The sequence below is a fragment of the Rhinichthys klamathensis genome, unplaced genomic scaffold, assembly GCF_029890125.1.
Source record: "Rhinichthys klamathensis goyatoka isolate OS25496 unplaced genomic scaffold, OSU_Roscu_1.1 h1tg000387l_1, whole genome shotgun sequence".
NCBI lineage: Eukaryota > Metazoa > Chordata > Actinopteri > Cypriniformes > Leuciscidae > Rhinichthys > Rhinichthys klamathensis.
In genome coordinates, this window is record NW_026606891.1 from 2,095,126 (window position 1) to 2,167,214 (window position 72,089).

The window sequence follows — 72,089 nt, forward strand, 5'->3', positions numbered from 1 at the left end:
ACTGAAAATGAGAGCTGAGAGTCTCATTAACCAACAGCTGTGTGGTGATGATGAGATTTACAGAGAGGAAAATAGGAAGGAAGGAAAGAGAAAATGATGGAGGATGAATAGAGTAAATCAAATCTGTGTAAATTGAAACTATGTGCATGTGTTCATGATGCAAATTCTTCATCATTCAGAGATTTATTTAGCATTACAAGGGCTCACAGTCACAACACTCCTAATCAACATGCTGCAATTTCAATATATTTGTTATTAAATGCCCAATAATTCTGTGATTAAAAAAAATATATATATATAAACGAATAACATGAGAAGTTAAAAAAAGTAAATATCTGTGCTACACCAAATGTGCATGATGCAAATAAAGGGCTGTGATACAAATATGAAATAACCCTCCTCCTAAGTAAATATTGTTTCTGCTAGCTGGTTGCTTATGCCATCCTTGATTTTTGGCAGTATCATTATCATTAGCTCAATATAAAACAAAAGAAGTCAATGGTGAGTCCCCACCATGAAAGAAAACAAATGCATGTGTGTGTTTATGATACGAGTGAGTCCGTGGGTGTTAATCCCACGTTAATCTTGGATGCTGCAGTTCCCTTTCGAAAGGGAACGAGAGACACTGCGTCGAATGACGCTTTGGGGAACGCCACAGGCGTGACAGGTGTCTGAAATCACAATCAAATCACGTCTATCACATTGACCGGCGACAGCCCGTAAATCATTAATGTGAATGATTAACATGCGACCTGGAAGTATAAAAGGGCGCCTTGCAAACATGACAATATCTTTTTCGTCTTCAGGGACTGTTTTGTCTGTAACCGCTTTGAAAATCAGGTAATTATGAAATGCTTATGAACTGTGCATTTTTCTGTCTGGGAAGGAAGAGTGCGCACAGGCAGTTCTCGAGGGAACTGCATGTACAAATTGTGAGAATTTTTCTTTGCGAACGCTCCGCTCTCGCCTGTCCCTCTTCTCGAGAGAAGATTTCACGAAGAGACTGGGTCGTCTGCCCGACCCTGCCGTGCAGAACTAGCATACGGAATCTGGGCCGTAGGCTTCACTTACCTCGCTGAGCTACTGCTCGGGCGTTGGGTTGTAGGTGGTTTGGCTTACAAACAAGCCCCACTCTCCTAGGTTGGCCACAGATACATTTTCTGTCTCCCCTAGAGCCGCTAGCAGGCCCGCACCCTGGTAAATCTCAGGGTGAGGTGGGAGTATTCCCCTGTGATACAGGGTAGGTCTGAGTACTTCACTTTCAGTTCTGTATTATCCTACCTCGTACTACTATGGCTCGGGTCGAGCGTGAAGTTCTAGCTTCACTTCTTCTTTTGTCGAAGTACGCTCCCCTGAAGCCAGAGCATTGCCATGAGCTGACGCCCATGCGTACAGATGGTAGGCGCCTGACTCTGGGGCCTCCGTTGAAGCAGAGTGGCGTATGTTGTACTACCCGTGTTTTAAGGGTACCAGCTCTCTTGCTGAGTACACTGCCATGGGCAATGTGATTAGGCACCAGGATGCTGTAGGCGCTGTGTAAACAGCTTATCTGCCAACGAAGGCTGCACCGATAGGTAGTAGGCCTCAGCAGGCCTCCTTGAATGGGCAGCCCCCAAGAGGGTGCTGTAGGCCAGCTTACTTCAAAAAAACGTGGTTGGCCTTGGTGGTTCGGGCAGTTGACTCACTGATGGGTAGTGACAGGCCTCCTCGGAGGTGAGTCCCAACATTGTGGGACATACTTTATAGCCGCTACCAGGTAGCTAGCCGTATTAGGCCTCCTGTGGATGGACCCAATAGTTATGTTGGTGTAGTATGGTTCCCAACAGTGTACCTTTGTAGCAGAATTGACTTGCTATCAGCTAGTAGGCCCAACCAGGCCTCCCTACTAGGCGAGTCCCCAGCTGGCTGGCCTTAGCAGGCCGCCTTGGAACTATCACCCGGACTCAGGGCTCATAGTTACCAGTTGCTATCAGGTAGTAGGCTTCTCAGGCCTCCCTGAAGGTGAATTCACACTTGAGATGGTAGTAGGCCTCACCCGGCCTCCCTGAAAGTAAGTTCCCCACATACTGTGGTGGTCAGGTAGTAGGCCCCTCCAGGCCTCCCTGAAGGCGAATTCCCACTTACGCTGGCTATCAGGTAGTAGGCCTCACCAGGCCTCCCTGGAGGCAAGCCCAAGGACAGGCAACTGGACAGCTAGTCGGGTAGTTGGCCTCACCGGGCCTCCCTGAAGGTGAGTTCCCACATGCTGTGACTCTCAGGTAGTAGGCCTCACCAGGCCTCCCTGAATGTGAGCTCCCAGATATTGTGGCTGTCAGGTAGTAGGCCTCACCAGGCCTCCCTGAAGGTGATTTCCCTCATGCTGTGATTATCAGGTAGTAGGCCCCAACAGGCCTCCCTGAATGGAAACTGTCAGGTAGTAGGCCTCACCAGGCCTCCCTGAAGGTGAGTTCCCCACAAACTGTGGTTATCAGGTAGTAGGCCCCTCCAGGCCTCCCTGAATGGGAACTGTCAGGTAGTAGGCCTCACCAGGCCTCCCTGAGGGTGAGTTCCCCACATACTGTGGTTATCAGGTAGTAGGCCTCTCCAGACCTCCCTGTTCAGGAAGCTAGTGGCCTCTTGCTATCATTTCGGCTGGCCTTATCAGGCAGCTGCTGAAGGCGAGCTTGCGCCCTGGCTCGACTAAAGTGTTCATTCTCTGCTACTGGTTCCCTCCCGGAACCTCTTTCCTGCCTACAGCCTGGTTTGCCTACCAGGCGGACCATGTGCTCCCCTCACCGAGGGTCACTATGAGCACGCGGACTCCTGAGTCTGGTCAGAGGCTCTGTCTTCGGACAGACAGGAAGTGGCCAGACTAAGTGTCTATGTAACTGACGCCAGGTCAGGCCATCCTAGTGGCATTTCGGGGTGAGTACGTTCCCCTGAATAGTGATTGGCTGGGGTTCCTTCGGGTTCCCTAGCCAAAATTCCCTAGAAGGGACCCCTTCTAATTGAAGTTGTGGTCCTAGGCCTTTGAGCAGGCCCAGGTAGGTCTTTCATTTAACTATGTTTATGGAGGTTTTCCTGTGAGGCTTATAGCTTGGGCTATGACCGTAGGGAATGCTGTCACTGACAGCCCAGTGTGACCTGAGGGTGAGTGGTTCTAGCATTTCATTTGAATTTGCTGGTTCGGACAGTTGTCACTGCCAATGGGCATGCACTCTCCTTAGCATGGCGGCGTGAGTATATCGTTCCCCAAAGCGTCATTCGACGCAGTGCGAGTTCCCTTTCGAAAGGGAACGTCTCTGGTTACGACTGTAACCTATGTTCCCTGAGAACAGGGAACGAGACACTGCGTCTCCTTGCCATGCCTCGGGGCCTGCCTACCGAACAGTCCCTTCAGACGAAAGGATATTGTCATGTTTGCAAAGCGCCCTTTTATACTTCCAGGTCGCATGTTAATCATTCACATTAATGCGATTTCAGGCCCAATCATAAATGATCACATTCATCTAATCTTTCCTAACGATCCGCTAGCTGTCCGTCCCATAAGCAGGCTGTCAAAAAAACGCGTCTCTGTAGGCAGCCTAGGCTCTAAGATCTGCACACAAAAACAAATGGGTACAACCACCACTCAAAAACAAAATAAACAGTGTTCCAACCAATCACCGACAGGGGCGGGTTTTGTTTGTTTTTGCGCTCGCGCACGGTGCCTGCAGGCGAAGTCAGAGCTGAAGAAGAAACCAGCGCGTCTATCAACAGACCAGATACAGTGAACATGGAAGAGGCAATCCCCAAGAAGAGGAGGAGGATTAGGGCGAGGGAAAACCGTCGTTATTCGTTAAAGAAACGAATAATAATTGGGAAGGCTTTTGAACGGTGGAGAGAGCTTAAATATTTGAAAAAAAAATTTAATCGGACGCTGAGGTTGCACTGTTTCTACTGGGCAGGTGAGTACCTTCTAGTGCTGACTTTTTCAGATGTGAACTGTGTGTGAAAATATCCTTCTTTAAAAAATATGAGTGAAGGTCGACTAAACTTGGATAGCTATGGAGCTAATAATATGACAAAATGATTTGAATTTGAATTGTGTAAATTTGAATTATTTGCAAGTGTAATCTAACAAAACTGAATTTTAAATAGTTCTGAATTTGAATTTTTTTGGAACGAATATTGAACATCTGAAATTTAACAAACTGAAAGGTTTTTATGGCTGAATTTTATAGACATGTATTTTCAAACAGCTAGTTTTTGTGTTCTGAATTCAAATACTGCAAATATTCAGTTTAAAAAAATACGGATTCAAGTTTTCAAGATGAAGAAATTCGGAACGTCAAATTCAGTTTTCTAAAATTCAATGTCAAAAATTCAATGTCAAAAATTCAGGTCTTACAGAAAGTAGGTCACAGGGAAGAGTAGATGATCTCGGAAAAGTCGAACAGAGCATTTTGGCCAATTAGGGACTGCAGAAGTTTTCCAGTGCAAACGTGGTGGTTCAAGAGGTTGCCGCTCTCTGACGCCGATCATGAATCGCCCGGAGGTAAGTTAAACATGAATGATTTTGTGTTTATATGTTAGGTTAGCGTTCTCAGCACGTGATACATTTGTCTAAGCGGTCTCTGGTGTTTGTTTTGAAGTATATTTTGTGTAAAATTGATTAGAACGCCACCGTGTCTACTAACTTACACAGACAGGACGCGAGCGGCGCAACACAGTGCTTGAAGCGACTGTTGTAAAGAGCTGGGACTAGGTCAGAAATAGGATGGGTAATCGTGTGCTGTTGGGGATTTCACTGGTCGCGTCGCACCGCTCGCGTCCGGTCTAGATTGCGTCGTACATGTAAGCATAAGGTACGAGAGGGTGTGCTATGGTGCTGTATCGTGAATACGACGCGAACCAGAGTGCTTGCAAGTGCAACCCCTTCAGACGTGACTTATTCACAAGACAGCACTAGCCTTGAGTACCGTGTATTGCTTTTCTAAAGCGATTGCCACTCAATAATCATAATAAAGCAAAACAAAAATATATTAGTGCAACTTTCATTAAGTAAAATCACCAAAAGCCTTCAACCTTCCGCTGAAAAAAAAAATAGTCCCTGGCCGTGAGCAGCAGCATAAGTTAAAATATTTCGCCTGTAATGTTAGATGGCGGCAAAGACAGTCTTTATTACTGAGTGAGTCATCAGTCAGTAGAGAAGACTTTAATATTGAAAGGACAATTGCATTATGTAGGCATTATTTATGTAGGTCATCTCAGTTTGGTTGGAGGCTTTTGGTGATTTTACTTAAGGAAAGTTGCACTAATACATTTTTGTTTTGCTCGCGCCGCTTGCGTCCTGTCTGTGTAGTAGACACGGTGGCGTTCTAATCAATTTTACACAAAATTTTACACAAAATATACTTTAAAACAAACACCAGAGACCGCTTATGCCGAGTTCAGACTGCACGATTTTAGCCCCGATTTTGGTTTGCCGACAGGTTTTGAGAAATCGCCGACAAATGCCCGAAATCACAGGCAAATCGGTGCTCGTTCACGCGAGTGACAATCACGCAGTGTGAATGAGCAAAGACGCGATCTGAGAGAATCGCCGACGAGTCGCCGACGCCCGTAAGATATGTGGCATGCTAAATATCTGGACCTGTCGGCGATTCACAATCCTGCTGTGTGAATGTGTTCTGACTAAAAACTACATCGGCGATGACCGACAGCCAATGAGAGAGCAAGATACAGGGAGGAGGAGGAGGAGTTATAGACCAGAATATCAGTATTTTAATAGATAGGCTTATATTTATAATTATATCAAACAGAAACAAAGCACAAACATTTGCGTGACCAGCAGCAACAGCAGGACATTTGCAAAATTATTTATTTACCCCCAACTCTCTTTGCAAAACACAGTCCTTGCTCCCCTCGTCTTCCCAACCATGTCCTGCATAAACTGTTTTTGTTTTTGTTTTTTTCCCGCTACAAATCAGTGCACAATTTGGATCGCAATCTTCTTGTAGGCTATCATTTTTAATAACAAATTCGGTGTCGCGCGAGAACTCCGGTCTCACGCACGCATGATCTTCCGTTATTTCCGATCACTTCTCGCGTGTGTTTGGTTGTGAAGCGTAGTTTGTGGACCAGCCAGAAGTTGTCGGCGATTCTTTCTTTTGTAAAGTCATGCAGTGTGAAACCTCCTGTCGCCGAGCCATCGTGCAGTGTGAACACGGCAGCAACAGAATGTTACCCCAGATAGTCATGCAGTGTGAAAACAACAGTGACCCGATTATTTTGAAAATCGTGCAGTCTGAACTCGGCATTAGACAAATGTGCTGAGAACGCTAACCTAACATATACACACAAAATCATTCATGTTTAACTTACCTCCGGGCGATTCATGATCGGCGTCAGAGAGCGGCAACCTCTTGAACCACCACGTTCGCGCTGGAAAACTTCTGCAGTCCCTAATTGGCCAAAATGCTCTGTTCGACTTTTCCGAGATCATCTACTCTTCCCTGTGACCTACTTTCTGTAAGACCTGAATTTTTGACATTGAATTTTAGAAAACTGAATTTGACGTTCTGAATTTCTTCATCTTGAAAACTTGAATCCGTATTTTTTTAAACTGAATATTTGCAGTATTTGAATTCAGAACACAAAAACTAGCTGTTTGAAAATACATGTCTATAAAATTCAGCCATAAAACCTTTCAGTTTGTTAAATTTCAGATGTTCAATATTCGTTCCACAAAAATTCAAATTCAAAACTATTTAAAATTCAGTTTTGTTAGATTACACTTGCAAATAATTCAAATTTACACAATTCAAATTCAAATCATTTTGTCATATTATTAGCTCCATAGATAGCTCTAGCGAATATCAGATTGTACGAAACGGGAGGGAGGGGCGAGCTAACTTGGTTTGTTTGGGATCACGCTTCAAACACAAACAGAAGTGACGTCACCCACAATCGCTGATACAACCTTTAAGACCAGCAGTATGAGACTGAATGACTCTGAACTAGTAAATCAAGGAGAGCTGAATTACAGAAAGTTGTTTATTCTCTTCTATGATTCAATCCATCACCGCCTCCTATGGTTATCAACATGAGAGGGAGGGTCATTATCATTATTATTGCATGTGACACTCTAACGAAACGCCATCATCAATCTTGTAACTGCTTCTCAGTAGCTTGTTATAGCATTCGAATGTTGTTTATCAAATGTTGGACTAGATAATTATGGCAACAGCCACTGCAAAAACAGATATTTTACCTGGATAGAAATCAATAATTTCTTCCACTTGCAAATAATAATGTGAAGGGACTAGTTTTAAAATCCAAAAAATGAAATCATGAGACTAAACAGAGGCAAAAGCTCACCTCAATCCCACACAGCAGCATAGAAGCTATAAGCAACAGCACATTACAAAGGTCCTGCAAGTTTAGGACTGTTTCGCCATCCAGTGGTTAAAAGCACGAACTGCATTTCAGTTTTGTTTTGTTTTTTGGTTGAAGCACTTTTCTTTTCATCAAGTTAATTTCAGAAATAAATAACATGTGACATAAAATAAACAAAACAAGACAATATAAAGGCAAAAATACAAAAAACAGAAACCCAATCTCTTCTTATTGTTTATGGATGTTGGGCCTTGTTTCAAGTGTACACTTATGAGCTAAAACATTATGACCACCTGCCTAATATGCTGTTGGTCCTCTGCGTGCTGCCAAAACAACACCGCCCCACAGAGGCATGGACTCTACAAGACCCCTAAAGGTGTCCTGTGGTATCTGGCACCAAACCATTAGCAGCAGATCCTTCAAGTCATGTAGGTTGCAAGAAGGAGCCGTTGTGGATTGAACTTGTTGGTCCAGCACATCACACAGAGTGTTGGTTTTACATCTGGGCAATTTGGAGGCCAGGGCAACACCTTGAACTCTTCATCATGTTCCTCAATCCATTCCTAAACAATGTGTGCAGTGTCGCAGGGTGCATTATCCAGCTGAAAGAGGCCACTTCCACCAGGAAACACCATTGTCATGAAAGGGCATACTTCGTCTGCAACAATGTTAAGGTACGTGGCACGTGTCAAATTTACATCCACATGAATGGCCAGACCCAGAGATTTCCAGCAGAACATTTCCCAGAGCATCACACTTTCTCCACCGCCTTGTCACCATCTCACAGTTTATCCTGGTGCCATCACTTCCCCAGGTAAATGGCAAACATGTACACGGCCCTTCACAATTAATGCAAAAGAAAACAGGACTCATCAGACCAGGCGCCCTTCTTCCACTGCTCCAAGTTCCAGTTCCGATGCTCACGTGCCCATTGTAGGTGTGAGACCACAAACATGACGATAAAAAAAAAAATCAAAGATTTAACAGTTTTGTTCCTCTATAGCAGGGGTCTCCAACCTTTTTTCATTTGAGAGCTACTTTTTAAAAATGAAAGTGGCCGAGAGCTACTCATGTAATACAATACTTAAATCTCCTAAATAATGTCTCATAACTCATATTAACAGCTATCCAAACTGTTTTAGACCTAAAAGAGTTTTTTTAGGCCTATATACACTCACTGGCCACTTTATTAGGTACCCCATGCTAGTAACGGGTTGGACCCCCTTTTGCCTTCAGAACTGCCTCAATTCTTCGTGGCATAGATTCAACAAGGTGCTGGAAGCATTCCTCAGGGAGTTTGGTCCATATTGACATGATGGCATCACACAGTTGCCGCAGATTTGTCGGCTGCACATCCATGATGCGAATCTCCCGTTCCACCACATCCCAAAGATGCTCTATTGGGTTGAGATCTGGTGACTGTGGAGGCCATTTTAGTACAGTGAACTCATTGTCATGTTCAAGAAACCAATTTGAAATGATTAGAGCTTTGTGACATGGTGGAAGTAGCCATCAGAGGATGGGTACATGGTGGCCATAAAGGGATGGACATGGTCAGAAACAATGCTCAGGTAGGCCGTGGCATTTAAACGATGCCCAATTGGCACTAAGGGGCCTAAAGTGTGCCAGGAAAACATCCCCCACACCATTACACCACCACCACCAGCCTGCACAGTGGTAACAAGGCATGATGGTTCCATGTTCTCATTCTGTTTACGCCAAATTCTGACTCTAACATCTGAATGTCTCAACAGAAATCGAGACTCATCAGACCAGGCAACATTTTTCCAGTCTTCAACTGTTCAATTTTGGTGAGCTCTTGCAAATTGTAGCCTCTTTTTCCTATTTGTAGTGGAGATGAGTGGTACCCGGTGGAGTCTTCTGCTGTTGTAGCCCATCCGCCTCAAGGTTGTGCGTGTTGTGGCTTCACAAATGCTTTGCTGCATACCTCGGTTGTAACGAGTGGTTATTTCAGTCACTGTTGCCCTTCTATCAGCTCGAACCAGTCTGGCCATTCTCCTCTGACCTCTGGCATCAACAAGGCATTTCCGCCCACAGAACTGCCGCTCACTGGATGTTTTTTCTTTTTCGGACCATTCTCTGTAAACCCTAGAGATGGTTGTGCGTGAAAATCCCAGTAGATTAGCAGTTTCTGAAATACTCAGACCAGCCCTTCTGGCACCAACAATCATGCCACATTCAAAGTCACTCAAATCACCTTTCTTCCCCATACTGATGCTCGGTTTGAACTGCAGGAGATTGTCTTGACCATGTCTACATGCCTAAATGCACTGAGTTGCCGCCATGTGATTGGCTGCTTAGAAATTAAGTGTTAACGAGCAGTTGGACAGGTGTACCTAATAAAGTGGCCGGTGAGTGTATGTCACCCTTAAATGTCAGAGAAAAGAACAGAATCAGAGATTAATTTTTTTTATAGAAAATTGTACTTTGCATATTATACTGTAAACACATAATTATAGTTGATTTTATAGTGCATCATAACTAGAGATGAAATGGCATGAAAATTTCCTTTCGTGATTATAGTGACCAAAATGATCACGGTTATTACAGAATCCTGTTAAAAAAATACTACTAAATAAAATCAATTCACCAAGTTATATGTCGAAAACCAGCAAATAACAAAAAAATAGCATCAATATGCTCTTTTTGTTTAAATAAACATTAAAATAATAACATTAAAAATGATGGCCAGATTTTAAAGGAGTGTGTTGCAACATGTTATCTACTAACATGTACAAGTTCAAATAAAGTTTTGACAAAAAAGGTTTTATAAAAAGATAAACCTCACATATTTCAGCCTTTAAATCATTTTTATAAAAAGAATGAGTAAAAAAAGATAAATTACAGACATTTACAATGCACATTATATAGCTTATCTTTTATTATTAATAGTAAAATTCATGTTGACTGAGCTTTCAATGTTGTTACGGAAAGGGTGAAGCTGATTGGTTGGATCTTGTCACATGACGTGCGGTGCGCTCGCGGCATTCTGAAAAGTTGAGGTGTTTTCATCTCGCTGCGCCTGGAAAAAAATGAGCGCGTCACTTCAATTATGAGCGCGCTTGCCCAAGCGCCTACATTTGAAATAACGAACTTGAGCGCGCAAAAGACGCGATATGTGAACGGCCCCTTGGCGAGCTACTTCCAATCAGGCCACGAGCTACTGGTAGCTCGCGAGCGACGTGTTGGAGACCCCTGCTCTATAGTGTGTGGAGTGCCACGATGTGATCAAGAGAGCACACCACACACACTAACAGATTCCATTCACAAACAACCAGAGTCCCGACTGCGAAAATGGGAAACCTAGAAAAATCGCAAAATCTAGCTTTGAAATCATGAGATCCCACCCTCCCTTCACAGCGCTCTCCAAAGCAACACCTCCTTCAAAACACAGGCAGAGCACCTCCTTCAAAATGCACAGGCAGAGCAGATTCAGCAAAGCGTCATAAGAGACGTTAAATTACCTCATGTCTCAAAGCACCTAAAATTACAATATCATAAACAACTTACAGAGCTCTTACTTGTATCACCTGACTGCTGCAGATTCATTTCGGTGTTGATCTTGTTGCCATCTCATATACGGCTATGACATGGTGTGGACGCAGGATAAGCTCATTGTTTTGGTTCAGGAGGAACTGTAAAAGGCGGCTACTGTTTGTTTTTGGTGTTCAGTGAATATCTGTCTACAACTCTGCATAGCCTTATAGTATGGAACATGCTGATGACGTGTGATGTCTGCGCAAGCAAGCAGGGTGCGCGGAGGAGGTATGGAAATAACCTACTAATAGGCAGATTGAATGGAATGATTGGACGAACATTTTTTGGTCCGGAGACTTCAACAGACGATATATATATGTACATTTTTTATTTTTTATTATTATTTATACCACTTAAAATTATTGATTGCTATCAGGATGTGAAGAGAGTTTCAGCCAGAAAAAAAAAGGTCATACCTCTGGCCCTGTCCACACGGACACGGGTATTTTTATAACCGTGACTTTTTTTACGCGGTTCGGCCGTTTGTCCACACGAAAACCAACTGAAACCGGACATTTTTGAAAACCCCTGCCAGGGTGAGGATTTTCAGAAACGCCGGTTACAGTGTTGTCGTTGCGACGTCAGAGTGTGCGCCGTTATCCGCTGTGTTTGACGTCAGATTTACGCTTCTGATTGGCCAACGTGGCTTTACGGTTAAGGTTTATATCGCCGCCTGCTGGCGTGGCATGCTCTTGACCGCGCTTGATACGTGTTTTTACGTTTTCATGTAGACGGAGACCGAGCATGTGTGGACGGGATTTTTTTTTAAACGCTGTAGGAAAAACTCCGGTTATAAAAATACCCGTGTCCGTGTGGACAAGGCCTCTGTCAAAGGCTACGTTTAGGCCTACACATAGCCGGGTATTTAGAGAAACGAATATTTTCCCCCTCTCCGTTTTCAAAAATAACATCGTGCACACACCCGCATAAATACGCCGTCGAGCGCCATCATAACTATGCCAAACCTATGGGCGGCAGTGTAGGGAGAAGGATAAAGCCATGCAACCCAATCAAAATCCTCAGAATCGACAAGAGAGAACCTAAAACCCCGTTTCTCCCAGTTTACACGGCAACACATAACGACTCGGTTACTAACGTAACCTCGGTTCCCTGAGAGGAGGGAACGAGTATTGGGTAAGTGGCTTACGCTATGGGAAAACTCCTTTTCTCGAGAAATATTGAAGTCTTTATGTAAAACGCATTGCAGCTGCACAGCATACAGCAATGAGCGAGGCAGCTCGGTCATTGGCTGTGCTGCGGCAACTGCACGAACCTATGACGGGGCGACTCTGAACCCGCTTCCAATGAGCGTGCTTCGCGCCCGCGCGCGTCAGAGCCCGCCAAGATGGGCGTGGCCAAGGGCTATATATTGGGCGCCCCGTCGTATGAGTTCTTTAGGTTCAATCGACTGAAGCGAACTGACCAAGCACAAGCACGGCAGCTTACGCAATACTCGTTCCCTCCTCTCAGGGAACCGAGGTTACGTTAGTAACCGAGTCGTTCCCTTTCGAGAGGTTCCTCCTATTGCGTAAGTAGCTTACGCTATGGGAACACCATGTAAAACGCCGTGCGTGCTGACTTCGCTCTATTAAGCCGGAGGCAGATGCCTGAGCCTTTAAGCAAAGTAATTATCCAACAAGCCGGCCGAAGGCGGGTTTTATAAGGGACAATGTGGAACGGCCCAATGGGCTTCCAGAGAGACACACAAGCACATTTTATGTACTGATATGTATGAAAAACCCTCTAAGTCAGTCAGAGACGGACCCTATAAGGGAGGAGATAATGTTCAGCATGTACACACTCCAGCCTATGCATAGCTAGACCGACAGTATGTTGGAGTGCAATGAGGGGACCTCTAGGTTATAAAACCTGATAAATGTTGACGGTGAGGCCCAGCCTGCTGCCGCACAAATATCTTGAATGGGTATCCCACTCGACCACGCCCACGAGGAGGCCATGCCTCTCGTAGAGTGAGCTCTGATGCCCAAGGGGAACTGAAGGCCCTTGGCTTCATAAGCCAGCGCTATAGCATCAACTATCCAGCGCGATATTCTCTGCTTTGAAACAGCGAGACCTTTGGTGCGGCCGCCAAAGCATACGAACAATTGCTCTGTCTGTCTGAACAGGGCAGAACGTTCCAAATATACTCTGAGCGCCCTGACCGGGCAGAGTAAATTAGCGTCACTTTCGTCCGCTGGAGACGATAGCGCGGCCAAAGATATCACCTGTGCTCTGAAGGGTGTAGAGAGCACCTTAGGAATATACCCGTGTTTTGGCCTGAGGACCACTCTGCTGTCGTTAGGTCCAAACTCCAGGCAGGCAGCGCTTGATGACAGCGCGTGCAGGTCGGCCACTCTTTTGACCGAGGGGAGAGCCAGCAAGAGAGCAGTTTTGAGCGAGAGCTGTTTAAGGTGCACAGTTCGGAGGGGTTCGAACGGGGCACTTTTGAGTGCGTCCAGGACCGTGGCCAGGTCCCAGATCGGCACTGAGGGGGGGCGCGGGGGATTCATCCTCCTGGCGCCCCTCAGGAAACGAACAACTAGGTAGTTTTTCCCTAGTGTGCGTCCTTCTACGGGGTCGTGTGATGCCGCTATGGCAGCCACATATACTTTGAGTGTGGAGGGGGTGCGGCCTGCCTCCAACAGCTCTTGTAAGAAAACGAGCACACTCGGTACTTCGCATGTCTCAGGGTTCAGGTTCCTGGATTTACACCAGTCACTGAACACCTTCCATTTCTGGGCATATAAGCGCCTCGTAGAGGGCGCTCGCGCCTCAGTGATGGTTCTCAACACTCCACTGGGGAGGTTCCCGGGAACCCGTTGAGGGGCCATGCATGGAGGGCCCACAGATCGGGGCGGGGATGGAGAATCATCCCGTTGGCCTGCCTGAGGAGGTCCAGCCTCAGCGGAATCGGCCATGGAGCAGATTGCATCATCTGCATCAGTTCTGGAAACCACGTCTGGTTCTTCCAGAGTGGGGCTACCAGGAGCACTGCACATTTCTCCTCCCTGATCCGACTGATGACCTGAGGTAGCATCGCGACCGGAGGGAAGGCATACAGCGGGCGGCTCGGCCAGATTTGGGCGAGCGCGTCTGTGCTCTTTGAAAAGAAGAGAGGGCAGTGCGCATTTTCCTTGGAGGCAAAGAGGTCGACCTCTGCTCTGCCAAAGGTTTGCCATAACCACTGAATCGTCAGGGGGTGGAGAGACCATTCTCCTGGGAGAACTTTGTCTCTGGACAGCAAGTCCGCTCCCTGGTTCAGAACACCTGGCACATGCGCTGCTCTCAGCGAGCGCAGGTTGCGCTGGGACCATAGGAGGAGCTCCCTGGCCATCGAGTGCAGGGAGCTCGATCTGAGTCCACCCTGACGATTTATATACGAGACTACCGTCATGTTGTCCGTTCGGACTAGGACGTGCTCGTCCTTCAGGTACGGAAGCAGGGCTCTGAGAGCCAAAGCGACCGCTTTCAATTCCAGACAGTTTATATGTAGGCGCTTCTCCGGGTTTGACCACAAGCCGGAGACAGGCCTGCCCTCGTAAAGGGCCCCCCAACCTATTTTGGAGGCATCTGTCGTGATCATTTTTCTCCTTGTGTTCATGCCCAAACTCACACCGGACTGATACCAGTCGACAGCTTTCCAGGGCGTCAGGGCTCTTACGCAGCCGTGATTTGCTCTGATTAAAAAGTGGCCCGAGCGTCACGCGTGAGTGGGGACACGGCTTTTGAGTCAGCGTTGGAGAGGACGCATGTGCAGCAAACCTAGCTGGAGTACAGCTGATGCCGAGGCCATGAGACCGAGCATCCTTTGAAATCGCCTGACGGGGGCGCGCGCGCCCGCTCTGAACGATGTTGCAAGGCGCCGGATAGTGAGCGCGCGCTCTGATGAGAGGCGCACCGTCATCTGCACTGAGTCTAGCACTGTTCCCAGAAAAGAAATATTCTGGCTGGGGGATAGCATGCTCTTTGCAAAATTGATTCTTAGACCCAGGCATTTTAGATGACTGATAATCCAAGACCTGTGTGTCACTAACTGGCTCTCTGATTGTGCTAGAACTAGCCAATCGTCGAGATAATTTAGTATTCGCACTCCCCGCTGCCTCAGGGGGGAAAGTGCTGCATCCATACATTTCGTGAATGTGCGGGGTGCCAGTGACAGGCCGAATGGTAGTACTGTGTACTGGTATGACTGTCCCTCGAAAGCGAATCTCAGAAAATGCCTGTGATGAGGCGCTATCGGAATGTGAAAGTAAGCGTCTTTCAGATCCACTGATAGAAACCAATCCCCCGGGCGAACTTGCGCGAGGATGTGCTTGGTTGTTAACATTCTGAACGAGCGAATCATTAAAGCTTTGTTCAGATGTCTGAGATCTAGAATGGGGCGGAGACCACCATCCTTCTTCGGGACGAGAAAATATCGACTGTAAAAACCTGTCTCTCTCACAGAGGGAGTGACTGTTTCTATAGCGCCTTTCTCTATCAGTTTGAGCACCTCGGTGCGTAGAACATGTGAAACATCTTTTCTCACTTTCGTCTCGACCACTGCTGTGAAGCGGGGTGGTCTGCGAGCGAATTGAAGCGAGTAACCGTGTTTTATTATGTTCAAAACCCATTTCGGCATGCCGGGGATATTTTCCCAAGCTTTCGCTCGCACAGATATGGGCTGAATGCTGGCTGGGGGCATGTCGCAGTGACGCATGGCTCCCGCCGGCAAATCGCCTTGTGCTAATACCGAGCTTATAGCTCTCAGAGGCGCGGGCGCGCGCTGAGCAGCTTTGTTGAATGCCGAGTGCAGGGGTGCGTGTGAGATTACAGGCACGCTCGCCGTAAAGCTCACAGTGTGAGATTGGGAAATGTTTAAGACTGTATGGACAGTGCTTATGGGTGGGGGTGCATAAACTGTGGTAGGCACGCGCGCCACTTTCATAAAACTTCCCGCTCGTGGCGGGAGGTCTTTGGCCATATAAACAGTGTTTGTGAGTTGGGGTGCGTGCATAACAGCGGGCACACGCGTTACTCTTATAGGATTTCCCGCTTTTACTGGGGAAGTGTTTATAACTGTGGGAACAGTGCTTATGTGTAGTGGTGCATACGTGACAGTTGGCACACAATCTACATTTATGGGGCGTCCAGCCTGAGCTGGGAAAGCATTTGGCACTGTTTTGACAGTTTTGATATGTGGGAATGCGCACTTTGGTGTGGACACGTGACCCTTTAATGACACAGGCAGAAAATGGCTCTTTATGTGATTTCTGTGTGTCGCCGTAAAAACGGCGTTTGTTTGCAGGTGAGCGAGCTGTGTGGCTGGCACATTGGCTGCTGTACAGACATTTCCAGCCGCCTGTAAGGGGACTGGGTAATGTTTTAAACGTTTTGGAGAGAACGGTACGGCTTTTGCGAGACCTGCGCTCTCCCTTTTTCTCCCTGTAGCTAGGAGGACTTACGAGGCTCTGGGTTCAGCACATTGATGGAAGTGGAGGAAGTGGGCTCTTTCGCGGTGAAAACGGCGAAGCGAGCGTGCAGCTCGGTGAGGCCCAGGGCGTCACACTCGGGACATCCGCCTCGAGTAAGGGCAGCCTCTGCGTGGTCCGGTCCCAAGCAGCGGGTGCAAATGATGTGATGATCCCCGTCCTGAAGAGGGCCTCGACACGAGGCGCAGGAAGGCATTTGAAACAACGCCTTGAATTTGCTCTTTTAGAAAAGTGTCGCGGGGGCGAACACTGTTAGCTTTGAAATGATATAAAAGGTGATGCGCGCCGGATGGCTTAGCAGAAGGCGATCGAAGGCGGCTGAAGGCGCCGGCGTCCTCGAAGCAGTCCTGCTGTAGGCTTGTCGACGGCGGCGGCGAAAAGACTCCAAGAAATCCGGAGGATCCAGCAAAGAGAAGGTCTTTGCTGAAGGAGATTAAATCTAAAGAACTCAGACGACGGGGCGCCCAATATATAGTCCTTGGCCACGCCCATCTTGGTGGGCTCTGACGCGCGCGGGCGCGAAGCACGCTCATTGGAAGCGGGTTCAGAGTCGCCCCGTCATAGGTTCGTGCAGTTGCCGCAGCATAGCCAATGACCGAGCTGCCTCGCTCATTGCTGTATGCTGTGCTGCTGCAATGCGTTTTACATAAAGACTTCAATATTTCTCGAGAAAAGGAGTTTTCCCATAGCGTAAGCTACTTACGCAATAGGAGGAACCTCTCGAAAGGGAACCGGCGTTTTCAGAAATCTCCACTTTGCCCAGAGTTTTTAGAAATAATCGTTTTCTGTGATAAAAACGGCGTTTTCGTGTAAATGAGAGGGCAAAACGCAGAGAAATATCTGCGTTTTCCCATCGTGTAAACGGGGCCAAAGTCATGTTCATCTGTTCTGTTGTTTTGGTTATCTCAATCTGTCACATGTCTTCCTTGTTCAGTTTTCCCGCTCCTCGTTTGTCTTCAGTTGTCTCACCTGTTTAGTTAATTATCATCATCTTGTCACCTGCTTTCAGTTCATCACACCCTGTATTTACTTCCCTTCAGTTCAGTCAGTCCTTGTCGGTTGTTAGATGTACTCAGAGTGTATGTGTGTGTTATCCTGCCTGTCTTCCTTGTAGCTGAGTTTGGAATCATTGTAAGTAAAGTTTATTTGGAAATTTGACTTCTCGTCTTCCTCTGCATACACCACCCGTGACAACTTCAAATTGACCAAGAGGAATAAAAAAGTATTTTTTCCTTAAAGATGATTAAGCCTATTTTAGAAGCATCAGGAGTTTTTGTGACATTATATGACTAGTTCTCCACGCCAAATAAATCTAATTCTCTGTACTGGCATGTGAATTAAATAATAATGTATTATTTTAATTATAAATACTTCCACATCATGGCAATATTCCTTAAACTGGTTTAAATATATAGGCCTATTTGCACTCTTTTACGGCCATGTTGTCATGTCATGAGAATATAATGAGATGAATGCAAAGTACTTTTTCTTTTCTTTTTTTAGGTAAAATGTGACCAGGAAATTGTAAGATGTTTTTTCACTCATTTTGTACATACTGCTGATAGATGTACACCTATAGAGCTGTGGCAATATGCTTGGAATGCAGGAAAATGTGCAAAGTCATTTTCTGTAAAGTAATTTTGACAATATGTTTGGAATCAGGAAATCACTGTGGAATTATTGCCAAAAACAAACTGTTCAAAACTGTATAAAATTAAAAATATATCACGCATTCAAAAGCATATATAATTGTTTTTAACAGACTGAAATCTGTAGTTAATATAGCATCAAAAAAAAAGTGAAGCAGGATGTCATGTCATAAAAATATCCACCAATAAGTCTGTTTTTAACTGTGTAAAATAAAGATACATATGAACAAACTCTCTCATAAAGTCTGTGACAAGGTATGCAGTCTAAATAAAAGCACCTAGGCCAGGGGTAGGCAAGTTAGGTCCTAGAGAGCCGCTGTCCTGCAGAATCTAGTTCCAACCCTAATCAAACACACCTGAACAAGCTAATCTATGTCTTCAGGATTACTAAGGCTATAGGCAGGAGAGGTTTTTTTCAGTGTTGGAGCCAAACTGTTCAGGACAGCGCGGCTCTCTAGGACCGAACTTGCCTACCCCTGACCTAGGCCTACTGTTTTAAGGGGGGTGTGGAGCCATTAATGGGTTCATGTCATTTTCTTTCACACCACTAGAGGGCATAAAATGTATTTATGTTGTCAAGTTCACAGAAGTGTGCGCGAAGGTCAAATACATTTTTTTATCGTGATTGACTTGAATGGATTGTTTTGATGACATGCATGAAATTGACGATTCCTTTATTTATTTTTGTTTAATTTGGAAAGAAATGGACAAAGGGATTGGAATATACAATTTTATTTGCAAAGGTATGGACATTGCATTTTATTTTAATCTGTTAACAAACGCGTCAAAACCAATTATATAAAAAAATAGAACAAATGCGCGCGCCTTCAGGGGGAAATGAACTCAATATAGGTGGTATTTGTGAGAGCATAAACTGATGAGCAGAAAAGAGCCACTGATGTGTATTTGAAAGATTATGAATGAACATAGGCTACTTAATGTTTGAGGTTGCAAAAAAGCCACTAATAATAACAATAAATAGTGAATATAGAGGAACCCGTTTGAAGCAGTATCATATTTTAAAACTGTTTATTTCAATAAAAAAAAAACAGCATAATTATGTTCCTTCCAAACAAACCAGGCTGGATAGACTTTCTTGTGAAAGAAACTTTACTGAAACACCCCCTTAAGCTCTTCTGTGGTAATGTTTAACTTTCAGTTATCATATTTTCATGAATTCTTTCAGTCACTGGCAGATGGGAAAGAACAGAGGTCCATGTGACATTCTCACTCTTGAAAGTAAAAGTGTATATGTTACCCAATTATTTCAAGCTTTAAGTAGAAGTTTCCAGCAGATTCCGAGGCATAACACAATGGTTTCATGATTTTTATGGAGGGAAAAAAGGCTTATGATTTGGATTCCTAACTGTTTTAAAGAACTGTTCAATTAAAAACAAGCCAGACACTTCGTTAACTCATTGGCACGTAGTGCTTTTTAAAAGATACTGTACTGAGTGTGCATTGTGCTTGATTGTGAATTATGAAGAGGAAATAAAGGAAACTAAACCACAAGGATGAGAGTTTTTATGCTTGATAATAAAATATACCCCACACAGATGCGTTCATTTTTTTTATTCCATTTTCCTGTTAACATAGTGTTTCCCTATAGTCAGAGGGTTTGAAAATAAAAACAATAGCTATAAAATCAGAAAATATTTCATTCAAATAAAAGTACAATTATGAGGTATTATTGTAGAATTGGTTCACATTTCATTTTCTCCCATCTGCTCCAGGTCCCCTTTCCTGCAGAACATAAGAAAATAATTTTATTCAACTATGGAATTTATCTAAAAAAGTAAACCTATGTCTTAAATTTTAAATAAAACTTGCCCCAATTCTGTGATCTGACTAAAGCCATAAAAGCATATTAGCATAAAACCTCACCCATTAGACCAGAGGGTAACTGGCTGCAGTAGCAATGCCACATTGGTTGTTCTTGTTCCTTGTCATCATGATGTAGCCGTTGACACCCCATCCCAGCCCCCAGCTAAAATCACAGCAGTTTGAGTGTTTAGTTATTTCTCTGTTCAGTCGTGTACTATCATTTTGTTAATTCATTCTTGTTTCATTGTCTTGTGCTTTTTTTCTTAACCTGTTCTTAACAAGCCAATAGTCCCCTCCAGTCTCAGTTCCATAACCAACAGCCAGAACGCCATGATCTAAGTCAGAGCTGCTGCAATCGGGCTCGTCGTAGACGCCTAGAAACAATAATCAGTAAATTAGCTTGTCAATTAATTAGCCAGCAAATATAGAATTAAAAGATGAATAAATAGTGTTCAAAGAATACATTTAAAACCTAACACCTAAAAAATAGGTGATGACAGTTACCAGATTCATAGAGCTGAAAGCTGCTGTGTCCAGCATCGATAGCAACAGATACAGGGCCGATTGTAGCAACGGCCTCCTGTAGTGCACTTTCATCCCCACTGGCGACATCGACGTATCCTGTGCAAGTGGCACCTACGGTGCTCGGCTTAAAACGGCACTGACCATCCTGTGTGGAGAATATTGATGAGCAAAAATGATTTTAAAAAACCCTCAGCTGAAGCTTTACGGTTGAGAATTTTTTCTCACTAACATTGTTAGGACTCACCTCTGCCTCATATGGGTAGGACTCCTCTGTATCCAGACCTTTATTGGCTTCGATGTACTGGAAGGCCTGGTCCATTAGTCCCCCATTACAGCCCATGTTCCCATAAGCACCAGAACAGTCCACCAGCTGCTGCTCACTCAAGGACACCAGTTTTCCTGTCTTCTTGAATGTCTGACCCTCCAGGGAACCAGTCTGAGAGACAAAAGAGGGATGAATAGCAGCAGAGGCATGCTGAACTGGTATGGCAAGTTGTTTTAGCTTCAAATGTTCCCAGCATTACTTGTCGTAATTGCATTTTAAGAATTAAAGGTGCTCTAAGCGATGTTCAAAGTATTGTCAAACAAAACGGAAGCTAGCTAGACCCTCCCTCCTCCTCATCCCGCCCCTCCCCCAGTAGTTTTACTGATACTTCATTCAAGGTGTAATGTCGCCAAGTTAGATAAATGCTTTCATATAATTCAGAACAGAATGCCGAAAAAGAGAAACATTGGAAAAACTCGATAAAACGTTTTACCACCTGAGGTTATAACTTTAGCTCCCATACAAGGACGCAATAATAGCAAGTTAATAGCTATTGCGTTTCCCATTGAGCATAAACAACGGCTCCGTTGTAAACAAATTTAGTCAAAGTTGTCAATAGGCTATGAATGAACATTCAAATTCATAAACAGTTGGTGAAAACAATCATTCACACAAACTGTTGCCCTACTGTGAGTTTGCTTGATCATTTACAATAGAGATCGATAGCTAGCTGCTAGAAACCTATATGTTGTATTTACCAAAGTTAGTGACTAACATTCTTGTGTATGTTAGGCGAACATGAAAGTCCATTTAGAAAAACCAAACTGGATTTACCCACCGGTCCAGCAAAAACAGAGCTACCTGAATGTCGGATTGGAAGCCCTTTCTCGCCACCTTTCAAAGGCTTTTCCAATGTAAATTCGGGACTTTGCGCGTTCCTTCTCCTTTTCCCTCTTCTTTGCATTTTTGCAATCTGTTCATCGGAACGTCGTCTCTTTGGTCGTGTGTCGGTCATATCAAACTTAAAGAGTTATAATTCTAACTTCCCTCTTCATGCTTCTCTCTCCTCCACACACCCCTTCACGTGCACGCGCACTAACCCCACCCCCAAATCATTCTTGTCGGTTATTGTCTGGAACACTGTTTGTTATGTTTCGTGGTGCGGGTTGCCCCAGTTTGTTTTTGTTTCCGTTTGTGGAGCTGTCTACAGAGACCGCGTTTTTTACAGTGTGTTCAGGGTACAGGCAGCTAGCGGATAGTGAGGAGATGTTTGCTGTATGTGACAAAAAATGTTTTGGCCTAAAAAACACGTGACATCGCTTAGAGCACCTTTAAGTTTGAGAGCTCTGCAGTAAAATTCTTAACAATTCCAATATAGAGAGCTCTCTAATTAAATTTTTACTAGTAAGAATTCCAGTTAGAGAGCTCTCTAATTCAGTTACAGAGCTCTGCAATTAAACATCTTTAATGTGTTTTTTTAATAGTAACTTTAATTCGATAGCTCTGTAATTGCATTTTGCTAGTAAGTATTGAATTAGAGAGCTCTGTAATTGAAATTCGTACTAGTAAAAATTGAAGTAAGCTCTCTAACTGGAATTCTTACTAGTAAAAATTAGATTGTAGAGCCCTCTAATTGTAAATGTTACTAGTAAGAATTGAATTAGAGAGCTCTATAATTGTAATTTTTATTAGTAATAATTGAATTAGAGAGCTCTCTAATCATAATTGTTAGTAAAAATGCAATTACGACGTGTAACGCTGAGAACATTTTAAGCTAAAACGGCTTGCCATTGAACTGGACTACATGGACTGTTAAAGAATTTGCCCTGTAAGATCTGTTTGTAATGGCAAAAATGTGGGTCTTACTGCACTAAAGGCCCAGCATGATCCGCACTGCTTCTGGTCTTTAACATCAGTCACGTAGCCCTTTTCCCTCCAGTCAACGCTATCAGGCAGCACAGCGCCATCTCTCAGCCGGAAGAATGTAGAACCACCACGGGCCTTAGTGTTATTCATGGAGCCCAGGCATCCATGGAACACCACCTGTCTGTATTCCTCATTGGTCTGAGAGAGGATAGATAGAAGAAATATGATGAATTCTGAACTTTTGAGTAAAACAGAAAAACTTTTAAATATTGAATATATATTTGACTATATTTAAATTTCTTACCATGTCAGCAAAGTATGTCATGCCAAGCCTGTAGGATTTGATGCCCTGATCTGCCATCATGTTGTGGACCAAAACCAGTTTGCGATTGGACAACCAGGTCATCCTACGGTGAGATTCTTCCTCAGTTGAATGGTAGCTCTTACCTGAGGCACATGAGAAAAGTTGATGAGGCATTGTTTTAAACAGCATTAACTTGTAGTTCCTGCAAAGGTTTTTGCTAGTTTCAATGTTTAAATAGACATTTGTTATAGTAAAAATAAATAAATGTGTAAAGTATTAATTTAAATAATCTGTTAGTAAAAACAAAATATTTAGAAATAAATTAAATGTGTATAAAGTAAATCAAACATTTCGCAAAAAGGCAAGTCATTTTTGACTGACAATTTAGTTTTGATTTAAATGAATTTAGTTTGATTGTAGTCATCTTTTATATTAAAACATATCATGTATATAATATAGCTTTTTCTTATGAAATTTCATATGTGGAAAAACAGGATGTCTGTAAAATCATTTAACAAACCATTTTCTTTCTTTCTTTTTTTACATCAGTGTTACATTTACAAGCATCTCCTGACTTTTGTCACCTTCACAGTGTCCCATAAGCAACCCGTTTGACTACTGATATAACCATGATCCTGGAGATACAAAAATTACTCTTAAAAATATACTTATTTATTTATTGTTGGCATTTTTGGCACTTCTGTCTTTGCTCGCTGTCTGAGTCTGAATGGCTTCAGTGTTTGTCTGTTTGGTCTAGTTTTTTCATTCAGTCAACGAAGAGAACCTTGTGAATCTCTTTCCCAATTTAATAAAACTAAAGAAGGAGACTCTCTTACCAAATTTCATTTTCCATGCGTAGAACTCCATGTCCTCCAGAGAAAGACTGGCAGCACTGGCAACAGCCAGAAAAGCAGCAGCAACGACCAAAAGCCTCATCCTGCACAAAGAAAGAGATGTGACAAGTGTGAGGTTGGATTGAAGTGCACAAGTTAAAACAGAACTGAGTGGCGTATGTCACTGTTTCCTTTCTTCTATAACACTCCCACACGTTTTTCTGTATAGTTCCAGTATAGTTCCATAGGACTGAAATGTGGTTAAACCTGAGTACTTACTTGTGATGGAATGTATAGATTTCCTTGATGTCAGTCAGCTGCTTGTCAGTGTTTGTGAGAATGAAGATCTGAGTTTTTATAGGAGTCTTTAGTGTCTTTGATCAGGTGTCTCTCATAAACCCATAAAAAACCAGTGATGCTGAGTGTAGAGAAAATAGAGGGGAAATTACGTAACAACAATTTGTGAAATGCTGGGGAAAAGGCAGCGTAGAGGAAAGTTTCCTGTAATCACCGAACGGTGATTCTTTTATTCTTTGTTTTATTTTGTACATTTTTTTTGTTTTTGTTTTTTACATTCGTTTTTTTCTTTTTCAGTGCAGCGGTATATGAGTTAAGTTGTTTCCTGCATATAAAAAAAACTGTCAGCTTTCATGACAGTGACATGACAACACCCTAAGATAAATCATAAATTTTTTTGTTCCAGTTGCAAATTTTACTACACTTCCAGTAACAAACAGCATGTGACACATATTCTTTCAGAGCCGGTATGCGTGTGTGTGTGTGTGTGTGTGTGTGTGTGCTAATAGCTCTAGTTCCTACGGAAAACATCCAGGCTTAATCTGAAAACACCATGAAACATCCTCATTTGTTAAACACAACATATATATATATATATATATATATATATAAATAAAATAATAATGTTGTGTTTTAATCTAAAAATGTTAAGGTTTCTCCTTAAAGTCACCATTAAATCAAAATTGATAATTCTTATTTTTATGGAATATTGCAGTATTTATGATAAATTATTTATCCATGCAAATCATATGCCTCTTTAAAAGGAAAGTTGCAATAGTCTTTTCTTCCCTCACTGTAAAAATGAAAAGATGCTGGAGGAACATTTTGAGGTTCTTAACTTTGCCACACTGGTGGAACCCTATGTAGAACCTCTAGGCACCCTTTAAAAAGGGGTGGTTATCTATATATCTATCTATCTATCTATCTATCTATCTCTAATCTATCTATCTATCTCTCAGATACCAAAAGCGAACAACAAATAGATTTTATTTCCTGTTCAAACTTGTATTTCCGCACACCCACACGAAAGTACAAAATTTTACTGTAAATTAATGAAAATAAAAATAATTTCCTATTATAGCTTGTTGTAATAAAACAATACAATTTTTTGTACAAATTACAATAAAATTTAAAATACTACAGTTATAGGCCTACATCATTAATAATTTTACCCTCTGACAGAGATGTCTTTTCTAATGTAAATGATTTAGCTATAAGAAAAAATGGTATTGAGCAACACGGCTTCTCGAACAAGAAAAACATGCAGGACTTGATTTTGTACATCGGGAATTGATTGGATCGTTGGATGGTTGTGGCTTATTGTTGCTGTGATCTCATGTGAGTGACTGACTACGTTTACATGCAGCCAATTTTCGGGTTATGGTCGGGTTAAGGTCACTATTCGGGTTTCTGAAACATTAGGAATAACCTGTTTACATGCGTGAGCAGAGAGAGTTTCTCCTGTATACATGTAATTGCAATATCATCCCGATGTAAACGGCGACGCACGGCGTACGGACAACCTTAAGACGCAATATGCGTCATTTCCGATTCTTCTTCCTGTATCCAAAGACAACAACAATAGCAGCAGCACGCGGATAATGAATAGTTCGGGGCAGATAGCGATCGCCTTTGTTTGCACTTTGGTGCTGGTACTGACCTCGCTCCAAAAGTATGCTGTGCTGCGTCTCGCCATGTTTACTTCCGGTATACTGCACGCAGGTTTTTGTATGCGCCGAGAAGTTCCTCTACTCAAAAGACCAAGATTCTTTGCGAATAGAACATGCGCAGAACACAAATCACTACGGGGATATGCCGATGCGCGTTTACATGACCCAAAATTCGGGTTAGAAAAGGGGTACCCCAGGTATCATATCCCGGTTTTTAAAATCCGGGATATGAGCATATTCGGGTTTTTGCCGGTGTTTACATGGCCGTGCGCGACCGGGTTATTGCTAATAGAGGGAATGCATTAACGTCACTTCCCCGCCGGAACACGCCCCCCTCAGCGGGACTGAGTGGCAGAAGAGCTGCTGCGTGACTGGAGTTAATATGGGAAACTGCGTTAACGCGAGTAAAACAAACTATTATCAGTTTAAACTAAAAGTTGGACTCGATATAGTGTTCCTTACAACTTATCAAAGATCCAGTGATCCATGGATATTGACATGCAGCAGGAATCGTGTTTCCTGACATTTATATGTGCCTGATTTCGACGCCGGGGAAATAAATGAAGACAATTTGCCTGTAAACGTTTTATATAAATACAATATAGATAGGTCTAAATCCGAGTGATCACTTACATTAATGTTATTATACTGTATATCATCATATCGTCCAGCCCTAAAACTTGTATAGTTTTTTGTCAGTGTTTATTTAAAAACATCCAATTATGCAGAATATAGTCTGTTCTGGAGCTTTTTGCAGTCTGTAAAAATATACACTACCTCAGATTTCTGGTCAAATCTAGTTGTACAGTCAATCGCAAAGCTCTTTCCCGTTTTAGATGTGTTTTGTGTGATTTTCACGGCATTCACGCTGAAAACAAATGCTGCCGCTCAGTCTTTTTGCCACTTGTGGGCGTGACCGCATTCACTCCGGCCGACGGTGACGTCATGCGCATATCCTCTATATCCCGGTTTTGAACGGGTTATTGGCTGCATGTAAACGTAGTCTATATGACCAAAGCGCAAACAAAGCACCAAAGCGCAAACAAAGGCGATCGCTATCTGCCCCGAACTATTCATTATCCGCATGCTGCTGTTGTTGTTGTCTTTGGATACAGGAAGAAGAATCGGAAATGACGCATATTGCGTCTTAAGGTTGTCCGTACGTCCAGACGCTAACCGCGCGTCGCGTTTACATCGGGATATTGCAATTCCATGTATACAGGAGTAACTCTCTCTGCTCACGCATGTAAACGGGTTATCCCTAATGTTTCAGAAACCCGAATAGTGGCCTTAACCCGACCATAACCCGAAATTTGGCTGCATGTAAACGTAGTCATTGACAGGTTGTCCTTTCCTCGTGCCAGTAAACATGTCATCAGAGCAGAGAAGAACAATGATCCAATCAATTGACCCTTCGCAGGGAGTTTGATTGACAGGCGATCAGACCAATCATAATCCGCCATCCGCCAAATCCGCCATTTTTGTCCGACTAAGCAGTCAGGAGAGTTAAACATTGGAGGATTTGAACTTGAAAAACGGAGTGTACTGAAGTCTTTCCGTGCTTAAAACAACATTCCTTCTTATGTTCATTCATGTTTATTTTATAAATTAAATAAGTTAGAAGGAAGAGATGATCGGTTCACGAGCAGCTTTAACTGAGGCTCTACAGCGATCAGGTCAGATACATTAAAGAGCCACAAAACGGAATTCATTGTTTAAATTTCTTGAAAAAATTACCAAATTACCAAAATTTGAGACTTTGTTTCATATCAAAAGTAACCTGGTCTGAGCGTTGTCAGTGTCCTCTCTGCTCTGCGATATATTTTTCACTGCGTGAGAACATGGTGGGGCGTGAGAGCGGCTTGGCTTGTCGGACATAAGTAACTAAACTAAAGTAACTAAAGTGGGCGGGTCTTTGCGAAATTCCCAATGAACAAAATCTTTTATTTTTTTCGAGAAGCTGTTTCACTCGGATATATGTCACAATAGGGAAGAAAATTATCACCTTTTCCGTTTCATGCCGACTTTAAGGTTAGGGTATGGATTTTGGTTAATCTGTAGGCCTAATTATAATAATTATTACACAAATCTCTAGACAACCATGTTGTAAACAGGATAATGCAACACATACTCATCCCAAGGCGTCATCTAACTGACACTTTTGACCATGCGTCAATATGCCGACGCACATGGTACCCCTTAAGCGTCAATATGAGACGCTCATCCTCGGGCGTCATCTAACTGACGCTTTTGACCATGCGTCTAAATCCGACGCACATGGCACCCTTTAGCGTCAGTTAGATGACGCTTCCGTTATGGGTAGGTTTAGGTTTGGGGTAGGGTTAGTGTTAGACCACTAGGAGGCGCGTCTCATATTGACGCTTAAGGGGTACCATGTGCGTCGGCATGTTGACGCATGGTCAAAAGCGTCAGTTAGATGACGCCTTGGGATGAGAATGGGCTGGATAATGTCATGAAGAGATTCGGAATCACCCTATGGAGGTTGTTTTGTAATATTTATGGGCTCACTGTAGTCTGGCTAGCCTATGGCTTCATTTAAAACGTGAGCGTGTGAATCTGAATGGGTTGGAACCAAGCGTGCCGCACAAGCCCTGAAAAGTGAAGCCAAAACGTCTCGATCGCCCCCTGATGACTGGTCCTAGTATAGGTCATAAACCCCGCCTCCCCGTGTTATTCAACGGGACGTGAGACCAACTAATTAAATTACACTTCAAATATCTTTTTTCCAAAGGTGGTTTCTGTCATTTGCTGTCGTTTGTATCACGCTGATGTAAGTTCAAGTGTCTGTTTTTAAAATAAGTTTGCTTTTAGTTAGTTATGTGATGCTATAAAAACGGTAGTGTAACGTCATGATTGACAGCTGTGATTGACAGGTTCTCTGAGCGAAGTAATCACTGAAGCACCAACAGACTTTTTTTCGGGGTCTTCGGAGGACTGAGGAGATTGTATTTACTTTATTTTAACTTGTCGTACTGCAATCAACAGACATCAAAATTGGAGCAGAATGGAGGAATGGGGCAGACATAGGCCACTTAAAAAATATCGGGACACTGGCGGCTTCAGTTCTCACCAAGGGGGTAATCCATCTGAAACTGAAACTGAAGCTTCCCTTGGGGGCCGCGACTGTAGCAGACCATCACCTGCTGTATAGCATTCCATTGACTCCCATTTATTTTGGCGTCTCTTTGACAGCGAATAACTTTACATCTGAGGCGTCCAAAGACTCCATTTGTCCATTATTTATTTCTAAAGAAACACGACAATGTATAAAAGGTTTCATTACCTTGTATCTTACGTTATGGCCCCGTAGAAGCCGTTTTTGTAAAAATAGGCTAACGATTGCGTCATAACCACAGGACTCTCTGTCGCACAGTAGAGAAATTACCGTACAGACAGGAGGAGAAGCTCGCGGACAATCGGGGGGACGTGGAGGCATAAAGTCAAGGGAGAAGCCCATAGAGAGTCATAAAGTTGCTCCTGCTGCGAGCTAATGGACAGCTAATACTCACGCTCTCCGGCTCTGCAAGATTCGGAAGGGAATGATTCAGATTCGTCTTGGCACAGCTACTAGAAGACTTACAACTGTCAGACAGGTTGCTCACGTCACATCTACGTTACGCTCAGCCATCAGGAAGTGAGTGCTTCTAATTGGCTTCACTTTTCTCCATTGAAATCTATGGGGTCGCTGTGTCCATTTCTTTTACTGTCTATGGTTCTCACTTCTTTTACTGTCTATGGTTCTCACCAATGGAAGAGAGCAAAGGGGCGTCGTCCATCTTTTTTTACAGTCTATGGTTGGAACTGGGTTTGTGGGGCTCATTTAGCATTTTTTGTTGCTTTATGTATACGTTATGAAAAAAGCACCGTGGATTATCACTTACATATTCGAGTCAGGAAGGGCATGAGCTGATGACATGAACATAGGATATAGCAAAAACATGAATATAGGAAATGTCGAATAGTTGTCAATATTGTAAAGATTCAATACATACAATAATTATGTTTATTCAAGAACACAAAGCGAAAGTTCATCAAAATTAATTTTAAGAAGCCCCAGGCAAAGATCAGCAGCTTCCCTGTCAACACATTCACGTGTGCATTTTTTTCACAATGATTTTACTACACGTACTGTGATGATTTCAGGTTTTTTTTTTTACTCATTCTCTCTTCTCTGTCTGTAAACATTGTGATTAATGTAGCATTTGATTTCCTGTTAATGTGAAATGTCGTTTGAGTGGGAAGATGCAAACTATTTTGAAACACATAGCTTGTCTCCATTTCTTTGAAATGTTTTACCGCACATCAGACATCCTGTTTACCTCAGTCAAGGTTTTGCCCCATTAACATATCCTCCCTGCTGCTCTATCACCTTTTTTCTCTTTCACATATAGCGCCATAATATTTTTGGCACCCTCTCAGACGATCATGCATTCTGTGGAGTCAAGGCCTTGCCAACGATTATTCACCTTCATTCATCAGTCTCTCTCAGCTGTTTTTTGCATTGTCATGATGACAGAGGTTAAAGATCAAGTGACATGACAGCAGAGTTGCATTTAAAGAACATGGCAGATGTGGTTTAGGGTAACGTGTTGCAGTTCCCATTAAATGGACAATGAGCTGTTTTGAACGGAATGGACAAAGTACAGACATCATCTTGTTTTGTGCGTGTGATTTGTGGCGGTTTGAAATGTATGTACGTAGGCGTTTGTGTGTGCTCATGTGTTAGTGCTTAGTATACATTGTATGTATAAGTGTATAGGCTGTCTGTGTGTTCTTGTTTGTGCATACACAGGTCTTCTTTCTCATTATTGTCTATTATAAATTCAAATGCTTCATTATATATTGTTGTATTTGGACATAGGTCTGGTGGGTCACAAAAGTCATCACAGGAATCTATATTTAAATAGAAAACAGTTATATTAAATTAATAATATTTCACAATATTACTGGTTTTACTGTATTTTATAAATAAATGCAGCCTTGGTGAGCATAAGAGACTTTCAAAAATATAAAAAATTATTGAAGTAGTAAAATTCTACTGACCATATAGTTGCACATAGTTTGCATCATAATAATTTTGCATATTGTTGAGTGCAGTTAATATGTATATATATATATATAGTATTATATATATATACTGTATATATATATCTTGAAATATTGTTTTTTAGTTTACTTTTGTACAATTTTGGTACTGTGCGGGAGTGCCACTTGATCTTCAACATAAATCTGGGTTCTGAAGCAAAACAAAATGCAACTGACTGATCTAAACCAGATAGCCTACATTAGAAGTCATGAGAGAAGCCAACATGACACAAAACCACTTGCATGCATTATTTCTGATCACATGTTTGAAGTATACAATCTTTACGACTTCTGTCAAGTGACTGACTGTATCTGTGTCCTTAAAACCCGGACAGACAGATGACCAGACATTATCTGCCGACACAAATATTTTACATCTAACACATGATGATTGTCATATAAAAACAATATAACTACCATTTAACAACAATATAACTTCTGTCTCAGCCAATACTTTGCAGCTGGGCTGGTTGTTAACTCGACCCTTGACGTAGGCCTATTATAACTTTGTTATTAGTTTCAGAATTTTTTCTATTCACACCATTTTTATGAAGCAACTGCAATACATGACCAGCAGAGGTCGTTTTTTTATTTTTATTTTTAATGTGCGTGTGTGTGTGCGTGCGTCCCTGCGTGAGGGCTAGGATTATGGGATAGAATATACAGTTTGTACAGTATAAAAATCATAATGTCTATGGAAAATCCCCATAAAACATGGAAACATGTTTTAGCTTCTTTTTTAGCTTAAAACATGAATATAAATAGTCCCTGACAGACAGAGATTTTGTACCAGCTGGCTGTCATGTTTTATAGTTTTGGCAGGGGAGTCTTAGAGGAACCAACTATTCATGCACCCGTTTATAATTTCATCATTGGACAAGAGTGAGTTTGTGCCCTACAACATCAGTGATAAGCCTGGAACATCTTTCCTTCCAGAGGAACATAAACACAGTATTAAATCTAGGCTTCAGCTCATCGTTACCCAACATACAAAAAATGAATAAAGGCTTTCCGTTCCTGTGATTTACATGTTAGCTGGAAGGGTTTCTTTGGTTCACACTTTGGATGCCATGAAGACAAATCAGCTTTTTAATGTTCAACTCAAATCTGAGATATATAATAACCATAGAAGTCTTTTTTTAAATTAGCAATGGGCCATGACAAGAACAAGGCAACATATTTAAATGCATGTTTAATAAGGAAATACAAACACCTTCTTGAATTTAGTCTTTTCATTTTGAATTCAATAAAGTAGACCGAAACATAAAAAATACACCACAAATTACTTTCCCCTTATAACAACATCAATGTAACCTTTTCAGTTCTATACAGTGGTTCATTAACTTGGGAAATAATTTTATTTTACTCTTTTGATTTATTAATTCTTTGAGATCTCTCAAAGAGATTTTTTATTTTAACTGTTTCACACCATGTTAAGAAAAAAGAAAAAGAAAAAAAACAGCACTGGCCGTGAGTGTATTTTAATTGAAACACATAAATACCATTGTATATATAAATAAAAAATACTGTACATGAGAAGAAGAAAAAAATAATGCAAAGATACAATACAAACATATTACTGCCATCCTTATTCAATCAACATAAACAGCCAGCTTTTTAGGAAATGTATCATTCCATATATACTGCACCATGCGATGTTTCTTGCGTCTCAACGTCCAAACAGAGAACCGAAGAGGGCAAGCTGGATTTTTTCACCACAATAAATTAATTAAAAAAAGATCAAAAAGAGGAAAACGGATCAAAAACAGAAAGACCATGTCGTCTAGTGCCCCTGCCTCCCCCAGGCGTTCTCTCATCAACCTATGTTCATATCTCCATGGTGCACACAAATAGTCCTGGAGCGTGTTCAGAGTGTGTGCAGAGCTGGTGGAGAGCCGGTGTGCGTGGGGGCTAAAGAAACAACAGTTCGGCTACAATGGGCCAAACTGCAGGCTTTAATTGGATGGTCGATGAAGGGCTTCTCATTAAAACCAGTACAGCTCCTTCCCTTTCTTGTGGTGCTGGAGACCTGCGGTGCAAAGCAGACATGAACACAAAGGCTGAAAACAAGGAGGACCCATACACACACACAATCTCCATGGTGGCTGCAAACTCTTTATATAATAAGCACCAACAACTGTGGCCAAACAATCCATTTCCTGCCATTAACCTGTAGGGCATGTGGCTTGTTTGCTTTTAACATAATTCATACACCTTTCTAAACGGAACATTCTGAAAACTTAAGGGGTAATTGCTGGTAAACTCTGTGAGTTTGGAAAATGAAGCTCAGTGAAATTAAATGAAATGAAAGCTTAATTTTGCAAACCGTAAGTTTACCTGCAAATTATTGATCACGTTTTCACAATGTTCAGTTTTTAAAAAGTGTATGAAAAATAGTTAAAATGCTAAAGCTACAAAGGTAGAATTTTTTTTTTTTTTTTTTTTTTGTGCAGTTTTATGTATTATATTTATGTCTTAAGTTAGGCACGTCTTTGACATTTTAGGTACAGACCGTTCTACAAAACAGATGTGTCCCTTTTACATATATCTGTAAGAAGTAAATTTGATAATGAATAGCTGATGCTGACTTACCCTTACACACACACACACACACACACACATTCACGGAATGAGTTACAACAGATTTCTAGTTCCCAGCATGCTTTGCTTCTGACCATTAAAGGAGAGTAAATGTTAAAATTAAGTGTTATTTAATGTTTTACTCAATATTAATTTTAGAGGAATGTAAGAGGTTTTCTGGTATGTCTGAGTTTTTGGGGTTACCATTGTGCTGAAGAGTAGAGCCTGTGGTTCGGTTGACAATTGGCTGAAGACTTTTAAGCCTATAATTACTATTTTTTTTAAAGTAATGGCTGTGCACTCTTCAGCACAGTGATAGTCTCTTGGATAAATACTTTAGTACATGCAGGTGTGCTTGTGCTTTTGTGTACTAGCTTGAAAATATGAAACATTTATAATATAAATAATTCAAAAAATTTAAGAAATATATAACATTATATTTCTCTATATGTGTGTTTATGCTAGCCTACATGAGTAAATATATCTGCAATATATTACACATGCAGTACCATATCTGATCACATATACATCGATATATTATGAAGTGTATTACTGAATATAAAATTACATACATTAGGATATATTTGTAAATATATTGTCACATGTTTTTCAATGTAATGAGAAGTGGGAATTCCTTATTCAATATATTGTAATATATTAACACAATATATTATTCTGTGTATTTTCACATATACTGTTAACCATTTAATATATTGATCATTCATATATAGGGAAATATATTTTCTTTTCATAAGGGTATACTATTTGTTAATATTGACCATTTCTGATGTTGTGTCTCCAGGATTGGCATCAACCTTGTTACTATATTTTTCCCTTTTTAAAGTGATGAACTATTTCATAAATCAACATAAATCACAAACATAATCATAATTTCAAGAAGTACACTCTTTAGGGACACATTCAATTCTTCTCTTTTTATCTTTTATTTTGTTGCTGTTTTGCCTACATTGGAACACCTTACCTGATTCCATGTTGAGAGCCAGACTCTGTGCCACTTCCCCAGGCGGAAGAAGCCCTGGCCATGTTGGAGTGGGTTCCAGCTTTCCCACTTCATAATGCCCAGGCAGCGTGGAGAGATGAGGCGGCCGGACGGCAGGCATCAGCAAAGGTCCATAGTGGGCATCCAGCCCGGGATTGGAGTACAGTTCATGGAGGGGCCGTGGGGGGGGATAGGGCTGGCTTTGAGAGTAGCTCCAGGACTCTGATGGGTGCGGGTGAGCGTGTGAGTGAGGCAGACCGGGGTGCAAGGCCTGGGCGTACGGGTCCATAGCGTAGGTGGGAGCACCTGTGGGATCACAATGGGGCCGGCTGGGCGGAGGGGGGTAGTTACTGTCCCAGAAAGATGGAGGGAAACTGCGCCGACTGCTTGAGGATGAAGCTTCTGATGGGGAGAGAAAAGAAAGAATGACAAAGAGAAACAGAGACCGGACAGAAACTGTACATTTTTTATACGAATTTTTACTGTCCATGAAATTTGGGGAGCTATTGAGGTATGTCCCACACAACAAAATTTGGCGCCCCTTGCTCAGTTAGCTAACAGTCAACTAGTAAACAAAACATTTTTGTGGTATGTAAATGTAAAAAATTATGATTAAAAATGACAGTACAGTACTACCACTATTCAGGGTCAGACACTAATGGGGGCTTGGGGCAAAAATGCTACCAAAACTCTAAAATTCTAATTGATGCACAAAATGGACCTAATGAGCCTTGTTTTCTTTATTTAGATTTATAACATACAATATAGATAAGCAAATCATATGAGTAAGAGTGCCATTTATTTCCAGATATCATTACAATTCCAAATGTTTTTTATATTTTTTTATATTTTTTTAAATAGATTTAATACAATAGACAGTTCAATAAACAAAAAGTTAGTATTAAGTGACTATTTTGTCAATGGAAATAGTTCCAAAAAAAGCCCGAAACAGAACAGTTGTGCTTCTTGTTCCTGAATTCAATGACACATTCATTGAATGTGTCATTGAATTGTTGAGTGAATGATTCAATGACACATTCATAAAGATAGTGGCTGCATCCGAAATCGAATAATACCCTATAGTAGGAGAAAAACAGGATGTGACAAGAGAAGTATGTCCGAATTCAAAGTACTAATAAACGAGTAGGTGAAAAGTACCCGGATGACCTACTTCTTCCAGCAAGATTCTCAAGTGTGCATCCAATGGACATTTTACTATCCCATGAGCCTACGGGAGAGGATATGTGATTCAATTTGTAATTTGTAATTCAATGACTCACTCATTTAGACAGTGACTTACCGCAACTTACTGGCGATTTTATTCATAATTCTATATTCGAAATTTTAAAAGTTAATCTCACAACATTATTTATGCAATTGTCACAGCTTTATGGTGTGTCTTATTATTCTAATTGAAGTTACTCGTTACATTTAAAGGTAGGTTAGTCAATTTCGTAGAGGCTAGCAATAGCAAGCTAGCTTTGAAAGCATGAGATCCCATCCTCCCTTCTCCAAAGCCACTCCTCCTTTAAAACATGAAAGCAGACAGCAGAGTCTGCAAAGCGTCACGAGATGAGAGACAGTGTTAAATTACCTCATGTCTCAAAGCACATAACATTACAATAAAAATGATCGTAAACCACTTACAGAGCTCTTACTTGTACCACCTGACTGCTGCAGATTCATTTTGGCGTTGATAATGTTAACATAGAAACGCATAAATCTGAGTTTGACGACGTGAACAGCTCCGGGTAGAACGTCACGTGTTGCCATCTCGTAACTACGGTTATGAAATGGCATGTTGTTTTAATTCAGGAGGAACTGTAAAATGGTAAATGGTAAATGGACTGCATTTATATAGCGCTTTCACAGACCCAATGGCCACCAAAGCGCTTTACATTTTTGCCTCACATTCACCCACTCATTCAAACACCGATGGCGGTGTCAGCCATGCAAGGCGCCATCCAGCTCGTCGGGAGCAGCTGGGGTTAGGTGTCTTGCTCATGGACACCTCGACACTTGGTCAGGTGGAACCGGGGATTGGACCACCAACCTTCCGGTTTGTAGACAACCTACATGAACCACTGAGCCACTGCCGCTGCCGTAAAAGGCGGTTGCTATTTTTTTGCGGCACTCTGTGACTGATGTCTGTCTACAACTCTGCATAGCCTTACTGAACGCACTGATGACGTGAGATGTCTGCACAAGCAGGGTGCGTGGAGGTATGGAAATACATGTTGGCAGGTAAAAGACATCGTATCATTACAATATTGGACGAAATTTTATCTATTATTGATTGCTATTAGGATGTGAAGAGAGTTTCAACCAGTATAACAAAAAAGTGTGATATGACATTCAATAAGGTTAGAGAAAATATTGTTCTTATAAATGTGCAATAATGCCCTTGGGAATCTGTTTAAGAATGTTTAATGAAGTTTAATGGAAAGTTCATTTCTATCATTGCTACTGTTGTTATGGTGACCTCCTCAGGCAAATATGCCCTCTGTTCACTAGCATCTCTTCAGGGGGCTCTGACTAACTTGTAATCTCACGTTGGTGATTACTGAAATGTTGTGTGAACACCATTGAAACTGCCTTTGGAGTGTTCAAGCTTTAATAAGAGGGGTCATAGCCCCCCATAATTTGCACGCAGGTGTCAGTTAGTTATCATATTATTTTAGGTTAAGCTGAGATTACATTTCTCTGAGTCTCATTTGTCCACATATAAGGCCGTTGCACCTTGGACTCTCAGGTCAGGCTTGTCACATGATGTCACATGATTTCCAGCCCCACGCCCTCAGATGTCTTTCTGATTGAATCATATGGTGTTCCATTTGCTTCTAAAGAGCTTAGCACACATCACAGAAATACACACAGCCACATGAGAGAGATGAGAGACGGAAAGAGAGAGAGAGAGGGAGAGAGAGAGAGAGAGCTAGAAAGGAGTAAGAAAACCAACTAAAGATTTACAAAAGAAAAGGTCAAGACAAGAAAATGTGTTTGACTGAAGAAAAACAGACATGTTTGACTCACATCCTTTGCAGTGTTTCGCACATTACATGTTAAAAGTTAAAAGAAGTTCTCTGAAACAGAAAACCAACAGTTGTTGTCCCTAACAGTGCCAAACAGATTATTTTTTTGCACCCATCGCTGCCACTTGTGAACTCTTTTTAAAAACGCAGCTCAAGAGCTTGCTTTTTTTTTCCGTTCCACTGACCTGCATTCTGTGTGAATGGCCCCTAAGACAGTCTCTGTCTGTCCTAAAGGTCTATATAAGGCAGAAGTTTAAACCTGGACAACCGCATGTGGTTTTCTTCTACTGTCATGTCAGTTCCACAACACCTCCACAGACCTGCAGAACCCTGTCTCTGCTCGTGCCCTCACCTGTTGTTTTTACTAACCCTCTCGCCCCCTGTAACCCCTCGTAGAATGTGGAGGGAGGGGTGAAGTATGTTTTTAGCCGTTACTTTTATATTTAGAATTCTTCTGAAAAAAGACACCGGTGATGTAGTCGTGATCAGAGGAGGGGTGGACGAGCTCCTCATAAATCTGACACTTGGTATTGTGAGCTGTTTGAACGCGATATGAGCTCGAGCCACTGCGCTTACCGCCACGTATAAACATAGTATCTGTTGGGAGGCAGGCAGTGTCTGAGAGGCTAGATGAAGATGTCACAGGGAGGGAGGGAGGGAGGGAATATACCAAAGGTTCATAAAGGTAAACACACACATTATGCACCACCTTGCATTGCAGACACTTGTGTGATCTGGTATTCAACAGGCTCTCACTTGGCGGCACAAAAGGAGCAAAAAGTAAAAGACATTTGTGACTATGCAGCATTGTCGCTCCTGTCCACCCAAAAAATGAAAATTCTGTCATCATTTATTCAATATTCTCATGATATTGTGAGCTCATATGATTTTCTTTCTTATGCAGAACACAGCTGTTTCAGCTGTTATTGTCTTTCATTCTGTCCATTTTGAAGTTTGAAACTTATTGACTCTAAAAAGGTCATGAATTGAGAAATTAAATTTGATCTTTTGACATGTAAGAGGTAGGGATGTAACGATACCCTCATGTCACGATTCGATACATATCACGATGAACTCACGATACGATATTATTGCGATACTCCAAGACATATGATAAAATGTACTGTTGATTAAAATGCTAAATTTGATCTTACATTGTGGGTATAAATGAATAGGCTTGGACTTGGTGCTGATAACCCAATCTAGCCTGTAAGACGGACCTGACAGTAATGCCACAACATGTAAGTAACCGTATTAATTCTAATGCCTAATCTGTGATCATTGATTTATGAAATGTAATGATTCATGTAAGTCAGACGTTATTTGTCTCAAATTGAAGCAGAATTTGTTTATTGCTGTTTATGTGTCAGTAAATCAAGCCAGTGGCTAAACGGTCAATTTCACTTCGTTTCTCTAGCAGTGTGATTATTATATACAGAAAGCAAACAATGAACTATTCCTTTATAATCGCTGAAGTTGTCAATCTACAGACATGTCTGTCATCGACTACAATGCTTATTGCTGCAACCTTTCATGTGACGTGAGTAGATCTAAATCTAATGTTGTAATCAACACTTTTCAAGATTAGTTCATCTCGACAGCTGTAATAGTAAAAACGTAGCCTAGTAAAAGTTTTTGAGAGAGTTCCACAGGTAATGCTTATTTCATATGCAAAGGTGTTAGCCAATCATAGCAGTGGGCGTTAACATTGAAGTCTCACAGCAGACACGCCCCTTAAAACCGAGAGTTCAAATCAGAGGACTAAAATCAGGGTAGAAAATGGCCTTATATTTCTAAATTATGACCATTTTTGGTGTACAAATCATACTAACATTATAACTGCACGTCAGGAAAATATGCAAGTTCTATAAAATAAGGGTTCCAAAAGCGGGTTTTCGTAGTGATGCAATAGAAAAACCATTTTTGGGTTTCCCAAATATCTTTCTGTGAACAGTTCTTTAAGAATTTTTTTTTAATATTTTAATAATCTGAAGAACCTTTTTCCACTATAAAGAACCTTTGTAATGGTGGGTTTTAAAAGTTATTAATGGAACCATCAATGCAAATAAAAACCTTTATTTTTAAGAGCGCAGAAGAAAGAAAGTCGTCATTCCCAGTCGTCCCATCATTCTTTCAATTCTCTCTAGCTTTGTTCTAACAAGCAGCTTCATTTGTTCCATTAAGTTCAAATTGATTTGATTCAGTGCAGTTCATTTGAATGCACATGAGCTGAGATTGCTTAGCTGAGATAATTTGTGCACACAAATTATATGCAGTGATTTTAAATTCCCTTTCTTGTGCCTTTTTCTTGCATCTGTCTCAGATCAAACCGATGGACACTTTTCCCACACTCTCACCTGTGCTGGGATCGCTGTGCCTCTTTTTGCCCTCGGCCTCCATGTAGGTGCTGAGAGCTCTGGAGAAGTGTTCGTCCACCACGCTGCTAATGTCCCCTTGGTAGTAGGTGAAGAGAATGCATCGTGAGCTCAGATATTCTGCCTCCCCGACCTCCTTGTCCTTCGTAGCCTCCTCTACCTGTCCGGAAGAAGGGTATGGTGATGGGGACGGACCCCCCGAGCTGGATCTTCCGGCAGAAACCGGGACCCCCACGCTGTCCATCAGATCCCTGCAGCGAGACGAGGGGCTTCTCAGACCAAGGGGTGCCTAAGAAAATTAAGTAGTTGTGAACCATTGTGACACTTTTGTTGTGTGTATGTCTGTCTGTGTCAATGTTTATGTTTGTGTGTCTGAACCGTGATTATCAATCTATAAGAGTGTATGCAATTGCAAATATAAAAGATATAGGTAAGACCAGGGCTAGTTGTCACACAGGGAAGTTACATTTTGAATAACTATACAGATCCAGTTACGCCAATACTTGTTTTCTCTGCAGTCTCTATTAAATTAGAATTAAACTCCCTTAAATAAGGATTATTTTTCTGAATTCTATCCTCAAAATTCAAATTAATATAGGCTATATACTCATACAACATGCCCAGAGCAAAAGGTCAAAGTGTTCAGTGAGCTGAATCTTTTTGAGCAGCATTTCTGTGCATAAACGGAAATGTTCAACTGCTTTTAATAGCCAAGACTTGAAGGTTTGCGCCTATACTGAGAAATGGTCACTGGAGTGTGACAACGTGCCCCGGTCTAGTCGACCTCACACACACAGCAAACACATTCGTCATATATAAACAATAAAAGGTGAGGATAAAATAGGCAAAAACTTGCATGTTTAATTTAATAGTAATTTAGCCGTGCATTTCACATATGCTTACCGGTAAAGTGCTGATGAATGCTGAAGCTTTGTGCGCGTACGGTGCGTAATGACCATAAGCCGGGTACATAACATCCAGACAACTCATGATAACCCGCTCGCTCCTCTTGGCTCGCAGGCAACGGAACAGTCGCGCTCTGTTTCACGTGCAGAAGCAGAGAAACGGGTAAGGAAAGTCAGGTAGGACAGTGCAACATCTCGGTGTCGGTAAGCAGAGCGCGCGGAGACTGATCAGTGGTCAAGGTGACGCACACCTGACAGCTGCGCTCGCGGGACTGTGGTTTGGTTTATACCACAGAATGTGCCCAAGACAGAGCTTCACATGACGACCCCTCCCACCCCACACCAAGACCCCCGACCACCCTCTAAATGTTAACTGCGTGATCCACACAATGCAGAGCACGTCCGTGAGTTTGGGCTACTGCACAGGCAACATTCATGCCATGATTAATGGTCAAAGCAATTACGTGATGGATTTTGAATATGTGCAAAATAAATACAAAGCATTTTTCTATAACACAAATTTAACAAGTAGGCCTATAGGCCTACAGGTTTAAAATGATAGTAGAGACATAAGTGTTAACCCTTTAAGTGTCACCCCCTTTTTTTGAATATACATGAAAATGCACATTTCGAACTTAAATGGTTGTAATTCAAGAATGCTTTGGAATATAGACGTAAGATTGTTCTTGTTTTAAAGAAGACATTTGGCAGATTTTTGTAGAAGTGAAATAAATTAAGAAAGTGAAACAGAAAAAAAGTTATAGAAGTTTGAGTTTATGAAAATATACAATGTAAAAAATTTAATTATTCATATTTTATATAAAATATATATTTTCAAAACCTGGGCGACTCTAAAACTGCAAAAAAATCAAAGCCAAAAATCTGAACAAGTTGTGTTTCAAATTTTAGGTTGATATCTCAAAAAATGAGCTTTCAGTGAGATTTTGTTTGGGCGCAGTACCGAACGCTTCCACTAGGGCACAACCAGACTCCATTACTGCCCATATAAGGGCGCCTCCATTTCCAAATGTGTTTTGAGTGATATGAACCATTATTTCCACAATTTTCATACAATTTATGAAGTAGACATCCTATTCAGAAGTAATATGAGAAGTTTGGCAGATTTTGATATGAATTCAACCTTTCAAGAAACAAAAAAAGAACACGCATGTGCGTTTTAGCTTCCTGCCACATCATATAATTTTTTTCTTTATATTTAAAAAAAATTCAGACCTTTTTTTCTAAAATAATTGAATGGATGCTATCTTTTGAACTCTTGGCATGAAAACAAACTGAGGTTTCTACCCTTCTTTCATGATTTTTCATGTTCATCACTATTTTTAAAATAAAGGTCTAATCACGCCTTAGGAGTATGAAAATATTATTGTTGCAAATTGATAAATTACGGCTCCTCTGTAATTTATTTTGAAAATCAATCACCAAATATGGAAACTAGAGATTGTAAGCTTTCAAATGATATATAGTTTGCCAAGATTAGTTTAGGTTTAGTATAGGATATTACTGTTTTAAAAATGTAATGGATTTGGGCCCACCGGTGGGCCGGTGACACTTAAGGGGTTAAAAAACATTTTGTTAGTTTGTCTCAAACCTTGAGGCTATTCCCATATTTTTCTTCTAAAAGTTAAAGTTATTTAGAAATGAATATGTATGTGTGTGTTAATTAGTGGTGTTACTAAGTACCCCAAAGTTGTAACTCTAAAAAAAACATGGACATCAGTTTAGATTTTTTAAATGTATTTTACTTATTATTAATTTACATTGTGTAATGTGTTTTTCAAAAATAATACTTGTAATTAATACAATAAAAATGATGATAAAAACATAAAATAAATTAATACATGTAAATATAAAATAAATGCATATTAATAATAAAATAAAACTATAAAATAAAATTTACTTTAATTTACATAATTTGAAAAAAAAATTTTATAAATATTTGTATGCTCTTAGAGCAGTGCTAAGCAAAAATGCTACAAGAAGAACAAACGAAAAAGAAAAGTTTTCAAATCACTTTTTAAAATTTCATTTGATACCTGCTTAACTATAAAACATCATGTAGTAAACTTAACTTGCTGCGCTGAAGAACATTGGAGGTATATGGCTGATTCTCAGGGTGGCACATTGGTGTGAGGTATAGACTGGACACCCAATCCATACCAGCACTTCAGCAAAGAGATTCCTCTCAAATCTAGCTCACATTATCACCTTCACTTAAACAAACTCGAGGTCAGTCAAACACACACCCATAAATGTTGTCTCTGTTCCACTAGTTTAGATTAATATTCCAAATCAAAGCTGTCAATGCTTTTTTCGAGAAGGAACCTCCTTTATTCTGCTCTGTAAACTGTTTTAGATATTCTCTCAGATATTAATATGTGCACATTGGCTCTTGAGTGCCAGGAGTTTTCTGACAGACATTCTAGAACGTTAAGAGAATTGTGTGGAATATTTGCAGAATTTCATCCAGCAGTGTTAAACAGAGAGGAATGTCTCTGAAGTGTTTGCTCAGGGTCGACAGAGGCGATGTGTGCCAGAACTATGTCAGCTTCAATTGACCAATAAACTCTGTCTAATTTGATCGGTTTCAGACCAACTGTTTCTACCATAGCTGTCGTTTTTTCTCTTCATTTTTAATAAACTCTGAAACAAAAACAAATATACAAATCACCTAATAAAATGTAAATATTATATACAAATATAATAATATAATAATAATTATTATTATTATTATATTATTAGGTAACACTAGTAAAGGGTCCAATTCTCATTATTAACTAGTTGCTTATTAGCATGCATATTACTAGGATATTAGCTGTTTATTCATATTTTTATAAAGCACATATTAATGCCTTATTCTGCATGACCATATTCTGCATCCCTTAATACTCAACACCTAAACTTAACAATACCATAATAACTATTAATAAGCAGTAATTGCGGGTTTATTAAAGCAAAAGTCATTAGTTAGTTAACTTAATATAGTGAGAATTGGACCCTAATCTAAAGTGGGTTCTATTATTATTAGTAGTAGTAGTATTATATTAAAAGTAAACATACATTATATAACAAGATATTATTCATTTTTTAAGCAGGTCCCATCTATATTGTCACATATTGTCTGATCAGTACTAAAACCAAAGAAATCACTTGCAGAACTTCATGCAAATGCATTGTAATGATTTGTACAAACGAAACTGTTAGAATATACTCGTACAATTATGGAGTACATTTACGGGAATGAGAGACACGGACACTTGAGACAAAGTTGGATCAAGCTCCACACTGCTGTCATGAGTACATGCTTAACTATTCCCTGCTGGAGGTCAAGAGGTCTGAGACTACTAACCTCTCATTTTACATGCATTTAAAAGACTTGTTATCTGAATGCATTCTGGAGTCATGGACATGCTGTTGCCCATCTAATGTCTGTCTCGGCTGAAGCGCACTGTGAAACTTTACTCGCATTGGTGTGTTTTTTTGGGATACAGAGGGAATGATGCAATGCCACAGGGAAAGGGGTTGAGAGCCTCAGCATGACGGACAGCTGCTCCTGACGACACGCAGCACAGGGTTTAAAACAGACTCTGCACTATGACCACATGAGGGAGGAACCATATTAATGGCCATGACCGATTGCTCTCTCTCTCTCTCTCTCTCTCTCTCTCTCTCTCTCTCTCTCTCTCTCTCTCTCTCTCTCTCTCTCTCTCAAAGTCTTCCCAGCAACACATATCACTCTCTCCTTCGTTTTTGGAACAGTAAGTCATTTGTCATTACTAAGAAAACAGGTTGTATGACTATATGCGTATGCGTGTGATGTCTAGCCCAGTCTGTATCACAATCTCTGAGCCACAGCGAATGACCCCTGATGTTCAGCTCTGAGTGACCAAACTAGGGAACAGAGAAGAAGGACAGACGCCCCCCCTCGTTCCCTTCTCTCTCTCTCTCTCTCTCTCTCTCTCTCTCTCTCTCTCTCTCTCTCTCTCTCTCTCTCTCTCTCTCTCTCTCTCTCTCTCTCTCTCTCTCTCTCTCTCTCTCCTACCATTTCTCTTTATTCCTGTTTCATTCCCTGTCCAGGACCATCTTCCTAAGACTGTGTGTGTGTGTGTGTGTGTGTGTGTGTGTGTGTGCGCGCGCGCGTGTGTGTGTGTGTGTGTGTGTGTGTGTGTGTATTTGTGAACGAGGAGAAAATAAACACTGATTGCATCATTGTTTGGCTTAGACCCTTGATGCTAGACCAATTCTCTCAGTCATAAAACTAAACTGACAACTCAGTCAGGTGATCACAGGGATTAAAATACTATGTAAAACATATCGCAGGATTGTATAAATATGAGCAATAATAATCACTCATAATTTTCCATGTTCTGGAATACTTTTAGATTCTCTTACAGCTTGTTTTAGTTGCCATGTAATACTTTGTCCCTGCATTAAGCTATAATAAAGAACATTTCTAAAACATTTTTAAACCAAATATTTATATATGTTTTGATATTTATTTATGCAAATGTTTGCATTACAGTTTTTCTCCATTGGTTTGGCTCATTTCTTGAAACAGAAATTACATTCTCAAAACTCTAAGATCATTTGGCAAAACAGTCTTACAATTCAGCACAACACTATAGCTCACTTGCAAAAGCTCATATCTCTCCCAAAACTGTTCACTCATGCTTCAAAACTAAATTAATTTCCCATATAAAGAGTCAGTGCCACAAAAATGGCAAAGATCCTTCTCAATTGCTTTGGCTCATTTCTTGAAACAGACCGGACGTTCTCAACACTCTTGGTGCTTTTGCCAAATTAACGTGGATGGTTCGGCACAACACCATGGTTCATCTGCAAAAGCATACCTCTCCCAAAACAGTTCACTCATGTGTCAAAACTAAATTTCCTTCTCATTTAAACAGTCAGTGCCCTCAAAATGCTTCGTCCCTTTGGCATTTTGTAAGCACTGCAAGTCAAAATGTTTAGATGTTTTGTCACTATGGCAGAGGACCATTGAAATATCCCTCATATCCACCTTTCAGTCTTAGCCAAGTCCTTCATTGACAATGGTTACTGTACTGTTTTTTTTTTGTGCTACCAGAATACAATTGTGTATAAAACTGAAAAAAAGAAATAGGATTTTACAAACATTTATAATACAGAATTTTATTATGTATCATTCACACACACACATAAAGTAACTCCCATACATCAGAGTAAAAAGAAAATGTATACAGCATAATATACTGTAATATAAACACAAACAAAAAACAATGAAAATTATATGCAGCCTACAGTGCTGTAAATAAAGCTGGAGTTTTACAACTAACAGTTCTTCACTGGTCGCTGTCCTCACCCTCCCTCTCCTGGTCACCGTCCTCACCCTCCCTCTCCTGGCCACCGTCCTCACCCTCCTGGCCATCCACACGCTGCTGTCTGTCTGGCCACAGATTCTCGTCCACATCACAGCGTATATTCTCCCTTGCGATGCAACGAGGGAAGAAACGGCGTGCATGTCGGAACCATCCCCTACACTGATCTCCTGTAATATCCTCACACGCAGCATCCATTGCATGGAGTAGGGACCTCTGATCTTGAGCCCGATGCTCATACACTCTCCACCTCCAAGCGGAGAAATACTCCTCAATAGGATTGAGGAAAGGAAAGTAAGGTGGTAGGAACACCATGACCATCCTTGGATGGGTAGTGAACCAGGCCCTGATGAGCGGGCCACGGTGGAAATTCACATTGTCCACACAATAACATATTGTGGTAGGTGAGGCCCTACGAGACCTCTCTCATTTTCAGGGATCAAATCAAAATGAAGGCGGTCCAAGAAGATGAGGAGCTTCTGTGTGTTGTATGGGCCAAGACTGGGGATGTGAGTGGCCACACCATTCTCAGATATGGCAGCACACATAGTTATATTGCCCCCTCGCTGGCCTGGGACATCCACCGTGGCCCGGTGGCCAATAATATTACGGCCACGTCTTCGGCCCTTGGCCAGGTTGAAGCCAGCTTCATCCACAAACACGAGGATATGATGGGTCTCGTTTCCTTCCAATGCCATTATTCTCTACAATAGCGTAAAAAAGAAAACATCAACTCAGTCATACAGAAGAGTCATACACTACAGTTACAGACAATTACAGGCCACTACTCCAGTGGTTCCAAACCTGGGGTACATGTACCCCAATGCAGAGGTACTACAGGGGTGTTTGACAGAAAGGGGAGGGGGAAAATCATCAATGACTAGACTTACTGAAATGTTACAGTAAAACCCATGATTTAGAATTAGATAGATTTACATGGGAGGCACTAATTGCAGCTCTTTGGATAAGCTCAAAATAAGGATTATAATGATAATTGCATCAAACAGTAAGCTGCCGTTTTTAGGCGAAATGTTGAAGTCAGATAAACCAAATACTTTCATACCTGGATTACCTGGATACACAAATCAGGTAAAGTGGGTACTGAAGCCAAAAAAGTTTGGGAACCACTGCTTAATTGTAAAAAGGTAATGATGGACAACCAGTAACTGACTTACATGTACATACTGGTACCGCAGCTCTTTCACTCTATCAGAGTTCCTCTCAAATGGTACCCTGTAAATTTGCTTCATTGTCATCTGATGCTTCTTCAATGTCCGGTCTATTGTGGAGATGCTAATGGAGTTGACATTTTGGAATATGGCATTGTCTTGTAGGATTGCAGCACGGATCTGTCTCAATGTGATGGCATTATTTGCCATCACCATGTTACAGATCTCTTGTTCTTGATGTTCATTGAGAAGTTTTCCTCTGCCACCCGTGCAAGGTTGTCGTCCAATCCTAGACATAGAATTCAAAGGACAACACTTCATTCGTAATGTATACATTATTCCTTACAGAATGAGTTATCTATGTAATAGTATTGTTGTTTTACTTGCTGTAACTTTACCACAATTCTAATGCATCACTGCACAGTGACTGGAATACAACTGTAAACTGTATCATCAATACTGTAGAAAATAAACTATTCCATAGTTTTTTTTGTCCAATGTTTTTCTTGTCATTTTTAGTAACATAACATTGAGGTAAGATATTACTGTCACACACACATACACACACAAAATGAATAGGTAAATGTCAATGTGTAAATACATATATTTCTTGCTCTATGCACAGTGTGCTGTCCTATACAACATATAATTCCATCATTGACTGACTACACACCTGTTTTCCCTGCGAAAGGTTTGGATGATGGAGGAGACTGTAGAGCGAGGCACATTAGGCTGCACTCGGCGACCTGCCTCCGCCATTGTGAGACCATGGTTGATGACATGGTCTATAATTGTTGCCCGAATTTCTTCCGGGACAGCATGATGTCTTCGTGCTCCTCTGCCTCTCCCCCCTATTCCACCACAACGCACCCTTACTCCCCCTCCTCCTCTTCCTCTTCCTCTTCCTCTTCCTCCTCGTCCTCCTCCTCGTCCTCCTCCTTCTCCTCCTCGTCCTCCTCCTCCTCGTCCTTCTCCTCCTCCTCCTCCTCCTCCTTCTCCTCTTCCTCCTTCTCCTCCTCCTCCTCCTCCTCCTCCTTCTCCTCCTTCTCCTCCTCCTCCTCGTCCTCCTCGTCCTCCTCGTCCTCCTCTTCCTCCTCCTCCTCCTCTTCCTCCTCCTCTTCCTCGAGCAGGCTGTTGCCCTTGTTCATTAACTTGGCCAGGTGCCTCCATGTTCAGAAATTGAACTGGTCCTGCATTGTCAAGCTCTTTACATACATGTTTGGCAGCATTCACAGTCATGGACAGCACCTGTCATGTAACTAAACATACTGTTTGATTGGTCATCTGAGATGTGTGAAACTCCTCCTTCGTTAGTCAAGTTCTAGTTTCACCTGACTGTCAATTGCTGTAATAAATGTATCAAATGTTCCAAAGGATTCATATATGGTATTCATGGTATTATGTTCTTGACTAATTTTGACAATTGAACAGACTATTGTGCATGTGATGACTTATACAATGAAATGACGCTGACACGTTTTGGAGCGAACAACCATTAGACTGAGAATCGACAATCAGTTTAGATCAACAAGATCTATTCACTTGGAAATTGTGCTAAATGTAGGCTACCTGTACTTAATCATTTGCAAAGACGTACTGAGACATTGAGACATGTACTTAGACATTTGCAATTTGATGAAATGAATGAGAAATTCAATTCTGTTGTGAACAATTGCCAAGTGGTTTGGAGGTTTGTCCATGTTGTTTTGAGAATGTAATTTCTGTTTCAAGAAATGAGCCAAACCAATGGAGAAAAACTGTAATACAGTTGGGTGAAATAAAGTTGATTGCAGGATCTAATTGCAAGCAGTTAAAAGGTTTATTTACATATCCTCAAGAACATGAACAGAACAACCAATGTAAACATGACGTAAACTGATAACAAACAGAAGGAAACAGAGCTTACACAGAACAAACCATCAACTAAATGAACATCAGGTGCAAACAATAATCAAACAATGAGTAACCTAGGAGACTAATGGTGCGTTCACGTGCTATTGAAAGTATTATATTTTCCACTTGTGAACTGGTATTTACCAGTGTGTTGCGTTCAAGTGCTTTTGTTGTCGTAATGTGGTAAAAAGATGGAGATCCAGACCTGTTATTTAGCTAAAACTATTTTAGATTGCTTAAGTCATCTGCTACAGCAAGAAAATGATTTATCAAAACTCAAAAGGTAAATAATAATAAGCTGTATATTTTCTAGATCATGAATAGTACATATTTTTACCATTCACGACTCTCGCGTTGCTCTCCATTTTGAAAAGGTCAAAGGTTATCTCATCTCGGCAACTCGTGCATCAAAATATTCTACGAGTTGCCCAGTGGAAAATACCACATGTGGGGGTGTTCATGTGCATTTTTTTTACGTCGGCTTTTGGTATTTACCATAATTACCATAGCACGTGAACGCACCATAACTACAAGTGGGGAAAAGGAACAAAGGGGAAAAAACAGCAAAAAACCCACTTATATTAAACCTCAAACAGATAAAACAGAAAAAGGTTTTATGTTTTGTTAGTTTTAGTTACCTATAATTGTCAGCGTTACTGAAGAATAGGCAACAGGAACAATGTTCTCAAGTACTTATTGAAGAGATTCAAAGAAACAGCCCAGGTAAATAGCTATCACAGCGTGGCGAAAGGCACATGAATGACTTGTTAACAGTTTTTTGTCTTTGCAGGATGACCCGGGACTTGTTAGAATGGATGCAGTCTGAAGATGAGGATGATGATGACAGGCAGATGATCAGGCAGGGAGTCTGGTAAGACAACTATATGTGGATGAGTATGGGTATACTGTTTATGCAAGTCCCTGGTGATTAGTGACAGGTGCGGGAAATCAGTACTCGGGTGAGTTTGAATGAGGAGGTGGAGTTGCAGGGTCTGATGCTAATGGAATGGCTGAATCCTTGACTGACCAGAGCCAGACTTTTTGACCAGGTTGGTAGACCCTCTGACTCCCAGACCCTCTCGCTCTCCTGGAACCAGTGGTTGACAGCTGGAACCTCCGATGGCTCTCCTGACCAGGGAAACGGGGGGCGGCTGAAAGCCGAGCATGCACTGAAAGGATTGGCGCACAGAGTTTTGGGCGTACTCGGCTCAGGGAAGATACCGACTCCAGATGTTTTGGTGGCTATGGCAATCTCAGCGTTCTCAGGAAGCATCCTATCTCCTGGATCTTCCTCTCCGTCTGCCCATTCGATCGTGGATGGTAGCCGGATGTCAAACTCACTGACTCACCTAGGAGACAGAAGAATGCTCTCCATACTCTGGAGATAAACTGAGGTCCTCGGTCCGAGACAATGTCCTCAGGTAAGCTGTAATTGTGAAACACATGAGTGAACAGAGCCTCAGAAGTCACTAGCCAATGGTAATCCTACAAGGGGATAAGGGTGCCAGGCTTTGGAGAATCGGTCCACGACCATAAGGATATAGGTAAATTAGTCAGAGGCAGGTAGGTCCGTGATGAAGTCCACTCCTAGGTGTGACCAGGGTTGGTGAGGAATGGGCAGCAATTGGAGTGTCCCTTCAGGGAGATGGCATGGTGACTTCCTGAGACATGCCTGACAACCAATAACGGTTGTGGATGAGCGAGGGTTGACTGCCTGGATGTCCAGACCCCAGGGAAGAGTGTACCGAGTCCATGAGTGTCATGATCGATAAACGAAACAGGAAGCAAAAGCAGGTTACTCAATTTATTGGTCAGAATTACACGAACATAGAAGGATGACACGGGCGTGGACGGATGACACAGGGACTTCGATGGCCAGTGTGGTGAGTCCGTGAAGTGAAGTCCGTGAAGAGAAGAATCCGTGAAGTGCAGTCCATGAGGTGAGGAATCCGTGCAGTGAAGACACGAAACGACGATCCAACACCAAGACAACGAATCCACAAGAACACGACGAGGCAAACGGCAGGAGAACGGAACAGGAACAACACACGAGACATCAACCAACGATCTGACAAAGGGAATGAGAAAACGGTGAGTATATATAGAGAGATGAGATCGGCTGCAGCTGTTGATGAGATGATGAACAGCTGGAGCGGATCAAGGAATGTCACTCAGTCACACCCACTACACACGTGCTTTCATACAACAATATAAACACGAGACGAGAAGGAACCAGTGGTCTTGTATACCGTGACAGTACCCCCTCTCCTAGGAACGCCTCCTGGCGTTCCCAGACTCCTTTACCTGTCGATTGTAATCATCGATCAGAGAATGATCCAGGATGTCTCTAGCAGGTACCCAACTTCTCTCCTCTGGACCGTAACCTTCCCAGTCCACCAAGTACTGAAATCCACGCCCCCTCCGCCTAGAATCCAGAATGCGATTTACCGAATAGGTGGTATCCCCATCTACGAGACGCGGCGGTGGGGGAACCGGGACTGGCGGATTAATGCGAGCATGAAACACGGGTTTAATTTTGGAAACATGAAACACGGGATGAACCCTCCTGTACGCCGGAGGTAAACTAAGGCGGACTGCCACCGGACTAATGATCTTGGTGACAGTGAACGGGCCAATGAATTTGGGAGCAAGTTTATTGGAGACGGATCGGAGAGGAATGTTCCTGGTAGAAAGCCACACTTTTTGACCAACGACGTATACGGGAGGCTTTGACCGGTGGCGATCGGCCTTAGCCTTGGTGCGCGCCCCCACTTGGAGTAGAGTCTCACGGGCTCTAGTCCAAGTGCGGTGACACCTCTGAATTAAGGCGTGGGCGGAGGGGACCGCGACCTCGGATTCCAGACTGGGAAAAATAGGTGGCTGGTAACCTAAGCTACACTCAAACGGTGATAGGCCCGTAGCCGACACTGGCAATGTGTTGTGGGCGTACTCCACCATAGACAGCTGTTGGCTCCAGGAGGAAGGATTCTTGGACACCAAACATCGCAACACTCTCTCCAGATCTTGGTTGGCTCTCTCGGTTTGGCCATTGCTCTGGGGATGAAACCCTGAGGACAGACTAACCGTCGCCCCCAGTAACTTACAAAATTCTCTCCAAAATTTGGACACAAATTGGGGTCCTCTGTCGGAGACCACGTCCATCGGGAGGCCATGTAAGCGAAACACGTGGTCAACGACTGTCAACGCTGTCTCCTTAGCTGAGGGTAATTTGGGTAAGGGAATAAAGTGAGCCGCCTTCAAGAACCGGTCCACCACGGTCAAAACGACTGTGTTACCCTGGGAGGGTGGGAGGGCGGTGATAAAATCTAGAGCGATATGGGACCAGGGTCTCGAAGGGACAGGCAGCGGTTGAAGGAGCCCATCTGGAGGTCGATTGGAAGTCTTACCAGTGGCACAAACCGAGCAAGCCAAAACAAAACTGTGAATGTCACGAGCCATGAGAGGCCACCAAAATCGTTGCTTTACTAAAAACTTAGTACGATTAACTCCTGGATGACAAGCCACGTTGGAGCCATGACCCCATTGGATCACGTCAGACCGTAATCCCTCCGGCACAAATAAACGATTCGGTGGGCAACCGGGCGGAGGCATTACCCCTTCTAAGGCCGTCTTGACCTTCGATTCGACCTCCCATACGAGTGTGGAAACAAATAGGGTCTCCGGTAAAATGCACTCGGGAGTAGACGGGCGTTCGGAACGATCAAAAATGCGAGATAAAGAGTCGGGTTTGATGTTCTTAGAACCCGGGCGGTACGAGAGGGAAAAATCAAAACGACCGAAAAAAAGTGCCCACCGAGCCTGCCTGGAGTTCAATCTTTTGGCGGTTCTGATGTACTCTAGATTCTTGTGATCGGTCCAGACGATAAAAGGTACCCCCGAGCCCTCCAACCAATGACGCCATTCCTCCAACGCAAGCTTGACTGCCAACAACTCCCTATTACCAATGTCGTAATTGCGTTCAGCTGGGGACAAACGATGAGAAAAAAACGCGCAGGGATGCATCTTGTCGTCTGCGGAAGAGCGTTGGGACAGAACTGCTCCTACCCCCACCTCTGACGCATCGACCTCCACCACGAACTGCCGTGAAGAATCAGGGGCAACGAGGATGGGAGCTGAAACAAAGCGGCTCTTGAGTTTGGCAAATACAGCCTCGGCTGTATCTGACCACCTGAACGGAGTTCTGGGGGAGGTCAAGGCAGTCAGAGGTGCGGCTAGTTGGCTGAAATTGCGAATAAACCGCCGATAGAAATTGGCGAACCCCAGAAACCTCTGTAGGGCCTTACGGGAATCTGGACTTGGCCACTCTACCACAGCCTTAACCTTTTCAGGGTCCACCCGCATTCCCTCAGACGAAATGATGTACCCTAGGAAAGGAACAGACTGTGCATGAAAATCGCATTTCTCCGCCTTGACAAAAAGCCCATTCTCTAACAACCTCTGAAGCACTCGGTGGACGTGTTGCACATGTTCCTGGAGAGACGAGGAAAATATCAATATGTCATCCAGGTAGACATATATGAACTGATCGATCATGTCTCGCAACACGTCATTGATGAGTGCCTGGAAGACTGCTGGGGAGTTGGACAGCCCGAAAGGCATGACCAAGTATTCAAAGTGCCCCCTGGGGGTATTAAAAGCAGTCTTCCATTCATCCCCCTCCCTAATGCGAACCAAATGATAAGCGTTACGCAAGTCCAATTTCGTGAAGACGGACGCTCCCTGCAACCTCTCGAAGGCTGAAGACATCAACGGCAAAGGATAAGTATTCTTTAACGTGATGTTCTTCAACCCCCGGTAATCAATACAAGGTCGCAGAGACCCATCCTTCTTCCCCACAAAAAAGAACCCCCGCCCCCGCTGGAGAAGAGGAAGGGCGGATGAACTTGGTTGCTAGAGAATCAGAAATATATTTCTCCATAGCCTCCCTCTCTGGAACAGAAAGCGAATATAATTTGCCTTTAGGCGGAGACTTACCTGGCAATAAATCTATAGCACAGTCATAGGGACGATGCGGAGGAAGAGAAGCAGCCCGAGACTTACTGAACACTTCCTTCAGATCGTGGTACTCCTTGGGCACGTTAGACAAATCCCCTGCCTCCTCCTGAAACACAAAAACAGGCACAGACGAACAAGCAGACACCAGACAAGACTTATGACATTCCTTGCTCCACTCCAACACGGTTTTCTGATGCCAGTCCACTCGGGGGTTGTGACGGATGAGCCAAGGATGTCCGAGAACGATGGGTGCCAGGGGTGAATCCAATATGTAAAAAAAAAATAGTCTCTGAGTGATTGCCTGAAGTAATGAGAGTAATGTCCTCAGTGGTGAAAGAAATAGTGGGGAGTTCTTGACCGTTTAAAGCATGGACTGCAATCTTCTGTGTGAGTGGTTTGAGGGGAATCTGAAATCTGTGTGCAAAGGTGCTGTCCATAAAATTACCTTCTGCCCCAGAGTCCAGAAGTGCTCGACAGTCCTGCTGGTGAACTGACCATCTCAGTCTTACCGGAAGGAGGGTAGATGTGGATGAGGTCTTCTCGGCGGAGATCCCACCCGATAGTAGCCTCATACTTACTATCGGGCTTGGCCTTTTACCGGGCAGTTGTAAGCATAGTGTCCCGCACCACCACAGTATAGGCAAAGGCCCTGGGACCTCCGCCTCTCCCTCTCCTCCCGGGAAAGCCGAGCTCGACCCACCTGCATGGGTTCGTGATCGAAGACTGGGCCGACCGCGTCCCTGCCGCTGGACCGTTGAGTCTCTCCTGGTGGACGGAAGGACGAAACTCTCCCTCCGGCTCTACAAAGTCGAGCGTCCACTCTTAAAGTCAGCTCGATAAGTCCGTTCAACGACGTGGGAAGGTCCAGGGCGTAGATCTCCCTCTGGACGCGGTCAGCCAACCCATGCAGGAACATATCCCACTACACCTCCTCGTTCCAATGACATTCGGCCGCCAGGGTGCGGAACTCGATTGGAATAATCCGAAACCGGCCTCTCACCTTGACGGAGGTCGGCCAACACCCTAGCGGCCTCTCTCCCCGCGACGGCTCTGTCGAAGACCCGTCTCATCTCTGCGGAGAGTGTCTGGAACGAGGCACAGCATGGATCTTGATTCTCCCACACCGCTGTTCCCCATAGCGCTGCCTTTCCGGTCAACAAGGTTATAACGAACGCCACCTTGGCCTGTTCATTATGGAAAGTCCTGGGCTGTAATGCAAAATGCATAGAACATCTCGTCAAAAATGCGCGGCAGTATGCAGACTCACCCGCATAGGGTTCAGGAGCCGGTAGGCGTGGTTCCGCTGATGCAGGATTCTCTGGTGGTGTGGGGGGAACAGCGGGTGTGGGGGGCGCAGCGGGCATCTGAAGCAGTTGGAATTGTCGGGTGAGCTCGGACACCTGCGTCACCAAGGCTTGTATCGCACGACCCGTGTCACTCTGAATCCTCTCTTGTGAGTCCATTCTCCTTACGCTGAGGTGAACGAACTCCTCCAACGTGGTGGGTGCTCCTCCTGCTGCTTCCATCCCTTGGTCAGATCGTTCTGTCATGATCGATAAACGAAACAGGAAGCAAAAGCAGGTTACTCAATTTATTGGTCAGAATTACACGAACATAGAAGGATGACACGGGCGTGGACGGATGACACAGGGACTTCGATGGCCAGTGTGGTGAGTCCGTGAAGTAAAGTCCGTGAAGAGAAGAATCCGTGAAGTGCAGTCCGTGAGGTGAGGAGTCCGTGCAGTGAAGACACGAAACGACGATCCAACACCAAGACAACGAATCCACAAGAACACGACGAGGCAAACGGCAGGAGAACGGAACAGGAACAACACACGAGACATCAACCAACGATCTGACAAAGGGAATGAGAAAACGGTGAGTATATATAGAGAGATGAGATCGGCTGCAGCTGGTGATGAGATGATGAACAGCTGGAGCGGATCAAGGAATGTCACTCAGTCACACCCACTACACACGTGCTTTCATACAACAACATAAACACGAGACGAGAAGGAACCAGTGGTCTTGTATACCGTGACAATGAGGGACAGCTGAGAGCAAATGGAACATAAATCCGTCCCTCAGGACATCCCGCCAAAGCAGGTTCAGTGCGGGTGGCTTCGACGATCTGGTCGTCCAGGTCCCATTGGATAGGACAGACGATGGCGGCTGAAGGGAGGATGGGCTCTAGGCTACTGTTGGATTGATCAGGTGCATGAATACGAGAAAGTGCATCAGCTTTCTGGTTCTTCATGCCAGGATAAGTGACAGTAGACTTATACCGGGTGAAGATTAATGCCCAACGAGCCTGAGAAGTTTAGCCTCTCTGAGGTATTCGGATTTGACAAAGCACTATTACTAATTTGTTACTCAGAGTTTCTTGTTAGTTAATAGTAGTTACTGGAGTGTTAATAATACGTTACTCACTTGTTCCTGTGTAGTTATTCATTAATGATGGAACAGTATTCTAAAGTGTTACCCAATAAAGCTGACTACACAATGAATTTCTTATTTTATGTAATATCTGCAATTTGTTATAATGAGAGGATTTGCAGAGAGGACGTGCAGAACTCAACAATAGACAAAACCTCAACCGTTTTGAGTGAGTGGTGAGTGGATTCTAACCTAAACACCTCTGATTGGCCATTGTGTTCAAGAGGTCAACAGATATGCTTGTGATTGGCTACATTGCTCAATACTGCAAAAACACATTGTAAATAGAAACCTCTGCTCTCCAGAGAGCAAACACAGATATGCACTGGATCGTTTGCCAAATCTGTTTTGCCAATGCTTTTACGACAGCAAAAACATATCCTAGACCAGCAGTTAATATATGAGCATGCAGCTTTTCCCTCTAAAAGCAATCAGAAGAAGCAGCATCCAGTGGTTTGAACAAGAAAATTGCACACTAGTCTCAAGTTCGTGGCCAGGGCAAGACTAAACCTTGCCCAGCTTTACACACTCAGCCTATGCCTGAATTAAATTTAATTCCTAAAAATAAATACAAAACCCTCCCCATACCACTTGGACACTCAACCATTTATATAAGGAGCCAGATCTTGTGAGGGCCCTGAAACAACAGCCTGCATTTAGGGCCTGATATGGCTGAAGTGTGTGCTGTCTGTTACCACAACAAAAGCCACAAGCAGTCTGATTCTGCACTATAATCAGAGCTCTAATGTTTGTTTAACTTTAGCTTCAAGGTGTTTAACTGTGTTGCATCGGATAAGAGGAGGGACTGAAGATGCTTGATTGTCATGTAGGATTATCTCTAAATTAAAATTTGGTTTCAGACTGAACAAGATCACCGCATGTCCAGTTACGATTTTACCCTTTGTGCATCTTATCATAATTTAAACTATTGCAATTATAAATATAGGGTTTAGTATGACTCTTTATGTAAGAAGGTCATTTCTTGCTTTTGAAAGTCCAGCATTATTTGTAAACCCATATGATAATTATGCCTAATTTACTTATTTTCTTAAAGCAAGGGAATAGATAAATTCTCACCTTTAACACAGCTCACAATCAACCATTTATTGACCTTTAACCCATAGGATCATATATTTTTTTTAATTTAAAGTAAATTATCATCTTTAACACAGCTAAACGTTTTATTGCCTTTTAATTAAACAATTTAAACTTTTATTTTTTTTAGATTATTCATTCATATTATATTATATAATTTATATTAAATTATATTAACCCAAAGCTGAAATAAAGCTAGAAAAAAACTGTTAACTTAACATACTAACTGTTAACGTGAATGCTTAATTGTGCCCAAACAAATGGACTGTCCTCTCCTCTCAGTAGCCTTTATCTCCATCAAACACTTTCTCCTTGGGCCTGTTTATTAAAAGCTAACCCACTCAGTATGGATAGTACGTGAACAAGCAGCATGGCTGAAGTAACTGACGGGTGCTACATTCCCCCTTTGGCAGCCTGGAGTGTCCCAGCGATGTAGACAAGCAGCTGATGTCATCGTGTGTGTGTGTGTGTGTGTGTGTGTGTGTGTTTGTAAAGGGCTAGCAGGAGATTGTCACCCTGCTGTTGAACATTCCTGTCCCACAAGCACAGGAGGGCACTACTGCCCCCAGAGAAAGAAAGAAAGAAAGAGAGAGAGAGATGAACTGATTGAAGTGAAGATGAAGTTAAAAAGCTGTTGTGTCACATGCTCCAACAGCGATAATTTACATCGCTGCAGTCAGATGTTGTTGGTGCCTCAGAATGCCAGGAATGCAGATGAGTTCTTTTTGTACGCTATAAGATGATCACTGGAACTCAAAGTTAAAGGGCAATGTTAAATGTTAAATTCAGCATAAAGTATTTTGTTATTTACTCTAATTAGGGAATTCCATATTACTGGATCTATATGAATGGTGCGCTGTTTTGAATTATGGAAATTATTTATTTCATGTGCATTTCACATTTCAGATTAAGAGTGATTTATTCAGTGATGACATCATAGAGTTCACAGCTATTTTTATTGGCCAATAAACTAGTAGATCTGCCCTCGGTTACCAATCAGAGAGGGTCTAGGTCAGGAGAAAGAAAACAACAAACACTTTCAACCAGACTTCCAAATAAAATTATGTAAGAATTCTTGAACCTATTTTTCTGTAAAATAAAGCCTGTCTCTGTGATAACAAGGTCATTGCCCTGCCAACCCCACAACTCAAACCAAATACTTTATCCAACAATTTTCCATCTCTTATTTCTCAGAGGGCCCTATAACATCCATTAACGTCACCCCTGTGCAATGTCAGTGTGGGACACTCTACTCAGATCAGTGCCATCCATTTAAAATATAAAATTCACTTGTCATCGACCTGTCATGTGCATCAATGATAGGCATAGCTGACATCCCAGCCATGTGACAAATGTTAGACATTTTATGTCATGGACAAATTACAGAATTTGTAAGCTTGTCTTTGAAATTAAGTAAATGTGGAAAAACGGGGGTTTTCTTTATTACGAGAGTTAAAGCTAAACGATGTGAATATCTCAACTATTTACAAATGACAGTAACATTATGCAATTCATGACGTTGAATAAAAATTATTATATGCATTGTGGGAATTGCAAATGTGACACATGCATGTGTTGTTGTGAAACTAACAACTTCCTTTTTTTCTCTCTTTTCGTGGTCATTCAGTTACAGTTGAGAAAAAAAACATTATTTTCTATAGCAACCTATAGATGTGAACCTATAGATTTCTATAAAATGTGAGAGATTTTCCTTGTTTGCACAATATATGTGACTTGTCCCACCACAACAAAACATAGAATCCAACAGACATTTCCTCTACTGTTCTGAAAATAAATGTTAAAAGGGTTCAAGTATAACTAATTTGGGACATTTGGTATACTTTAAATTTTGTGGTTGGGTGTGTTAGTCCCAATTTGTATACCAAAAGCTATATTAAAACCAGAGAGCTAATTACTCTGTTAAGAATACACTAGACCACAAGCCCTTTTTCCATCAGAATAAGATGTGACGCTGACCAAATAACAGGCCAAGACCGAAGCTTGAAAGGTTTTTAGAACACAGGTCTCACATCTTTTAATAAATTACAAGGTGAGATAAAGCTACTAATGAGTTGTTTTGACAGTCTGAGGCTCACAAATTGGATCAATACACATTCAGTAAATGGTCAAGCCACCATCTTAATTGGTCGTTTGTGTCATTCATGTCCCTCTTTGCAGGTTTTAACAGGTTAATTTGTGTGTGTGTGTGTGTGTGTAATGTTTTTCTATCCCTGAAGGGCCAGAAGATTCTGTTCCGTTATATATGGGTTAATTATTGCAAATGCCAGAGGTTTTTTTTTTTTTTTTGAGAGTTTGAAACGTTAAGAGTTTTTTTTTTTCCTAAATTTTAATACTATTTTAATTTTTCTTTATAACAGATTTTGTGACAATTTAGTAATTTTAGATTTTTAGTTTGGGGCAGGGATTTAAATGGTTCCAAGAAAAAAAATGAAAACAACCTGAACAAACTCCGTTTTATAAGTAAGAAATAATTGAGGATGGCCCGTTGAATTATTAGAAAAATACACCTCGGTTGTGCATTATTTTTCTAATATTTCAACGACCTAGAGTCAACTATTCCACTTTTTCTACGGTTAACAAAAAATTTAAAAATTAACTTGTAGAGCTGTAATGGAGGCTTGAGCCATTGATATGCAGACTAATGCAGTTATTGGAGAGAGAGATTGATATATTGCTTAAGCGAATTACCTGAATCTGTGAGTCTCTCAACAGTAGCCTATTCGGCAGCAACCAATTTTGTTATAGGTTAGGGCCATGGTGGGCCACCCAATTTGGTCTCACAGTGATCTCTCACCATGAGCTCACTGGATACTCGTGATGTGGTCACATTGTGAGGTCACAGTGACCTAAAAGTGTTACCTCGTCACCACGTCCTCACTGTGTGCTTATACTATGGTCACAATGTGAGGTCAAAGTGCACACAAAGACTGCACCCAATATGCATTGCAGCAGTGGCGTGCACAGACCTCCTCAGGGGCGGGGCGGAGGGACCAAAAAGGGCACTAATTTTTTTTTATATTTAATTTAACAGTACCTGCATTTTTATTCTCTCTATTCAGCCAACTTGTGAGAGGGATGCTTCCTTTGGCTGCATCATAGAGTTCCTTGATTTTTTTATTTTATTCTTTCTTTCCTTGGCATTCTAAGAAAATATGTTTTTACAATTATTAGAATGCATAACACATCAAATGAAAATAGGGAAATTATGATAATATTACTAAATATTATTTACTTTACCAAACAAAACAGTGAGAATCAAGAAGGTAAAATTAATAATTTTATGGAAAACTAATTTTTAGTTTTGTTGATGTTGTAAACTTAATGTATGTATTATATGTATGAAAGACAGTGTTAGCTATCATGAATCAGTAACCCTTTTACAGTAAGGTTTCATTAGTTAAATTAGTTAGCATTAGCTAATAATGAACTGCACTTCTACAGCATTTATTAATCTTAGTTAATATTAATTTCAGCATTTACTAAAACATTAAAATCAAAAGTTGTATTTGTTATCATTAGTTAATGCACTGACTGTGACATAAAATGAATAAACAATTAACAGTTGTATTATTAACTAAGATACAGTAACAAATGTGTTGCTCGTGGTTAGTTCATGCTAGTTCATGGGTAATGAACAAATGAACCTTATTGTAAAGCGTTACTATGAAATCAAAGATATAAGTTCCTTACAATTTAGAGTTGGACATTGACTTAAGATTTCATTTAACTAGATGTATTTCCCCTTGCACTTTTATTCCTTGGATAAAAACGAAAAACATTGTCACTCAGAATGCGTCTGAAATCGAGTTATACTTTTATTATAGTTAAGAATAACTCGCTTGCTGCCGCAACTTTTGGAGTAGCATGGTGATCGTAGGATAAATTTAATTTTCCGTATTAGCTTTAACGTTACCTGCTGCTCGTTTGAAGACTCGCGCGAACTGCTGCGTAGTGCGTAGCTACCAGAACCGTTAAATGCCTTTCTTTTACTGTCTATGTTAAATGCGTACGAGGCGCTGCAAAGGAAACTCCGCCTACCACTTCTCCGCCAAAAAAATTTTTATATAATATTTGTTTGTATTATTATTGTTAGTGGCAAGGGTGTGTAAGTGTATTGTTATTTATTATAATATTTATAATAATTATTAATATTATTTACAATGATCAGAAAAGGGCACAATACATTTTGAGACAAAAGGGGCAGGGGCTTTTTTTCTTAGTGTGGAAAACATTTTAATAATCATAAGAACCTTTTTCTACAAAATAAGCTTTTGTGCAATGGAAAGGTTCCATTAATGTTCAAGCATCTACGTGGAATTATGCCAATAAAGAACCTTTATTTTAAGACTGACAGTGTACTGATAACACTATTCTTATTTTACAGTTTGCACTGCTTTCGCAATAGTTGTAGGCCTACAGTTTTTGCAATGCCTATTAATTGAATTTAGAAAACTAGAAAGGTAAGGCAGCTATTGTTAAATGTCTGGCTTTGTGTGTGAACAATGGCATGTGTGTTATTTAAATGCAGTGCATTACTTGGTAGATTGCTGCTTGCCACCCTTCTCGTGTTCAAACTTGACACCATCAAAGTACTAGGCCTATCTCCCATGTTAATAGTAAAAAAAAACCAATGCAGCCTATTTTTCGGTTAATAGTGTAATGAAGTACATCGCTCTTGAAAAGAAAACATAAAGCAGTAGCATGCAGGCCTATTGAAGTAGCCAACGTTTGTTCCACGTCTGCATTGAGAATTGGCTTTGTATTGGACAATGTAGGCTACTCACTCAAATGAAATGTGCATAATAATGAGGACATCTACTGGCCTACAGGTGTCGGTGCTGCAGATATTATTATTGTGGCTTTCATAGTGCTCGCTTCATCATAGAACACACTAAATACAATGTAAACTTATTATATCCCGATTTTTTTTTATTTCAACCGCCAAGACTAATAGCCTAAGCTTGTTTCCGCCACTGAATAAAACAATTTAAAAGATAGGCCTAGGCTAAGTGCAATTTTTATCTCACAATTCTAACTTTTTTCTCGCAACTGCGAGTGTAAATTTCTCAATTCTGACTAAGAACTATTTGCATGTGTTGGTAACGCTTTAGATTACAGCCCGGAAAGTACTGTGTAATTAAGAGGAATTTACAGAGTAACTTTCGGTAATTATAGTGTACCTATAAAGTACTTGCATGTAAGTATAAGGGAACAATATGTAAAGTTTGGGGAATAAAGGGGTAACAACCAGGAGAATTAAAAAAATATTTATACTGTAAGTATTATAGAACTAAGGGTAACTTATTCTACTATTATGATACAACAATCTTACATTTGGGAGCAATTTAGCGAAAACATACACATTGCTTACCTTTTTGTAATAATTGTATACCAATACATACTGTATAGGCTTTTTTTTAATTACAGGGTACATATCTATGCATTTATACTTTTATTTATTTATTTTATGATAGTAAAAGTGCAGATGTTTAAGTTGGGCTAACATGTTTCAAGGCAAGAAAAGCTAAGACTATTGCAATTTTTTTAAATACTGGGAAATATATCTTGTTTCATGTGGTTACAGGGTAAGTGGTGCTTGTATAATAAATAAAGGTTTCCGAGTCAGTGATATAAGATTGTGTGTATACATTTTTATTGTTACCCTGTAACTACACGGAACAAGAGGGTAACAAGCACCACTTTAATTTACGGCCCGCAATGTCACACTTAGGCTACCCTGTAACTACATGGAACAAGGGGGTAACAAGCTACATGAAACAAAAGTATCTTTCCACAATATTTAAGCAAAAGTTGCAATAGTCTTCGTTTTCAGTGCACTTTTGTTAAAAAGATTACATTTTAAAAATTACAGGGTACATCTATGCATTTATAAAGCCTATACAGTAGCCTACTGGTTCACCATTATTTCAAAAAGGTACGCAGTGTATGTTCTCGCTAAATTGATCCCAAATGTAAGATTGTTATGTCATAATAGTAGAATAAGTTACCCTTAGTTCTATAATACTTACAGTATAAATAATTTTTTAATTCTCCTGGTTGTTACCCCTTTATTCCCCAAACTTAAAATATTGTTCTCTTATACTTATATTGTAAGTACATTATAGGTACACTATAACCGAAGGTTACGCTGTAAAATTGCTTTAATTACGCAGTACTTTCCGGGCTGTAATCTAAAGCGTTACCCATGTGTTTTTATGGAAGCTTTTGTTTACGCAACAGAATAAAAAAAGATTAAAAAAGAAAAAAGAAATTTATCTCGCAATTCTGACTGTTTTCCCTTCAGAATTGCATGATATAAACTAACAATTCTGAGGGGAAAAGCAATTAGCCTACATTTTTCATTGTTGTAATGTAGGCTATTCTGTGGCGGAAACAAGCTTCCATAAAAACACATATTCATTCTTTCATTCGAACTAATTGCGCAGTGGGATCTTAAATAAGAGTGGGCCTATCCACTTAAAGTTAATTTTGATATTTTCACTTTTAAAATGTTCGTGTCTTCTTGATAGCCTAATTCAAGTTCTGTAATTCCAGGATGAATGTTTTAAACTGAGACAACGAACTAGCCTTTTCAGGATAAGTCGTTGTGGCTGCCTACGACTTATCTTTATAGACTATGGTACGAAAATAATTCAAATTTGTCAGGATAGACGGCTGAAATGTGTGCTTATAGGGGCTGTGAATTGTATAAATACATTTATAGTCAATAACTTAATTGTTAAAAAATGACTGTAGTTAATTCGTTGGAAAAAAAAATGTTCTATAGCCTAGGCTACTATTTGGTTTACAGTTTTTCTACATTGTCTAAATTTCTAGATTAAAATTTCAAATATTCTCCCTTGGTTTCACAGACACGTTTTAAACTAGTCCCAGACTAAAATGCACGTTTGAGCTGTTTTAACTGAACTTGTATTGACATATGACAATATGTCAGTGCCATTCATTGTTTTGTCTCAAGATGCACATCAGTAATGTTTTTGAAAGACACGTTTATAAAAGCTACTAAAATGTCCTAATTGAACTAATGCCTAATCTGGGTTTAGTCTAAGCCATGTCTGTGAAACCGCCCCTCTATGTTCTAATAGCTTATTCAAATAGGCCTATTTATAAATAAACTTTTAACAAATCGCATACTCTATAACAGGAATAAGACATTTAACGCATAGCACTGTTGTGAGTAACGGGCACTACAACATAAAGCACATATTTATTAAAAGTATGTAAATATCCAAAGAAGATTTCCCCATCACAGACATAAACAACCTCCTCCTCCCCGCCGTGCAGCGGCGCTGTCCTGCCGTGGATGAATGTGCGGCGGCTGCTCGGCCATGTTAAAGTGTGGAGGAACTGCAGCCCGCCATTGTGTGTCTGATCTGCAGCTGTAGCGAGAGAGAGAGAGAGCGAGCGAGCGAGAGAGACGGGCGCAAAGACTCTAAAAACACACGCATTTCCCGTTGACTTTAACCCGCAAACAAACGCGCAGTATAACACACAGGCTCCGGGGAGAGAGAAATGTCAGCCAGCAGCCTTCTGGAGCAGGTAAACAGAGGCACTTTGTGAACATTGAGCAGAAGTGGCGTCGAGGCGGGTTTTTTTCTCTCTCGCAGCGCGAGTTCAGGCCTGAGCTTCATATAAACCTTCATTTATTCTCCCTCTTTCCTCTCAAAACTCACTCCTTCATGAATCACCTGGACCCAATCCAGAGACCGAAAGGCCAAGCAAACAAAGGTAGGTGAAGTGCTGGCATTCCGTTTTTGCGCTGTAAAAAGAGTCTCGTGTTGGTGCTGCTGTTAGCAGGCCGTGTGTTCATACCAATTCCGCTATTAAATCAAGCGGCTAAACCTGCTTAAAACAATCCCACGTGGGATTAGAAGAGAAGTGGGTCTTATAGTAGAGGATCTGGCTGGTTTTAGTCTCACTGAACTGACAAGAGCTTGTGTTTATAGCCCACGCTAGTTAGCCGCCTAGCACAGGCGAATATGAGTGAGGCCGAGTGCAGCTGAACGCGTGACACACACTCAAGCAGCTGAACACCCACATACACTCTGCTTGAACACAGTTTTTAGGTGTTTACTTCAAATGTGGTGGTGTAAGTGTCCCACATACCCTTAGATCAGCATCTCTGTCAGTGGCCAAGTGGCGGGGGTTTAAACATGCTGCCGGGAGGAACCTGTTAAGGGGATTTTCAGCACCACATGAAGTGTAACGTTAGGCTATCAACCTTTTACAATCCAGTTACGTTTTGAATTAGAGCACATGACCACATGGATATGATGTGAGAGCTTTTAATCCTTTATTTTAGTCAATTTTCAATGTAAAAAGTACTGAGGATGTTTTGCATACAGTATTAGAAAAAAGTAGACTGCCAACAGACACAGTGACAAAACGGATGGGGAAATACTTAAACAGCCAGTATGATCTTAATAAAGTATGTACTATATACTGAATAGGCTAAGTTAAATGCTCTAGACATAAAGTTAAGTGCTATACATTTTCAGCAAGATGTAAATGACAGTTAAGACTACTACACTGTTATCATTTTGGCTGATACCGATAACCAATATATTGACGGATAGATCTAAATCCAAATTTTTATAATTTGAGAACCTGATTACAAAAACTAGTCTCACCATTAAAAGCCATGTCCCAAGCACACAATTATAATGTTCTTATTATAATTTTTAGGGATGCATCGATCCGATACTCAGTATCGGTATCGGCTCCGATACTGCCATTTTTGCCGGATCGGGTATCGGTCAGACGAGGCCGATCCAAATCCGATATTGTGCATATTATTCTGTGTTATTGTTAAGCCCCACAAAAGGCACAAAAACATTATAAAGCACCATAAAGTTTTCGTGCACTATCTTCTAAGTGTTCTGAAGCCATTATATAGTATAATGTGAGATATAAATGAATATTTAAGTCATTAAATTCAAGACCACGTAAACTTTTTCCCTCCGCTGCGGCTGTCAGTCATTCTCCATTCAGCATCAAACAGCGCGTCGCGTTCGGGTACAAGAGTCAACACGATGAAACTCTCCAAGATGATTCAATGTTACTATTATTATACTTGATCTGTAGATAAAGGTCTATGGTTTCGCATAAAACAACTTTATATTGCTGGACTTTATTGTTGTAACTAAATCATGTTACTTTCTACCGGGCGTCTGTTAGATCGCAACACTAAAGTAGAGTCAGAGCACTATATAGTTCTTCACGCGCACAGTAACTGAAATTTAAAACTGTTAAAAGAAAAGGCTCAATAAACGATTGCATAGATTAGATAGATACTGTGTACACTACGCATCAATATGTATTTCCTTTGTGCTTTGAACTTTTAAATGCGGACTCGACGCGCTGTGACTCCGTGTTGCTTCAAGCGCATCATTCTGCGCTCGGGATGCGCATAAGCGCTGTGTGCCGCACTGTATTGGAGTCTTTCATAATCATATCATACTACTTTTGCGCAATGAAAGATTATTAATAGCCTTTCTTGTTCTGTCCTATCTATCATATGTTGCTGCCTCATTAAACAGCTGTGCTATACATTTAAAACATGTCTCAATTTTATAGTAGCCTATATAGGCTATATATAATAATTTATCTTTTTGATTTTTGTTATCTTGTTTTTCATGAATGTATTTTACAACAATACAAAAACAACAATCCATTTGTAACGTTTGACCAGATTTAGTGTTACACTTATTGTCTCTTATTTGTTCCCCTAATTTTTTCACTAAATGTTCAGATTTTATACAATTATTGTGCACTCGTGATTTTTCTAGACTAAATTTTACTGCTGAATTATCCACTAATCTAGTTTATAATAGCATTTTTGTCACAGATTATGATCATATATTTTTTGGATTTGTTGTTTTTCTTTAAAATTAAGTTATCTGTATTAAGTAGATTGTGTGTTGAACTGATAATCACTCTTTTGTGTGTTAAACACAGAGTTATATAAATTTTACTTGATAAAAAAAAAACTGCACTGGTATCGGATTGGTATCGGTATCGGCCAATACTCAAAATTTTGGTATCGTATCGGATCGGTTTTGAAAAAGCGGTATCGTTGCATCCCTAATAATTTTATGTAGCCTATATGTCACTTCCGCTGCACATGTTGCACTTAACTGTTTCCTTTTTGAAGTGATTCCAATCATATTTCAAGCAATTAAAAAAACATCATGGGGAGCAGTGTGTATCTGAAGAGTCTCAGCTAAAGGAAATAATACCGGCTTATCTGCTTTAATATATCGGCAAATTTTTCTTATTGGGACGATAACAATAACATTAAAAATTAACATAGGCTAGGCTATATCACCAATAAAGATATGGTGGCCGATATATCTTAAATTAGTATAAAGATCAGATCGCTGGCTGGTTTCTGATGTTGAAATATAAATTTGGCTGTGATAAATAACCACCTGCATTTGATCTTTCTGACAGTATAGTAAAATGAAGTTTTCTGATATTTGCATTTGATGAGGATCTGTCTTTGCTTTGTGTCTCTAACTGTAAAGAGATATTGTCAGATTGTCATTTTCGTTAAAAATTAGGTAATGCTTTTTTATTCTAGCTATTTCTTTTCAGTTTGACAGTTAGTGTGATGAATCCACATGTTGAGTTCAGCAGCAGATGCATTGATCTGATGGTGCATTCAACTTTTATACATTAACGCCACCTCAAAGTCATAATTGAGTGGGTATAATCTCTGGGAGTTGGGGAGGGGGCATCAGTGAGAACCTAGACAATGGATGTAGCTGATGGTAAATCTGTTGATATGTATGTTTTATTTTTGTGCATTTACAATAAAACTAGCTAAGTTGCCTGTACAAAATTATTGTACAATTACATTAGAATATATATAATTCCGTTTATAGCACATTTAAAAATTTTATAAAAACAAAAATGCAAAACCCCACCTGATGTGCATTATATTCATGATTTTGTACAAGTAATGTTAGAAAGGCTTGCTTTTTTTGTGGAAAAGGTACTTTGTCATTTCGCTCTGACCAAAGTGATTTGAGCGCACCTGATTTTGTAATTGACTTCCCAACTTGTAAATACAAACTTCCCAGGAGGACTTGAATGCACTATGAATTTTGTTTCTTGGGAAGCACACAAGTTCCTAGATAAAATTTCCTTACTCTCCTTGCTTTGGCTTACACTTGTGTCCTTTTCATTAGGCTGCTGTAAAAAAAAGAAGAAATTGTGGATGCTCTAACTTTCTGTATCTTTTGCTTTCCAGTGCAAAACGGAGCTGTTACCCAAAAGGATACTTTGAACGATGATGAGTTCGAGCCTTACCTGAACGCTCAGCCCAGACAGGTAGGTCTTGTTTCAGAGCTAAACAAAAGAACCCATAGAGACAAAGAGCAGGGCTATTGTTTTTTGCTGCCTATTCTCTTGAGGGTTCGTTATGGCCTGTAATTGCATCCTGGTCTCTGTGCTTTGTTTTTGTTTTTTTATTGGGGTGTCACCATGGCACTCTACACTACGGCCAAAGACTGTACGAGTGTTGGTTAAAGAGGTGTGTGGACTTAGTCAAGTCATACATCATATTATTTACATAGGCAGATATTTAGTTGCAGCCTAAATCTTAGTGCACATTGACGAGTCAGGAAATTGTGCAAAATGCAGTACAACATCAAAGTGATGAAAGGTGATTAATGAATGAAATAATTATCAAGTATTATGTTAGTTCCTGTCCAGAGGTTCCAGACATTCTATAATAGAATTTCTTTCAAATGAAAAATTCCCTAATTTATCAATCCTTGCACTAATGTATGCTGAAATAGTGGGTTTTCTGGCAATGGATTTCTGTCTTCTCAGAAAAATGGGACCCAAATGAATAAAGGGTCTAGTATTCTCTGTCAAAGGAATGCTGGGATCTTTTGTAGGGAATCTGTGCCACTGTTGCTCTAACAAAGCTGATTGCTGGTGTTGAAAATATGAGCAGGCTGTGTGCCTGGAGGGGGTCTCGGTCCTTGACCAGTCCTAAATGATATTCTCAAAGCTCAACATTTTCAGAGACATGTTTTAATACAGATGTTAGTACAGTCTTATGTTATGGTTAGCAGAGCTCATTGATAAAAAAACGGCCTGATGACCCAAGGGCACTTCTTTTTTTTTATCATTCACATGTATTTTTATTGCAAAGCTAAACTCTTTTTTTTTCTTTTTTTTTTTTTTTTCTTTTTTCAGCTAAGTACATTTTATGTAGCTGTGTAGTGTGTACCAGATTAGTTTTTGTTGATATTGCAAGAATTAAATGATAGTAGTGTATATGCAAATCAGTTTGGGGATATAAGAATTAAAAAAAATTTAACTAACTTGCTAAGCCTGCATTTATGATTTAAAAATACAGTAGAAACATTAAAATTGTGAAATATGACAATTAAAACCTTCTTATTTAGTCATGTGATGGCAAAGCTTAATTTTCAGCATCATTTCTCCAGTCTTCAGTTTCACGTCTCACGTGGTCCTTCAGAAATAACCTGATTTGGTGCTCAAAAGCATTTCTTAACAATGTTGAAAAGTTGTTAAATTGAATGCATCTGATAAGTAAATGGTTTTTTTTTTTAAATCTACGATTGAAAAGTTTAGACATCTCTAATGAAGTGTAAATTAATTTATACATTTTAAATTAGGTTGGCCAGTGAAATTGACGAGGCAAGTAGTAATCAGTACAACTGGCCTGACTACAAGCAGAATAAATTCTTATTGTTATTTAAGCCTCTGTTAGCCTCACTTCCTTCATTTATTTTTATTAAGCTTAACTTTTTCAAACCAGCAGTAATGTTGGAATATTTGGATAACAATGACTTTAATGGTAGTACAGATAATTGAAATGGTAGAAAATAGTTCCTTTGCTGCTTTCACCCTAATGTCACTTGTTAATGTTTTGACTCCCCACTGCTTTTATATCATACTTGTTTGTATTTTCAGACTGTGCATCTGATGTTGATCAATATGAAGCTCATATATTTTCCTTGTTTTGCAGAGCAATGCCTATACGGCCATGTCCGACTCCTACATGCCAAGTTACTACAGCCCCTCAATAGGCTTCACCTATTCTCTGAATGAAGCAGCATGGTCTACAGGCGGTGATCCCCCGATGCCTTACCTGGCCTCTTATGGACAGCTTAGCAATGGGGAGCACCACTTTCTCCCAGATGCCATGTTTGGCCAGTCTGGGGCACTGGGGAGCAACCCTTTCCTGGGACAGCATGGCTTCAACTTCTTCCCCAGTGGGATTGACTTCCCTGCCTGGGGGAACAGCAGCTCTCAGGGACAGTCCACACAGAGCTCAGGTTACAGCAGCAGTTACGCCTATGCCCCTAGCACACTAGGAGGCGCAATGATCGACGGACAGTCTCCCTTTGCAGCGAATGAGCCGCTTAACAAGGCTGTGGGAATGAATAGCTTGGATCAGGGCATGGCGGGGCTTAAAATTGGGGCTGGGGACATGGCACCCAAAGTTGTTGGTTCTGGACTTCCTGGAGGGCCACTGAGTCAGGTGTCTGCAGCTCCCACCATGCCACCCGCCTCCATGGCTCCTGCAAAAGCTGCATCTTGGGCGGACATTGCCAGCAAGCCTGCCAAACCACAGCCTAAGCTGAAAACCAAGGGGGGACTTTGCGGGACAAATCTGCCACCACCTCCAATCAAACATAACATGGATATTGGGACTTGGGACAACAAGGGGACTATGCCTAAACCAGCAGCCCCACAACAGACTTCCCTGCCCACTAATGGACAGCCGCCCAATCAATCGTCTCCTCAACCGGGTGCTACTGCTGGCGGGGTGCCGCAGCTGCCCCTCAGCAATGGACAGCTAGGGCCTCCTACTGGTCAACTCGGTCAGCACCCTCTTCCTCCAGGTGGCCAGCCTGGTGCTGTCCCACCTCCACTATCCCAGGGCCCTCCCGCTCCCCAACCCTCCCAGCCGACCCGCTGGGTGCCTCCACGTAACCGTGCTAATGGCTTTGGGGACGCAGCGGGTGGACCTGGCCAATCCCCTCCAAATTCAGGAATGGGTGGCGTTGCTGTGCCAGCAGAGCCCCACCCAGTTCTGGAGAAACTGCGCATGGTGAACAACTACAATCCCAAGGACTTTGACTGGAACCCTAAGCACGGTCGTGTCTTCATCATCAAGAGCTACTCTGAGGACGACATCCATCGCTCCATTAAGTACAATATCTGGTGCAGCACAGAACACGGCAATAAGCGCCTGGACGCTGCGTACCGTTCGCTGGCCAACAAAGGGCCTCTCTACCTGCTCTTCAGCGTGAACGGCAGCGGGCACTTCTGTGGCGTGGCTGAGATGCGATCGCCCGTGGACTACAACACTTGTGCAGGTGTGTGGTCGCAGGACAAGTGGAAGGGCCGTTTCGATGTGCGTTGGATCTTTGTGAAGGACGTTCCCAACAGTCAAC

At 41.5% G+C, this 72,089-nt stretch overlaps 3 protein-coding genes across 4 annotated transcripts in view; 1 reads left to right on the forward strand and 2 right to left on the reverse strand.

Annotated features, from left to right (window-relative positions):
* Nucleotides 1-19,697: 19,697 nt before the first annotated feature.
* Nucleotides 19,698-24,041, reverse strand: ctsl.1 (cathepsin L.1). Of its 2 annotated transcripts, XM_056234041.1 has the most exons (9): nucleotides 23,934-24,041; nucleotides 23,658-23,758; nucleotides 22,822-22,964; nucleotides 22,518-22,715; nucleotides 20,631-20,822; nucleotides 20,366-20,531; nucleotides 20,130-20,235; nucleotides 19,922-20,024; nucleotides 19,698-19,780 (listed from the first exon to the last, which is right to left on the reverse strand). In XM_056234041.1, the coding sequence occupies exons 2-8, from the start codon at nucleotides 23,755-23,757 to the stop codon at nucleotides 19,925-19,927; spliced, it is 1,005 nt and encodes a 334-aa protein (XP_056090016.1). In that variant the 5' UTR covers nucleotide 23,758; nucleotides 23,934-24,041; the 3' UTR covers nucleotides 19,698-19,780; nucleotides 19,922-19,924. The 2 variants fall into 2 exon arrangements, with proteins under 2 accessions (XP_056090016.1, XP_056090017.1); XM_056234042.1 differs by lacking the exon at nucleotides 19,698-19,780 and having other exon boundaries at nucleotides 19,921-20,024.
* A 7,861-nt stretch (nucleotides 24,042-31,902) lies between these two features.
* On the reverse strand, nucleotides 31,903-40,917 carry vgll2b (vestigial-like family member 2b). The gene is made up of 4 exons (XM_056234098.1): nucleotides 40,618-40,917; nucleotides 39,697-40,003; nucleotides 34,290-34,709; nucleotides 31,903-32,756 (listed from the first exon to the last, which is right to left on the reverse strand). Exons 1-4 carry the CDS (start codon nucleotides 40,702-40,704, stop codon nucleotides 32,713-32,715), a joined length of 858 nt encoding a protein of 285 aa, XP_056090073.1. The 5' UTR covers nucleotides 40,705-40,917; the 3' UTR covers nucleotides 31,903-32,712.
* Nucleotides 40,918-64,976: 24,059 nt separating this feature from the next.
* Nucleotides 64,977-72,089, forward strand: part of ythdf2 (YTH N6-methyladenosine RNA binding protein F2) — an 18,182-nt gene continuing 11,069 nt past the window's right edge. The window contains exons 1-4 of the mRNA XM_056234097.1: nucleotides 64,977-65,184; nucleotides 65,349-65,373; nucleotides 68,900-68,979; nucleotides 70,655-72,089. The exon at nucleotides 70,655-72,089 is cut by the window's right edge and continues 188 nt beyond it. Of these exons, the coding sequence (XP_056090072.1) occupies nucleotides 65,158-65,184; nucleotides 65,349-65,373; nucleotides 68,900-68,979; nucleotides 70,655-72,089 (1,567 nt within the window). The 5' untranslated portion in view covers nucleotides 64,977-65,157. The remainder of the gene's footprint in view (nucleotides 65,185-65,348; nucleotides 65,374-68,899; nucleotides 68,980-70,654) is intronic.

Coding starts and splice junctions, on each gene's coding strand:
- vgll2b (XM_056234098.1), bottom strand. CDS start 40,704: ATGAGTTGTCTGGATGTTATGTACCCGGCTTATGGTCATTACGCACCG. Junction 40,004..40,617: donor CATTCATCAGCACTTTACCG/GTAAGCATATGT, acceptor TAATTTTCTTAG/GCACCCCTTGGTCTGAGAAG. Junction 34,710..39,696: donor GCACAGCGATCCCAGCACAG/GTGAGAGTGTGG, acceptor TCTCCCCATCAG/AAGCTTCATCCTCAAGCAGT.
- ctsl.1 (XM_056234041.1), bottom strand. CDS start 23,757: ATGAGGCTTTTGGTCGTTGCTGCTGCTTTTCTGGCTGTTGCCAGTGCT. Junction 22,965..23,657: donor CGCATGGAAAATGAAATTTG/GTAAGAGAGTCT, acceptor CATGTGCCTCAG/GTAAGAGCTACCATTCAACT. Junction 20,532..20,630: donor CCTACCCATATGAGGCAGAG/GTGAGTCCTAAC, acceptor TTCTCCACACAG/GATGGTCAGTGCCGTTTTAA.